Genomic DNA, 72,089 nt, shown 5'->3' with positions numbered 1-72,089 from the left:
GAAAAGAGGGGGTACCTTTGGTGCACTACAACTTTGAATGTTAATTGAATAGGAGAAATTCCCACCACTTAGCGGGATTTATTGCTAGCTGTTGGTCAAACACAACCTTCTAGTTACTCTTCAAATTCACCATTTCTTTATGTTTTGGATATTATTCATAAAATAAGAGCCCTATGGCAGCTCAACATTCTTATACCTGAATATTTTATTCTTGGTATATCAACAGAGGTACAAATATATAAAGCAATTTACAATACAAATCAATACATGAATAGCATAAAACAACTTTTAGTAAACTTGCCCCAGTACAGAAGGATAGATGTTATCTGCCACCTACACTCTTATGGGTGTGAGCTCTTAGGTAGACCTCTCATGTGGTAGGTGCAGGTTTTTCAAAGCGATGACCCTACGTGTTTCATCCACATATGGGACTTCATCAGGGGTAAATACAAAAATGGAACTGGTCTGAATAAATACTCGATGATATGGAACTGGTTAGAACACTCAGTGGTATAAACTTATTTTCCGTCCCTTGATAGGGAGAAATTCCTAGAAAGGCTCTTAGAAGCCAAGTAGTTCTTATAACAATTTTACTGGAACAATTAGATGGATGTTTCTCAATCGATAATTGTAACCAGATTCCTTAATAGCAATTTAAATATGAAGACATATATACTCCCAATGTGTAAAAGCGATGAGACCCAGTGCCAAGCAAGTGGTAAAACTCTGTTCAGTCCAATGAAGTGTATGTCTCCCTCTGTTAGCAGCACTGCTAACAGAGGGAGAATAGAGTTTTACCACTTGCTTGGCACTGGGTCTCATCATTTTTACACATTGGGAGTGTATGATACGTCTTCATATTTAAATTGCTATTAAGGAATCTAAGGGCTCCCCTTGGTGCCTAACTCTCCCTCCTGGTGCCTAACCCTCCCTCCTGGTGCCTAATCCTAACTGTCGGGGTAGGTGCCTGACCCAAACTGTCCCTTCTAGTGCCTAATCCTAACCCTCCAGTAAGTGCCTAACCCTCCCTCCAGGTGCCTAACACTAACCGTCAGGGTAAGTGGCTAACCTTAACTCTCTGTACCTAACCCAAGCCCTTTAAAAAAAATATGTCTCGACCATTTTTGTGTCGACCTTTTGTCACTGTCGACCTATTGACTGTCTAACATCTGGTGTCTATCTAAATATTGTAGCTCTTTAGACCAGATCTTCATGAAGACAGTGGTTGTCTTTACTATTGCAAATTTTTAAAATATCTAACAGAATTTGGGACCCTTGCCATGGACTACAAGTTTAAATGTTTTTGATCAAAATAATACCTAATACGTCATACTGTACTTTTATTTTTCAAGATACAGATTTGTAATAGAATGGAAAAGTGCTGGCAAGAACTACAAATCGTGCCGAATAGCCCCGTTTAGCACATCACTGACTGTGACATAGCCGTACCAAAACACTAGTCCTGAGTACCTAGTATTATATGAGTGAAACAAGTTCCTGACTCGAAGCTGCACACAATCTGCGTCAATTTCACGTAAGTTCAGTGATTTTATTTGTAACTGTGCATGTGCAAAATATTCTAAAATGTGTTACAGAGTGTATGTGCAAAGGTGGATTTGCGATCGATTCAGATGGTATCAGAAATGTGGCAGAAAAGTGATGGGTGTTCCTGGGTGGTGACTGGGAGGTGACTAGTAGTGCTTGCAAAAATGGTCCATTCAGTGGACATATTATGGGAGTGTCGCAGGCGAATCAGTGCAAGCAGCTGCGTTCCCAGACCCTCAAGCTTAGGAGGCCATAGTCAGATGGAGAAACTGCCCCTGCCATAGGGCTGGTGCAAGTTTCGATGGTGCAACTGATGGTGACATATATAAGGATGCAACAATTGGTATTACAGCGTGCACAGATGTTACACATTCGGCCCAACAGAGGGCCTGATTCAGACCCGCTCGCGAACGCTGAGCGCTCGCAAACGGGTAGATGTTGCCCAAGTGCGCATGTGCACGACGGAGGCGGCTCCGTCGTGTGCATGCACGAGACCCAAATAACGACGGCCAAGCCGTCATTATGGGTCTCTCACCAAAGGGGGCGTGCTGTCAATGGTGATTGACAGCACGTCCACTTTGGTGGGCGTGCCGGGGGCGTGGCTGCCCAGACGGAGGCGTTCCCATGGGAACACCTACTGTCTGGGGCCGGCCCCACTGACATCACTAGTGATGTCAGTGGGAGTGCTTTTGGCACTGATATGGCCAAAAGCACTCCAGGGCTTGCGGCAGCGAGACCCTACCGCAAGGGTCTCGTCGTAAGCCCGATGGTTCGCGATGGTCTTGACCATCGCGACCATCATTTTGGCCGCTCACTATAGCTGTGGGTGGTCACTCACAGCTATGCGAGCGGCCAGGAGGCCGCTCCAAAAAGTAGGAGGGACGGCCCTGATTCAGAGCGAGCGCTCTGTCAGAGCTCCGGCTCTGAATCAGGGCCAGAGTTTGTATGTCATTTACATAAACTCACAAACGGGCAAATGCCAATAGACACTGCTGCACTAGCTTTTGCGCATGACTCAGAATAAGGCCCAAAGACACAATATTTAGGAAAAGTAACACAATGGGAAAAGTAGCAAATTGAGGAAAAAAGCAGCAAACAAGAAAAAAGTAGCAAACATGAGTAAAAAGTAGCAATATTGAGGAAAAAGTGCACTGCACTGTAATCACGGTATAAGTAAGGAATGAATCTTAAGTTGCTAGATCAAAAAAATCAAACTATTTTCTTGGAGTGCCGTATTAAGAAAATGACTTTGAATGGAGGGCCACAAATTGCTACTCACAGTTTGCCTCCCAGCAATTAGGTAATGACTCTTTGCTGAGTAAATTTGAATCTAAGAAACACTAAAACTAATGAAAATATATTGAACTAAACATATAATGATTTTAGATTGCAATTCTACTCACTGTGATGAGAAGCTGTATTAATGTGAACAAAGGAGTTGTGACTGTGACTGCAGATGAAAGTCCCTGGTGTCTATCTCCTCAGGTACTGTCCCTCAGATAGTTGCTGTGGTCTCTGTCATTCTCATATTATGGCCCCAGTCTCTAACCTCTTTAAATAATGACTGTGTAATGTATTAGCCATAGGTTATGGTACTGGTATGTATCTCTCCTCATATTCTGTTCCTGCTCCCTATTCTCTTCTGGTAATGGCCTCAATCTCTCCTCCTAAGATTATGCCCCAGCCCCCATACTCCAGGATTCCTCCTCATCCCCAGTGCCTAAGGCCCCAATCTCTAATCAGAGCAAACACGACCCACACTGTATACTTCTCAGACATTGCCATGGTCTCTCTTCCCTTCAGGCCAAAAGCTGCCTAGATTTTTGGCTTGTCCACTCTGTGTCTTCAGCTGGTTGGGAGGGCTGGGGCTGGGGCATGGCCTAGAGACTTGATGTCTGGGTGGGCTGCTTCTTCCACTCAGTGGGCATCCCCTCAGCTCAGTCTGTTTTTGCATCTCCAGGGGACGTGTTACACTTGCATGTAGTCAACCTACAATATGAAGCATTATATAAAGAATTACATGAATAACTAATTACACAAATGACATCTACTAGAGATGGTATCAGTATTACAGGAACGTTCTATTTTTCATTCAAGGCTGACAGCCTCTCCTGGAAACCGGTGGCATTCCTGAGCATCAGCATTTACATTGTTTACAAACTTCCTAAGTGCATGGGCCTGGGTATATTGGATTCAGTCAGGTGAACAGTTCCTTCCTTCCAGGATCTGCGGTCACATGGCCTTGGCTACCAATTTAGGGAGAGAATACCTTATTTAAATTATCCCCTGTTAGTTACCCATGTCCAGAACAACTCACTTGTTAGGAAGAGGATTCACCCTGGCTCCAGGTCTCAGCTGCTTATGCTCTGTTCCTGTGTTCACCTGCAAGCAAACTTGATTTCCTGCAAGTTTCTCTTGCTGTCCTGCAAGTGCTCCGGTCATCTGGAAGTACAGCTATGCACCTGCAAGCACCTCTGTTTACTTAAGAGTACACTTGTGTTCCTGCAAGCACTGCAATATATTGAATATATCCCACTGCCACCACTGCAAATCTCCATAGTGTTTGTGATGCCCAGTACAACCCTTATTCACTCCTGGATGCAACTGGAATAGCCTTACAACCTGTTCCTGCTGTTTATACTGTTAACCCTGTATTATTCTGCTACCTGCTTCTACCAGTCAATAAACTATTCTCTGGTTATGTTTATTTGCTGTGTGGACTGACCTCCATCACATGCCACTGCCACCTACTACCACCATAGGATCTGTCAATAGGTTATAGGTCCAGTCACCAGCGTGTGTAGATATAAGATACCAAGAAAAACGCTGCAGCAACACACAATAAAAGGTTCTGAGTGTATACAAAAATATGTTCTCCATACAAGGAAAAATGTACAGTGCAGGAGCTAGTATGAGCTTCATTAAACTAATGGTATCAGAAAACTATGTCACATGGGAGTTTGCCATGGAAATGCAGTTAAGTCATTAAAAACTGTGGAAGGTTACCATTGATCTGGGTGATAATCCTAACAAAGATGATGTAGATAAAACCATGCAGACAATAGGCTTAGCTGTGGAATAGTATGTATATTCCATTATCCATGGGAAAACATCAGCACATGATATGTGGGTGGCTTTTCTATTCTGCTGTCAAAGGACATAAAACCCAAAAAGCCAAAGTACATATGTTTCAAGTGTCACAAAATGGGGCATAAGTCCTCAGAGTGCAGAGCAAGTAAACCAAATATTACTTTACCATTGAAGTTTGATAGTAGAAATGAATCAGCATTGAATGTAGCTGTCACAGCAAAGATCGTTGGTACATGGATTTAGAAGCTATGAGGCACTTTAGCTGGAATGAGAGTTACAGGAACAAAGTCCTAAATGCTATGGAAGTCAGCACAATTACTGTCTAAAAAATAAAAGCAAAACAGCTGTCACAGACATAAAAGATGTGTTATTTGTGGATGATCTAGAATCCAATCTGATTATCATCAGTGTACTGGAGAAGGGATACAAGGCCAGTTCGCAGAGAGACAGTATGTTGTGTACAACACAAGAGGGACTGTAATTGCAACCTGGTGCCAACAACTGTATATCATGTACACTGAAGAGTATTGTGCAATGGCAGCTTCTGACTTCAGCCAGTCAATGGAACTATGGCATAGGAGACTGGGTCATCTAGGGTATGGTAATGTACGGAAGCTTCCAAATGGCATGGCAACAGGGTTATCTGTGAACAATTCTGAAAGATCAGAGTGTGAAAGTTGCATGAATGTTAAGCAAACATTGCACCTTTCCTAAGTCAATATCTAGAGCTAAAGCACTATTGGAATTAGTCCATTCAGATGTATTTGTTCCAATAGAGGTGGAGTCAAAGAGCAGGAACCAATACTTTAAGATTTAAATATAACTCAGCCAGCTAGAGTTAAAATTAACATTTACAGCAGTAGAGTTATCACTGGAATTTACCAAACAGTACATGTAAAACAAAGTAAAGTATTTTGGTCTACAAATCCTTGCAAAAAAAGATGGGTGCATTCATGCAGAAATATGCACATAATGCCCCCAAAAAATCACTTCCATAAATAAGGAAGGGCTTTCAATACCTTACCATAAGTGCAAGTTAAAATCTGGTTATGGATGAGCCATTCAAATTTGTAAAAAAAAAAATATTAAAAAACACTATAAATGTATCAATTATTTTAATGTCTTTAAAGTGCGACCTGAAAAATTAAAGTGTTTACTTTCTCAGTAATATGATTTTTTTTATCAACATGATATCTACGAACTGATCTTTATAACTGTTTTATATTTCTAAGTACAGTATAAGCAAGGACAAGAAACAACAAAATTCACGACACATGGGGGTAACTTTACTATGAATTGAGTTTGGTCGAGTTTTGTTATTTTTAAACTCACTTTGCTTCACCAAAACTCGGGTAAGTTTTCCCTTTTAAAACTCGCAAATTTACTAAGAAGTGAGTTTAGCTGAAAGTTAGTTTTCCGATGGTGAAGCAGAATGAGTTTTTCCCCAAAATCACGAGTTTAGATGAGAGTTTAGATGAGAGTTTAGATGAGATTACTTACGGGAGATTGCAGTGTTTTCTCTCTGCAAAACTCAACCGAGCAAGCAGCCTGAACATATCAGTGAAATATGTGAAGGCTGCTTGTGTAATGATCCTGTAAAAAATTGCTAAATGTTAGGAAAAAAATGACATAAGGTCTCTCTCCAAAAGCATAACCAGCTCTGGACTTGTCAGCCAGTCCTGGTTCCTAAAATTACGGGGAACAAAACGAGTAGGGTTCCACCATAATTTAGGGACCAGCACCTGGCTGAAGGCCAGTCCTGGTATTAATTAAAGGAGGGAAAAAAGTGCCTAGGGATCCCCCTATAATTAAAACCAGCACCGGACCCAAAACAGCTGGGCTGTAATGCCACAGCCTGGAAACCCTATTACCGGGGCTCCGTAGCCAAAGCATTATCAGCTCAAGCAAGTAAGGTCAAGCCGGGGATCTTAGGGGAGATGGGGACCCCCTCAATAAGGGGTCCCCCATGAAACCCCAGGCTTGACCTGAAGCCCGGGGCTCTTCCCCACACCCCCGGAGCATTGAGGGCAATAAAGGGTTACATAGTAGTAAACTATTGTATTTTACAGTGGGCTCACACACATACACACTAGGGGTAATTTTGTTAGGAGTCAATTAACCTACCAGTATATTTTTGGAGTGTGGGAGGAAACCGGAGCACCCGGAGGAAACCCACGCAAGCACAGGGAGAATATACAAACTCCACACAGTTAGGGCCGTAGTGGGTATCGAACCCACGACCTCAGTGCTGTGAGGCAGTAATGCTAACCATTACACCGTCTGTGCTGCCCACAGTACATGTGTAACCCATCTAAAGGAGACAGTATTAGCTAAAGACTTCAATACTTATCAAGATGATCTCTGTGCATGTTTCTGCATGATAAAGGAGTGGGAAGATAACTGTGTGCCAACCTTGTATGTGCCAGTATAAGCATTTTTTAACATAGCTTCGGCATCTAATGAATAACTAATTACACAAATGACATCTACTAGAGATGGTATCAGTATTACAGGAACGTTCTATTTTTCATTCAAGGCTGACAGCACATTCATTGCACATTCAGTTTGTTTAGATAATCAATTATGCTGTCTGTAGTGTTTACATACAATTGAGTATTGTAACATTGAAAGGCAGTTCTTTGCATATTTATAGTTTAATAATTCTCCTTAAATTGGCTTAAATTGTTATTTGATTAAAGCAAAATCGTATGGCTTGTTTTAAAAGTATAAAAGAATTCTGTGAGGATACCAAGTGAACATTAGCTCTATTGCACTCAGCTTAGATGGTCCATCCATATGTAGCCCTATAGATTGTAAGCTTACGAGCAGGGCCTTCCCACCTATATATCTGTGTGTTATTACCCAGTTTTGTTCTATTTATGTTTCCAGTTGTAAAGCGCAACGGAATATGCTGCGCTATATAAGAAACTGTTAATAAATATAGAAATTATGTGCTGGCTGAGGACACCACTTAAGTCTTTGGGTTCAGGATCTTTCAGGCAAACAGCTGAGAGTGGAAGGGACAACTGCACTTTACCTTCAATTTTCAAACACGTGGGATAAAATACTATTGTCAATATTAAATGCCAGGAGTTTAATTGCACAAAGAGCCTACTAAACAACTCTACCCAAAAAGTGATAAATTCAGAGTCCTCCTCTTGTCTGGCTGTTGTGTCCCATAATGGGCTCTCTTACATTCAGGTAGGGGCCAGGTCGTCATCTGCTCACTTTTGTAGTTGAGGACAGGAGACAGGGAAGAGAGGCCCTGCTCTGAGAGCTAACATACTAGAGGGTGAGGGATCAAATTGAGATGATGGGGTTGGTGGGAAATAGGTGGATAAGGCAGGTGGAGTGTGAGGAGTGTTAAAATATAACATAGCACTGAGACTTAGGGGGAAATTTACTAAGAATCCCGTTGGTGCAATTTGGTGTTTTCTGTGATAAAATCATGAGTTTGGAAATCCAGAAATTTACGAAAGCATAACTTGCATGGATTTTGCATGTCAAACATAACTTCACACTCCATTTCATGGCATATCACTATTGGACCAAACATTGTATGAATAATACTGACATCAATGCAAATCATAAATTTACTAAAATTTGTGTTTGCCAACATAAGCAAACTTTCACCCAAATTGTAATGCAATGCACTAAATGAATAGACAACAATCAGAGGGGTATTTAGCAGAAGCATACACAGATCAGTGAGATCCATGCATGCTTCTGAGTGTAAAAAATCTTTTAAAGTGTTAAAAGTATAACCAGCCCCGGGCTCTTTGGTTAAAAAATACAGGGAAAAAAATGCATAGGGGTCACCCATATTTAATGAACCAGCATTTGGCTCTAGGATCTGGCCCTGGTTCTAAAAATACAGGCAAACATTTACGTAGGGGTCCCCTGTACTTTAAGAACCAGCACTGGGCTCTGCTAACGGGGGGAAATACCACAGTCAGGGGACACACTTGATGGGGTTCTCCAGTCAAAGCATTCACCCCCCTGAGAGTCTTTGGGTGCAGAGTGTATACACACATACCCAATGTCACACATTGGGGTCTTAGCCTTACTTATCCAGTCTAGTGGAGTTATATCATGGTGTCCTGTGCCTCTCCTGGAAACCGGTGGCATTCCTGAGCATCAGCATTTACATTGTTTACAAACTTCCTAAGTGCATGGGCCTGGGTATATTGGATTCAGTCAGGTGAACAGTTCCTTCCTTCCAGGATCTGCGGTCACATGGCCTTGGCTACCAATTTAGGGAGAGAATACCTTATTTAAATTATCCCCTGTTAGTTACCCATGTCCAGAACAACTCACTTGTTAGGAAGAGGATTCACCCTGGCTCCAGGTCTCAGCTGCTTATGCTCTGTTCCTGTGTTCACCTGCAAGCAAACTTGATTTCCTGCAAGTTTCTCTTGCTGTCCTGCAAGTGCTCCGGTCATCTGGAAGTACAGCTATGCACCTGCAAGCACCTCTGTTTACTTACAAGTACACTTGTGTTCCTGCAAGCACTGCAATATATTGAATATATCCCACTGCCACCACTGCAAATCTCCATAGTGTTTGTGATGCCCAGTACAACCCTTATTCACTCCTGGATGCAACTGGAATAGCCTTACAACCTGTTCCTGCTGTTTATACTGTTAACCCTGTATTATTCTGCTACCTGCTTCTACCAGTCAATAAACTATTCTCTGGTTATGTTTATTTGCTGTGTGGACTGACCTCCATCACATGCCACTGCCACCTACTACCACCATAGGATCTGTCAATAGGTTATAGGTCCAGTCACCAGCGTGTGTAGATACAAGATACCAAGAAAAACGCTGCAGCAACACACAATAAAAGGTTCTGAGTGTATACAAAAATATGTTCTCCATACAAGGAAAAATGTACAGTGCAGGAGCTAGTATGAGCTTCATTAAACTAATGGTATCAGAAAACTATGTCACATGGGAGTTTGCCATGGAAATGCAGTTAAGTCATTAAAAACTGTGGAAGGTTACCATTGATCTGGGTGATAATCCTAACAAAGATGATGTAGATAAAACCATGCAGACAATAGGCTTAGCTGTGGAATAGTATGTATATTCCATTATCCATGGGAAAACATCAGCACATGATATGTGGGTGGCTTTTCTATTCTGCTGTCAAAGGACATAAAACCCAAAAAGCCAAAGTACATATGTTTCAAGTGTCACAAAATGGGGCATAAGTCCTCAGAGTGCAGAGCAAGTAAACCAAATATTACTTTACCATTGAAGTTTGATAGTAGAAATGAATCAGCATTGAATGTAGCTGTCACAGCAAAGATCGTTGGTACATGGATTTAGAAGCTATGAGGCACTTTAGCTGGAATGAGAGTTACAGGAACAAAGTCCTAAATGCTATGGAAGTCAGCACAATTACTGTCTAAAAAATAAAAGCAAAACAGCTGTCACAGACATAAAAGATGTGTTATTTGTGGATGATCTAGAATCCAATCTGATTATCATCAGTGTACTGGAGAAGGGATACAAGGCCAGTTCGCAGAGAGACAGTATGTTGTGTACAACACAAGAGGGACTGTAATTGCAACCTGGTGCCAACAACTGTATATCATGTACACTGAAGAGTATTGTGCAATGGCAGCTTCTGACTTCAGCCAGTCAATGGAACTATGGCATAGGAGACTGGGTCATCTAGGGTATGGTAATGTACAGAAGCTTCCAAATGGCATGGCAACAGGGTTATCTGTGAACAATTCTGAAAGATCAGAGTGTGAAAGTTGCATGAATGTTAAGCAAACATTGAACCTTTCCTAAGTCAATATCTAGAGCTAAAGCACTATTGGAATTAGTCCATTCAGATGTATTTGTTCCAATAGAGGTGGAGTCAAAGAGCAGGAACCAATACTTTATGATGCTCATAAATTATGCTACTAGGATGATGCATATATATGCTTCCTGAGAACTAAGTTACAAGCAAAATTGTGGAGTACAAGAGTCTAGTAAAAAATCAGATGGGCCTGAAGATTAAAAAACTAAAGTTTGATAATGGCGTAGAATAAGGAAATAGAGATCTAGCTGTCTACCTCAAGAGGGATACAACACCAATTAACTATTACCAACACACCAGAACAGAATGACATGAGCGAAAGAATAAATAAAACAATTGTAGAAAGAGTCCGTAATAAGTGATGCAGGATACAGGTCTGGACAAGAGAATCTGGGCACAAGCAGTTCAAACTGCAGTCTATCTCAAGAATCGAGCACCTACAGTAGCAGTCAAAGACAAGATACTGTTCCAATGGAGGCGTGGTCTGGGTAAAGGCCAAGGTTCAGTCATCTACATGTCTTTGGGTGCAAAGCATATGCCAACATCCCTAAAGAGAGGAGGTGTGATGGATCATAAAACTATCTTATGTATCATGCTGGGATACTGTCAACAAAACAAAGTATACAGATTATGGGACATTAGCAACAAAAAGCTTTTAAAGTCAAGAGCTAAAGTGGTTGACAAGATTACTTCAGCCCAAATCCCTATAGAGAGGAGGTAAGATGCATCCCTAAAGAGAGGAGGCACGATGGATCCCAAAACCATCTCATGTATCATGCTGGGATACTGTCAACAATTGATAGTAATACCACAAAAACTTGTGGTACTAGATATTCCTGCAACTGGAAGCATGTCAGAGACTGAAACCAAATATACAAGTGATCAGCCATAGAGCAGGAGCTTTATGAAGAGCAATAAAGTAAAACTATTTAAAATGTACAGTGAGGAATTTGCTAATTTTGTTTGCTGTGAACCTCAAACCCTCCAAGAAGCAAAGTCAAGCAGTGACTGGAAAGAATGGAAATTAGTTTTAGGTTCAAAAGATGGCAAAAAGGGTCTGCAAGCGGAGGTCAAGACAATCAAATTCCGATGTCAAGTTGTTACTAAGTGACAAGTTCAAGCTAGGCACACTAATTGCATGGTCTGAGGATCATACAAAATTTGTGTGCTGGGACTGTTACTATAGACCAACAAAAATACATTGAGGTGATGCTCAACATGTTTGGAATGAGAGATGCTAAAGCAGTCAGCACACCAATTGACAAAAGCATGAAAATCTCAAGATATGTGTTCAACAAGAGGCAATAATTTAGGAAATGATTAAAGTTCCTTACCAATGTGCCAGTGAAACTTTAATGCATGCACATGACCATACATCACTCACGCTGTCAGCCGAGTAAGCTCATTCGCAAACAATCCGGGAAGGGAACCCTAGACTGCCATCAAACGCATCCTCAGATACTAAAAAGGGACAAGCACCTTAAAGCTAAAGTTCGTGAAAACTGAAACTTTGACATTACAAGCATTCTGTGATGCCGATTGGGGAACTGATGAAGACAACAGGCATGGGATGCAAGGGGTGGTGTTAGGAGAGAGAGAACTCAGGGTGCTGTCTCTCTATTCTGCTGCTAAGCACTAGGACCTGGAGCCAGCCGGAGGCGCAACCTCCAACCTGGCTACTGTACATGTGTGGTTCCCCACTAGTCACTCCTCCATCTTCCATCCACTTCAATGGACAAGCCATTGAGTGCCACTCCATTATGGAGGCAATATACAACAGTACAGAGACCACAATTACACTATATCACCACCGCAGTGCATTACATACTGTATAACCCACTGCCACCACTGCATATCTGTATAGTTTTTGTGAACATACACAGGCACTCTACAATACCCAGCACAACCAGTAAATGCTCCTGGCTGTAACTGTAATATCCTTACAACCTGTACCTGCTGCTTATACTGTTAACCTTGTGTTATCCTGCTATCTGCTTCTACCAGTTAATAAACCATTCCCTGGTTAAGTTTATCTGCCTTGTGGACTGTCCTCCATTGCACACTGCTGACACCTACTGTACTACCACCGTAGGATCTGCCAATAGAAGCGTACTTGGTGATAGGAATGGAAACATAACTTTAATGACCATCATATATTAATACTTTAGAACTGTCTCTTGAGAGGGCACATTGGCAATGACTTTGGAGATTTTTACACTGGTTGATGTTGCACCCAGAAATGTGCTTACCTGTATAAAGGTACTATGACCACTGGCATCACTTGGGGGGTGCGGGCCGCACCGGGTGACACCATCTGAGGGGATGACACCAAAATAGCAGAGCTGCTCTGCTATTTTGGTGTCACCCCATCGGATGGTGTCACCAAGCAGAGAGAGACAGGAGAGAGGCTGTGGACTGCCCCCAGCAGCTGCTGGAGCGCTGGTAAAAGCAAACACACTGTGGGTGGCTGTCCCGAGAAGGGAAGGGGGGGGCGTGACAAGCGGGAATGCCCCCAAGATTTGGACACATAAGGTGGCGTGGCTTCGCGCAGTGAAGCCACACCCCCTTGCACGCCTGCAAGGAGTCCTACAACAAGCTGCACCGGGTCCCACAATAGTAAGTGACATCATTGGCTATGCCTGCTCTCCGCCATCTCTGTAGGCATGTAAAAGTAAAGTCCTTTTTGCAGGATTAACAATTCTTTGCAGAGCCCCAATGTCCAATGAAAACCCCCTAAAAGCCCAATCATCACTTCAATCTCTTGGCAAAAAGTTTTGTTGGATAAAACAAAAACTCAGTTTTGCAATTTTAATTTTCAAAATAATTCTCCCTGCCCCTTTTACATTACTGGCCTTATTAACATAATCACTCAGTGAAGAGGTCCCTGCGCACTGAGGGCCCGATTCAGAGCCGCTTGCAAGCGGCTCTATGGGTCCCCACTGCGCGCGCGCCGCGTCTGGCGTGTGCGAGCCCCGCTGACCGACTGAAGTTCAGTCGCTACGGGGCTCGCAACAAGACGGGGTGGCTGTCGATGTTGATTGACAGCTCGCCCTGTTTTGTGGGCGGGTAGGGGGGCGGCCGGACAAACGCAGGCGTTCCCTTAGGAACGCCTGGCGTTTGTAGGTGGGGTTACTGACATCACTAGTGATTAGAGCAGGGAGTCCACTCAGGCTTGCGGCAGATAGACCCTACTCCAAGGTCTTGTCACAAGCCCGATGGTCGCGATAATCACGACGGTCTCCTGCTCGCTCGCACAAGCTGTGGGTGGTCACCCACAGCTTTGCAGGCAGCTGGACACCAACAAAAAAAATAAAAAAAGCCCAGATTCAGAGCAAGTGCCTGCCAGCAGCGAGCGGCTCTGAATCAGGCCCTGAGTCTGATTCAGCAATCCACGCAAGTGCACTGCTGATAGCAGATTCCCAATTATCGTGAAGCACAGGACCTGTTCTGCTCTTGTGCAGAATGGGTTCTGTGTGATTGCACATAGGCCCCTGTATGCCTCTGCCTGACTGACAGGCCGAGACGTTTACAGGGAGGTATGGGGGCAACCTGCATTCCCAGAAAAGGGCCGTGTCTCCCCCGTTTTCCGGGAGTGGCAAGACCAGGCTTCATGTGCTTGCCTGCCAGCCAGCTTGCATAAGCTGAGGCAGACTTGCCGACTTGTAGCTCCCTCCTTCCGGGAGGGAGCTGTCGGCCATCCTCGGCAGGGGGGCGTGTCCCATCAGAAGGGGCCGTGACCCGGACTATGACTAGTCAATGGGGGCAGGGCATGGTAGTGACAACGCGATTGCGTCATCGCAGCCCCACCCCCTCTTCACAATGCCAAGATAAATGGCAGTGTAAAGCAGGGGGCGGGGCCATGATGACGCGAATCACGTCATCGGGCCCCCCGCTGACGGGGATAATACTGTATTTGCGGGGGGAGCGGCGGCGAGCCAGATGGATCACCGGGGACCACGAGACCTACCTACCTTTCCGGGGGGCCGGGAGCTGAGGTATACTCAGCTGGCCGGCGCTGTCCAACCTCAGTCGCAGTGTTGGGTTTGCAGATGCAGCAGGAGGTGTCAGGCACCTCTTTTGCTGCATTTGCATTTTAGCAAGGACAGAATTGCAAAGCTGCTTGTGTGCGGTTTTGCAATTCTGTCCTCTGCTGAAACACCCCCACTGATCTAATGAAGTGCTCTGTGAAAATTCTGCTTATGTGACCCTCTACAGGCTTCTCTATCCCACCTACTACAATACAAGTATAAAGCTGGGTACACATTTAACGATGTGTACTTAGCCGACCTGTCGTGCAACGGGTCCCGGCATTGGCAATTGCATACACACTAGCAGATTATTCCTTATTTCGATGTTGGGAGCAACATCACGATAGCGGGGGCCATGCTGCATTCAGCGGGAGCGTGCATCATCAGCGACATTGAGTATACACACTAGACGATGTTGTCGACATGTCCGGCCAGATCGGACAACCTATCATCTAGTGTGTCCCGGCCATTAGGCAGGTACAGATTGATAACAAAAAGGTGTTTTCATCCTAGTCAACTACACCTTAACAACAAAATCAAAGTAAACCTTTTCTTTATTTATTCAGCAGTCATTCACTGAAGTGACATTTTAGGTTATTCAGATCCACCTATTAATTAACAATTGTAGTGAAGTAGTGTTATTGGAACAATCAGTTTAGTGAGTAATTCCTTTCTGACAGCTCCAGTGGGACACATATTTCTTTTTGATATTAGCAAATACTTGATAAGCAAATGAGATCACTAAATGCCTAAACAAATAAACACTGAGGTTGTATTTGTATAAAAAATATTTCTCCTGTGTGTGTCTTTGGCTGGACAATTAGTCATTGAAGGTTTCCTTATTTTAATTCATACACTAGCGAACAAATATTCCATAGCTGCAGATTTGCGGTGTGCCTGCTGTCAGGGACCGAATGTCATCCTAGCTTGGTGGTGATTAAATCCCTGTCCTTGACCCTCAAGATATGGCCAAACATGAGACTGGAATTCGTTGTGCTCATGATTTATAAAACCACTGGGAGACAGTTACACAGCTGTGTATCCCAAATAAACAAGCATGCCCCTTAAGCCACACTCACAGCCTCCTGCGGTGCAATTATTATGCTGGGGAATATTTTATGAAATTTGATAAGGGCTGAGAATTACTTCAGCATTTTAAAGCAAAGTACGACATGTTAAAGGAACACAATGCAGAAATATTTCATTATTATATATATATCGTGTAGTTATTATTTGTGTACTACAGTATTTGATGGTGGTAAGCAACATTGGTGTATCTACAATGAGTGCATGGTGTGCGGTGCAGAGGGGCCCACACTACACACCTTGCACCCATATTATTTTAAACTTCCAGAGTCCCACATCAGCTGGCGATGTGAACAGAAATCACCGGGAAAATGGCGCGACAACAGAGAAGTCTCCAGGAGCATATCACGGGCGCCATGTTCCCAGAGACCTACACATTTGCAGTAGACTCTGGAACAAAGCCAGAGTCTACTGTGCTGATGGAAAGGAGGTGGCCCGCATATAGGCTGCACGCGGGCCCAGTGGTGTCCCTCCCTGCAGTCACACCCGGTGCGAGGAGGGCTATAGTGCGAGCGGCTAAGCGGCCCAACAAAAAAAGGGGTGTGGCCTCGCCAGCAGGGGTGTTGATGTGCAAGAAGGGGGTGTGGCCTCCCGGGCAAACCCCCGTTCTCATCACTTGGGGGTGGTGGGGGTGCCGGAGGTGCGGACTGCTCTGTGTGCAGTGCCGGCTCCCTCTCTGTGACAGGAGCTGAGTGCTGCACTTAATGCTACAGTGCAGCACCCAGTTCTGTCACTGAGGGGGAGTCAGCACCTTGGTGTCACTCCATGGCGCATGACACCCAGGTGTGGCCCTCACCCCCCTTGTGACGCCACTGCGCGGGTCTCCTTTTCTCTTAAACCGCCCTTGGAAAGCAGAGTAAATAGTATACACCAGCGGATCTACAAATGCACTAAACAACTCAAAACTTAACAAGCAGTATGGTTTATTGTGCAGCAGTGTGTTTGTACAGCCCTACTCACAGTTCCATATACTCTATGTCTGGATGGAGCAGAACTTGAGCGGAACATACAAGTCACCAACCGGTAATGTATGTGGGTAGTGGTGCACATATATAAAGTAGAGATGAGCGGTTTCGTATTTACTCGGATTTACTCGGTTCTCAAAATGGCATATTATTCGCTATTGGCTATCACGTGTTTTGGATAGCCAATAAAATAAATCCGAACTAATCCGAACTTGTGGTAATGTGGCGATAAAAACCGAGTAAATCCGAACCCGCTCATCCCTAATATAAAGTAGCAGTATGTTCTGGTAGTGGTTATCTATAGGGATATTGTAGGGTATCGTGTCCCACTGTGGAGATTTTGCACAGTGACAAGATGGTGCCATGCATGCCCAAAAGGCGGCCATCTTAGTAAAGGAAACTGCTTCCCTAAGGGAGCACCATGGAGGTAGAGCAGTAGCGTGCTCCATATTTCAACATTTTGCAGGATGCTGCTGATGATTAAACGGAAGCACTCACATATCCCAAACATGGGGCTGTTAGGGTATATGGTAAATATGGTGACCTGAGATGGTTGTTGCAGGACTTATGTATTTATAATAAAGTTCATAGAAATGTATAGAAAACAAAACTCTTCTTGCAGTGCTGTAGAGATATGGTACAGTATATTTCCCCCATTCTGCAATATACTCTATTAAACTAAAATATATATGTAACGCTGTAATGGGATTTTCTATACATTTTTCCTGGCAGGGAATTCGTTGAGACCATGGAGAGGGAAAGTGCTTCTAAAGAATGAAAGTTATTTTGACAATGACATTGAAAGCAATTTGGTGTAGAGGGGAAGCACTGGCTTAAGAAACCAAAACAACATCTCTAAATTACTAGCTCTCAAGGCTGTCTCCGATAAAGTTTACCAGGTAGCAAAAGAGTAAGTGAATCCATTAATTTGACTCCAGGCAAGCCTTTATATCTTCTATCTAAAGGGTTAGATAGACTTGTGAAACAGGTCTCGTTGTTTGAAGTTTGCATGAGATTAATAGGCCTGGTCATAGACCTTCCAGTCTACTAGTAATTTATAGCAGTTGCCTGGATGAAAACATTGTTCATGCATTTGCTGAGATTTCTATGGTAATGCTTCAGTTATATTCTTGTATTAAGATTTAATTTGCAGTTTATGTCTGTCCTAGATATATGTGGATCTTTTCTGGTGAGTTCAACTAGTCAGTTCAGGTCAAGATATTCAGTTGGCACAGACAAAAGTACATTTGGTTTTACAAAAAGTAAATAAAATAAGAGTGGGAGACATTGTAGCTGATTATATCATAGATACGGATTACAACCTGTCGAGTACAGGCCTGAAAAGCATGTTGGGAACTGTAGTTTAATTAACATGTTCTAAAAATGCTACAAGAGTAATTGATCTTATATCAGTAATATACTGCCATATACTGTAGCACAGGGGTGGCCGCATGCAGCTCTTTCTCTGTTGTGATGCAGCTCAGCCGTAGTGTAACAACGGTGGTTTGGAGGCCGGATTGGGGGGGGGGGGCTCAGGAGCCGTTGCTACGCGATGTGAGGAGCCTGTGCGCCTGCTGGATCCAGTTAGATTCAGTCTGCGGCAGCGACAGCGGGAGTGGGAACCCTGACGGCGTGAAGCCAGTGATGCCCAGCGTGGTCAGGTAAGTACTTGGAGCACTGCATAAGGGGCACTACTTTAGGGGGCACTGCATAAGTGGCACTATCACAGAGGGCACTACATATGGGGCACAACTACAGGGGGAACTGCATAATGGGCACAACTACAAGGGGCAATGCATATGGGGCACAACTACAGGGGGCACAACTACATGGGGCACTGCATAATGGGCACTACTACAGGGGGCACTACTACAGGAAGCACTGCATTATAGCCACTACTACAGGGGGCATTGCATAAGTGGCACTACTACAGGAAGCACAGGATAAAGGGCACTACTACGAGGATGAGACACAGGGTCATGCTCCTGCAAATGTCATCCCAAAGGCATGCGCACAAAAATGGGGCATGATATCAGCTCTTTAACTTGACTACAGATATTTTTTGTCTCCTTGCCTCTGACTGGTTGGCACAAGGGGTGAGCGGGTTCGGATTTCTGAAAACCGAACCCCCCCGAGACCCCCCGATCCGAGTCAGGCTCGACTTTTCCCGCCTGACTCAGATCTGAAATCGAGGCAAAACATCATCATCCCGCCTTCCGGGTCTCGCGGGTTTTGGATTCTATATAAGGTACCCGCGTCGGCGCCATTTTCTCACTCGACTGTGGACAGTGAAGAGGGAGGGTGGGAGTTAGGGCTGGCTGGGCTGTGTAGTGTAGTGTTGTTCTGTGCTGTGCTGCTGTTGTCCATAGGGGCTGTGTCGACTCCTCCAAAGTCCATAGGGGCTGGCTGTGTTGTGCTGTGCTGCTGTTGTTAATAGGGGCTGTGTCCACTCCTCCAAAGTCCATAGGGGCTGGCTGTGTTGTGATGTGCTGCTGTTGTCCATAGGGGCTGTGTCCACTCCTCCAAAGTCCCTAGGGGCTGGCTGTGTTGTGCTGTGCTGCTGTTGTCCCTAGGGGCTGTGTCCACTCCTCCAAAGTCCACAGGGGCTGCCTGGACTGTGTTGTGCAGTCAGTGTCCACTCCAAAGTCCTGTGCAGTGTCCCAGTCCTAAAGGTGTGCTGTAGTGTTGTCCAGGGGGTGCTCTGTCCATCAGGGGTGCTCCCCCCAAGTGCAAAAAAATAAATATATTTTCTGTGTTTGTGAATTGTGTATGCAGTAGCCGCACGTGCATCAACAAAGTAGTGCCAAGTGTGCGCCTGTGTCCCATAAGTAAAGGGCCGGCTGGCTTGTCTGTTAAAGGGTGCTGTAACCCCCAAAGGGCACTCCAAACAAAATAAAAAAATATTTTCTGTGTTTGTGAATTGTGTGCACTGCGGCTGCACGTGCATCAACAAAGGAGCAGCGCCAAGCATGCGCCTGTGTCCCATAAGTAAAGGGCTGGCTGGCTTGTCCATTAAAGGGTGCTGTAACCCCCAAAGTGCACTCCAAAAAAAAAAAAATATTATTTTTTTGTGTTTGTGAATTGTGTGCGCAGTAGCCGCACGTTCATCAACAAAGTAGCGCCAAGCGTGCGCCTGTGTCATAGGTAAAGGGCTGGCTGGCTTGACCATTAAAGGGTGCTGTAACCCCCAAAGGCACTCCAAACAAAATAAAAATATATTTTTTTTTGTGTTTGTGAATTGTGTGCGCAGTAGCCGCACGTGCATCAACAAAGTAGTGCCAAGCGTGCGCCTGTGTCATAGGTAAAGGGCCGTCTGGCTTGACCGTTAAAGGGTGCTGTAACCCCCAAAGTGCACTCCAAAAAAAAAAAATATATATTTTTTTGTGTTTGTGAATTGTGTGCGCAGTAGCCGCACATGCAACAACAAAGCAGTGCCAAGCGTGCGCCTGTGTCATAAGTAAAAGGCTGGCTGGCTTGTAAGTTAAAGGGTTCTGTAACCCCCAAAGTGCACTCCAAACAAAATAAAAAAATATTTTCTGTGTTTGTGAATTGTGTGCACTGTGGCTGCACGTGCATCAACAAAGGAGCAGCGCCAAGCGTGCGCCTGTGTCCCATAAGTAAAGGGCCAGCTGGCTTGTCTGTTAAAGGGTGCTGTAACCCCTAAAGGGCACTCCAAACAAAATAAAAAAAATATTTTCTGTGTTTTTGAATTGTGTGCACTGGCTGCTCGTGCATCAACAAAGGAGCAGCGCCAGGCGTGCATCTGTCTGTTAAAGGGTGGTGTAACCCCCAAAGTGCGTTCCATAAAGAATAAAAAATTCTTCTTTTTTTCTCTGTCTTTGTGAATTGTGTGGGCTGTAGCTGCACGTGCATCAACAAAGGAGCAGCGCCAAGCGTGCGCCTGTGTCCCATAAGTAAAGGGCTGGCTAGCTCATTTCTTAAAGGGTGGTGTAACCCACAAAGTGCACTAGTCTCCAACAAAAATAAAAAAATATTTTCTGTGTTTGTGTGTGCATTAGCCGCACGTATATATCAATATAACATAAATGGAGGACCAAACTTTCTCCGATAAAAATAAAATAGGGACAGATCAAGAACCACTTCCTCCTAGTGCTGAAGCTGCTGCCACTAGTCATGACATAGACGATAACATGCCATCAACGTCGTCTGCCAAGGCCGATGCCCAATGTCATAATAGAGGGCACATACGATCCCAAATGACAAAGTTCAGGAAAATGATCTTGAAAAAAACATTTAAATCATCTAAAGAGAAACGTAAACTTGCCAATATGCCATTTACGACACGGAGTGGCAAGGAATGGCTAAGGTCTTTCCCTATGTTCATGACTAGTGGTTCAGCTTCACATGACGATGGAAGCCCTCCTCCCGCTAAAAAAATCAAACGAGTTAAGCTGGCAAAAGCACAGCAAAGAACTGTGCATTCTAAGAAGATATCACAAATCCCCAAGGAGAGTCCAAGTGTGGTGGCGGTTGCGATGCCTGACCTTCCCAGCACTGGACGGGAAGTGGTGGCTCTTTCCACCATTTGCACGCCCCCTGCAAGAGCTGAAAGGAGCACCCAGAGTCGACTTGCTGAAATGCAAATTGAAGATGCCACTGTTGAAGTACAACAGGATACTGGTGTAGCTGGCGCTGAGGAGGAAGTTGGCGAGGAGGATTCTGATGGTGATGTGGTTTGTGTAAATCAGGCTCCGGGGGAGACAGTTGTTGTCCGTGGGATGAAAAAGCCCATCACGGTCATGTCTGGGCAGATGACCAAACATTCCACCTCTTTGGTCTGGCAATATTTCTATCCAAATCCTGACAACAACTGTCTTGCCATATGTACCATATGTAAAGGTGAAATAAGTAGGGGTAGGGACGTTAACCACCTAGGAACATCCTCCCTTATACGGCACCTGCAGCACGTTCATAAAAAGTAACTGTCAAGTTCAGAAACTTTGGCTAAGACCGTAAGCAGTCCAGGGACACCTAAATCCCGTTGTCCTGTTGTATCCAAGCGCCTGCAAACCACACCGTCAACTCCCTCCTCATCAATTTCCTCCTTACTCAGGATCGGAAGTAGTCCTGCAGGCCATGTCACTGGCATGACTGAATCTCCTATCCAGGATTCCTCCGGAGGATCCTGCATTGCTACGCCTCCTGCTGCCGCTGCTGCTGTTGCTGCTGCTGGGAGTCATTCATCATCCCAGAGAGGAAGTAGGAACACCACTACTTTTACTAAACAATTGACCCTCCAACAGTCCTTAGCGAGGAGGATGAAGTACGACAGCAGTCATCCTGAAGCAAAACGTATAACTGAGACCTTGACTGCTATGTTGGTGTTAGACATGCATCCGGTATCCGCCATTAGTGTAGTGGGATTTAGACAATTGATGGAGGTAGTGTGTCCCCGGTTCCAAATCCCGTCTAGATTCCACTTCACTAGGCAGGCGATACCGAGACTGTACAGAAATGTCAGAAAAAGTGTCCTCATTGTCCTGAAAAATGCGGTTGTACCCAATGTCCACTTAACCACGGACATATGGACAAGTGGAACAGGGCAGACAAAGGACTATATGACTGTGACAGCCCACTGGGTAGATGTATCACCTTATGCAACAACAACACCAGCGTCACCAGTAGCAGCATCTCAGAGACGCCAGCTCGTTCCAAGGCAGGCTACGCTGTGTATCACCGGTTTCAGTAAGAGGCACACCGCTGACAACCTCTTAGAGAAACTGAGGGAAATCATCGCCCAGTGGCTTACCCCACTTAGACTCTCCTGGGGATTTGTGATATCTGACAACACCACCAATATTGTGCGGGCATTACATCTGGGCAAATTCCAGCACATCCCATGTTTTGCTCACACAATAAACTTGGTGGTGCAGAATTTTCTGAAAAGCGACAGGGGCGTTCAGGAGACGCTTTGGGTGGCCCGAAAAATTTCGGCCCACTTTTGCCATTCAGCGACTGCGTGCCGAAGACTGGAGTGCCAGCAAACACTCTTGAACCTGCCCCGCCATCACCTGAAGCAAGAGGTTGTGACGCGGTGGAACTCAACCCTCTATATGCTTCAGAGGATGGAGGAGCAGCAAAAGGCCATTCAAGCCCATACATCCACCTATGACATAGGCAAAGGAGGGGGTATGCACCTGACTCAAGTGCAGTGGGGAATAATTTCCGTGTAGTGCAAGGTTCCCCAGCCCTTCGAACTTGCCACACGTGAAGTCAGTTCAGACACTGCCAGCTTGAGTCAGGTCATTCCCCTCATCAGGCTTTTGCAGAAGCAGCTGGAGAAAGTGAAGGAGGAGCAAAGATGGAGCGATTCTGCTCGGCATGTGGGACTTGTGGATGAAGCCCTTCATTCGCTTTGCCAGGATTCCAGGGTGGTCAATCTGTTGAAATCAGACCACTACATTTTGGCCACAGTGCTCGATCCTACGTTTAAAGCCTATGTGGTGTCTCTCTTTCCAGCCGACACATACCTGCTGAGGTGCAAAGACCTGCTGGTGAAAACACTGTCAGCTGAAGCGGAATGTGACACGTCAACAGCTCCTTCTTCATTTTCTCCCGCAACTTGGGCTGCCAGGAAAAAACGTAGGTATCCTAAGCAACCTGCTGGCAGTGATGCAGGGCAGGCAGGACCAAGTTTGGACATGTGGTCCAGACTGAAGGACCTGGCAACAATTTCTGACATGTCTACTGTCACTGCATATGATACTGTCACCATTGACAAAATGGTGGAGGATTACATCGGTGACAGCATCCAAGTAGGCATGTCAGACAGTCCGTACCTGTACTGGCAGGAAAAAGAGGCAATTTGGAGGCCCATGTACAAACTCGCTCTATTTTACCTGAGTTGCCCCCCCCCCCAGTGTGTACTCCGAAAGAGTGTTTAGTGCAGCCGGGAACCTTGTCAGCGAAAGGCGTAGGAGGTTGCTTCCACAAAATGTGGAGAAGATGATGTTCATAAAAATTAATTACCAAAACTTCCAGGGAGACCAGCCTCCAGAACGTACAGAGGGACCTGTGGTGGTGGATTCCAGCGGGGACGAGTTAATACTCTGTGAGGATGAGGATGTACACAACACTGAAGAGGGTGAGGAATCGGTGGATGAGGAGGATGAAAAGTGTGCATGTCCTGTTTATACAACATAAGGGTGGGTGGGAGGGCCCAAGGACAATTCCATCTCGCACCTCTTTTTTTTCTTTGCATTATGTACTGTTTGGGGCCTAGTTTTTCAAACTGCCATCCTGTCTGCCACTGTCACTCCTAGATGGGCCACGTGTTTGTGCCACCCACTCGTATCTCTTAGCATATTCACCCAGCTACCTCGGTGCAACCTTTTGGACATAAAAACACTATTGTGAGGTGTGAGGTGTTCAGAATAGACTGGAAATGAGTGGAAATTAAGGTTATTGAGGTTAATAATAGCATAGGAGCAGAAAAACCCACAAATTCTGTGATTTTAGCTATTTGTATGCTTTTTTAAAAAAAAAATACAGATCAAAAACACAAAACCCAGAACCCAAAACACGGAAGGGTGGTTTTGGCAAAACCAATCCAGATCCAAAACACGAAGAAAGATCCAGATCCAAAACCAAAACACAAAACACGAAAAGTGGCCTGTGCAGACCCCTAGTTGGCACCCCGCTGTAGCACATTCATACTTGCCTACTTTTTTCATCTCCTCTTCAGAAGAAGCCCAGAAGGAAGATGCAGCTGGCTACCTGGGGGCGGGGAGCATCATTAGGCCCCACTCCCTGGTCGCGGCAAAACGCTTTGATTGGCGGGTCCATGGGGAGGGGCTAAAATTATGTATTTCAATCGCTATACGGACCACGATTTCTGCTTTTATCTCACCCATTCTGCCCACTTCACTAGGAAGTGTGCAAGATGCGGGAGATCTAGCCACTCTTACAAGGGTTTAGGGGGACTACCTTAAAAATCGGAAACCTCCCGCAGCTACTGTGAGTAGGTAAGTATGAAAAATGTAATGTTGTTGCCAATTTAATTACTTTTCTTTCTATACACAATGAACACAGATGTCAGTAGTCTTCTGAACAAATATGTATTAATGATAAAAAGCCACAAGGATCACAAAGTGGTAAAACTTGCAGCGTTGATAAGATATGATGGATATGATGACTGTATGTTCTAGTGACAAGCCTGGCTGAATTTTGTAGGGTAGAGTTAGGGCTTGAGATACTACAAAACAGACTGAGAAGAATAGAAAACTGTTCAGTTTCCAGGAATGAGCGGCCATGGTACTTAGCTGCGCTTGCCCATGGGAATTCAGGTACAGGAACATCACAGATTTCCCTACACATCTCTATGGGGACCCGGAGAAAAAGTGGGAATGCCAGCACTTCTGGGATCTCACTGCTAACTGAAATGCACCCACAAACGTCACCCAGTGTACCGCAGAAACACTTATTAACAGTATAAGTTGTGGCCTGATTTATTTCACTATCAAGGACCCAGCCAAAACCCAGCCTTCTTGCATGGAGACAAATGTCCCATGACATCCCTGCAAAGATGGGAACACGCTATTAAATTTGTCTCCCCCTTCCCTTTAATCCCGTTTAAGCAATCTTACCCCTCAAAAAGAAATCTCGTTTGTAAATGCAAAATTTAGGTGCAAAAATGCTCTCATTCAGAATGCAACACTGATCTTCCCAAATCCCTTCAAACTTGATGCCAAACCCCTCATGCAGAGATCATTTGATACAAAAATCCCTGTGTTTCACATAAATATTGCAGCATTTGTACAAAAATACAGATGCTCCTCACTTAACGACCGAGTTCCGTTCATACGACTAAGGTCTGTATTTAATTTGTAGCGAAAAGCCGTTTTCGCGAAAACTTTTGGTCGATGATGTCATTTTCTCCTGTTTTGAATTTACTCTGTATTCAATTTGGAAGACTTTCCCCTTAGGCGGAAAGTCAATGCAATGTAATAGGCGAAAAAGATTCGCCTGTGAATAGCAAGCGGAAAAAAGTGCAGAATTGGGGTTTTGGGGTTCAACATTGCGGGAACCCCCATGCAGCCTTCAAACAGTCTCCCAAAGGTAAATTGTGTCAATTTAAAAAAAAAAAACACTTAAGGACACCCCAAAAAAATCACTTTGAATTTGGGGCCAAAAAAAAAATGTTGGGGGACGAAGTTAAAAACTAGCGAACTTTACTCTGGGGGGGGGATCCCCAAGTATGCCCCAGGTGTTTTTTTCATTGCAGGGGCTTGCTGCAGGTGGATTTTTCATGATTTTTTCAACTTAACTTTAGCAACTTTAAAATATGCTGCCCCCATTTTCAAGTACCCCAAATTTGCTGGGATAAGTTATTTTCTGGAAAAAAATCACCTGAATACTATTCTGCGCCACTTATACAAAAATGCTATTTAGCAGCTATTGACCTCGTTTAAAAACACCAAATACCTTCAGCAAGCCAAATCGGGGGTACCATAGCTAACCCCATGTCAGAGCATCTTTTGGGGGTGTCAGGCTGATTTCCCCAATCTGACACTACTTTCCGCTTGTTTGAGTTTCGCCGGGTCCCGTTTTCGCCTACTTTCAAATTGAATATTGCGAAACGTGGGCACGCGCGTGACACTTTTCCACCTGTAAAACACGCGATGTAGGTGAAAAGTCCGGGAGGCGAGAAAGTATAGCTGCTCGGCTTAAATTGAATACGGGCCTAAGACGTTAAACAAATTGGTCAATAAGCGAGGATCATCTGACAGGAGGGGGTGCCGGCGCTATTGGGTGGCCCGATCACTGCTGGCCCCAGCAGAAGCCGCACCTCATGGTAGGACACAGCAGAAGCAGCAGCTCATGGTAGGACACAGCAGAAGCCGCAGCTCATGGTAGGACACAGCAGAAGCCGCAGCTCATGGTAGGACACAGCAGAAGCTGCAGCTCATGGTAGGACACAGCAGAAGCCGCAGCTCAGGGTAGTTGCTGCTGTTTCTGTTGAAGTCAAGGATGGCAGACAGCCATGCGGGGTGAAGGTGCGCCAGGCTGCCCGATCACAGGTCAAATGGGCGGATCATAAGTCTGAGTGGTCAATAAACAGGCAGGTCATTAAGTGAGGAACATCTGTAATGTCAAAAACAGTCACTTGACTCCAGATGTGTAGCATAATGCTGTGGTGCCCAGAGCATAACCATGTTACATCCCACCCCCACCAGCCCTTTAAGTGTGCCTAGCATGTGGGGAAACTAAAGAGAAAAAAAACCACAGCAGTATCGGACTTGAGAATTTTGTGCAAAGTTCTGTGCAAGCAAAATACACAAAATACTGTATACTAGGGGTGAGCGGGTTCGGATTTCTGAAATCCGAACCCCCCCGAGCCCCCCCGATCCGAGTCCGATCCGAGTCAGGCTCGACTTTTCCCGCCTGACTCGGATCTGAAATCGAGGCAAAACGTCATCATCCCGCCTTCCGAGTCTCGCTGGTTTTGGATCCTATATAAGGTACCCGCGTCGGCGCCATTTTCTCACTCGGCTGTGGACAGTGAAGAGGGAGGGTGGGAGTTAGGGCTGTGTAGTGTAGTGTAGTGTAGTGCTGCTGTTGTCCACTACTTCAAAGTCCATAGGGGCTGGCTGTGTTGTGCTGTGCTGCTGTTGTTAATAGGGGCTGTGTCCACTACTTCAAAGTCCATAGGGGCTGGCTGGACTGTGTTGTGCAGTCAGTTCTCCATAGGGGCTGTGTCCACTCCAAAGTCCTGTGCAGTGTCCCAGTCCTAAAGGAGTGCTGTAGTGTTGTCCAGGGGGTGCTCTGTCCATCAGGGGTGCTCCCCCCAAGTGCTAAAAAAATAATATATTTTCTGTGTTTGTGAATTGTGTGCGCAGTAGCCGCACGTGCATCAACAAAGTAGTGCCAAGCGTGCGCCTGTGTCATAAGTAAAGGGCCGGCTGGCTTGACCGTTAAAGGGTGCTGTAACCCCCGAAAGTACACTCCAGTCCAAACCAAAAAAAAATTATTTTCTGTTTGTGAATTGTGTGCGCAGTAGCCGCACGTGCATCAACAAAGTAGTGCCAAGCGTGCGCCTGTGTCATAAGTAAAGGGCCGGCTGGCTTGACCGTTAAGGGTGCTGTAACCCCCGAAAGTACACTCCAGTCCAAACCAAAAAAAAAATTATTTTCTGTGTTTGTGAATTGTGTGCGCAGTAGCCGCACGTGCATCAACAAAGTAGTGCCAAGCGTGCGCCTGTGTCATAAGTAAAGGGCCGGCTGGCTTGACCGTAAAGGGTGCTGTAACCCCCGAAAGTACACTCCAGTCCAAACCAAAAAAAAATTTTTTTTCTGTGTTTGTGAATTGTGTGCGTAGTAGCCGCACGTGCATCAACAAAGTAGTGCCAAGCGTGCGCCTGTGTCATAAGTAAAGGGCCGGCTGGCTTGACCGTTAAGGGTGCTGTAACCCCCGAAAGTACACTCCAGTCCAAACCAAAAAAAAAATTATTTTCTGTGTTTGTGAATTGTGTGCGCAGTAGCCGCACGTGCATCAACAAAGTAGTGCCAAGCGTGCGCCTGTGTCATAAGTAAAGGGCCGGCTGGCTTGACCGTTAAAGGGTGCTGTAACCCCCAAAGTACACTCCAGTCCAAACCAAAAAAAAAATTATTTTCTGTGTTTGTGAATTGTGTGCGCAGTAGCCGCACGTGCATCAACAAAGTAGTGCCAAACGTGCGCCTGTGTCATAAGTAAAGGGCCGGCTGGCTTGACCGTTAAGGGTGCTGTAACCCCCGAAAGTACACTCCAGTCCAAACCAAAAAAAAAATAATTTTCTGTGTTTGTGAATTGTGTGCGCAGTAGCCGCACGTGCATCAACAAAGTAGTGCCAAGCGTGCGCCTGTGTCATAAGTAAAGGGCCGGCTGGCTTGACCGTTAAAGGGTGCTGTAACCCCCGAAAGTACACTCCAGTCCAAACCAAAAAAAAAATTATTTTCTGTGTTTGTGAATTGTGTGCGCAGTAGCCGCACGTGCATCAACAAAGTAGTGCCAAGCGTGCACCTGTGTCATAAGTAAAGGGCCGGCTGGCTTGACCGTTAAGGGTGCTGTAACACCCGAAAGTACACTCCAGTCCAAACCAAAAAAAAAATTATTTTCTGTGTTTGTGAATTGTGTGCGCAGTAGCCGCACGTGCATCAACAAAGTAGTGCCAAGCGTGCGCCTGTGTCATAAGTAAAGGGCCGGCTGGCTTGACCGTTAAAGGGTGCTGTAACCCCCAAAGTACACTCCAGTCCAAACCAAAAAAAAAATTATTTTCTGTGTTTGTGAATTGTGTGCGCAGTAGCCGCACGTGCATCAACAAAGTGGTGCCAAGCGTGCGCCTGTGTCATAAGTAAAGGGCCGGCTGGCTTGACCGTTAAAGGGTGCTGTAACCCCCGAAAGTACACTCCAGTCCAAACCAAAAAAAAATTATTTTCTGTGTTTGTGAATTGTGTGCGCAGTAGCCGCACGTGCATCAACAAAGTAGTGCCAAGCGTGCACCTGTGTCATAAGTAAAGGGCCGGCTGGCTTGACCGTTAAGGGTGCTGTAACCCCCGAAAGTACACTCCAGTCCAAACCAAAAAAAAATAATTGTCTGTGTTTGTGAATTGTGTGCGCAGTAGCCGCACGTGCATCAACAAAGTAGTGCCAAGCGTGCGCCTGTGTCATAAGTAAAGGGCCGGCTGGCTTGACCATTAAAGGGTGCTGTAACCCCCAAAGTACACTCCAGTCCAAACCAAAAAAAAAATTATTTTCTGTGTTTGTGAATTGTGTGCGCAGTAGCCGCACGTGCATCAACAAAGTAGTGCCAAGCGTGCGCCTGTGTCATAAGTAAAGGGCCGGCTGGCTTGACCGTTAAAGGGTGCTGTAACCCCCGAAAGTACACTCCAGTCCAAACAAAAAAAAAATTATTTTCTGTGTTTGTGAATTGTGTGCGCAGTAGCCGCACGTGCATCAACAAAGTAGTGCCAAGCGTGCGCCTGTGTCATAAGTAAAGGGCCGGCTGGCTTGACCGTTAAAGGGTGCTGTAACCCCCAAAGTACACTCCAGTCCAAACCAAAAAAAAATTATTTTCTGTGTTTGTGAATTGTGTGCGCAGTAGCCGCACGTGCATCAACAAAGTAGTGCCAAGCGTGCGCCTGTGTTATAAGTAAAGGGCCGGCTGGCTTGACCGTTAAGGGTGCTGTAACCCCCGAAAGTACACTCCAGTCCAAACCTAAAAAAAAATTATTTTCTGTGTTTGTGAATTGTGTGCGCAGTAGCCGCACGTGCATCAACAAAGTAGTGCCAAGCGTGCGCCTGTGTCATAAGTAAAGGGCCGGCTGGCTTGACCGTTAAAGGGTGCTGTAACCCCAAAAGTACACTCCAGTCCAAACCAAAAAAAAAATTATTTTCTGTGTTTGTGAATTGTGTGCGCAGTAGCCGCACGTGCATCAACAAAGTAGTGCCAAGAGTGCGCCTGTGTCATAAGTAAAGGGCCGGCTGGCTTGACCGTTAAAGGGTGCTGTAACCCCCAAAGTACACTCCAGTCCAAACCAAAAAAAAAATTATTTTCTGTGTTTAGCCGCACGTATATATCAAATCGATATAACATAAATGGAGGACCAAACTTTCTCCGATAAAAATAAAATAGAGAAAGATCAAGAACCACTTCCTCCTAGTGCTGAAGCTGCTGCCACTAGTCATGACATAGACGATAACATGCCATCAACGTCGTCTGCCAAGGCCGATGCCCAATGTCATAGTAGAGGGCACATACAATCCCAAATGGCAAAGTTCAGGAAAATGACCTTGAAAAAGACATTTAAATCAGCTGAAGAGAAACGTAAACTTGCCAATATGCCATTTACGACACGGAGTGGCAAGGAACGGCTAAGGTCGATCCCTAGTATGTTCATGACTAGTGGTTCAGCTTCACATGACGATGGAAGCCCTCCTCCCACTAAAAAAATCAAAAGAGTTAAGCTGGCAAAAGCACAGCGAAGAACTGTGCTTTCTAAGAAGATATCACAAATCCCCAAGGAGAGTCCAAGTGTGGTGGTGGTTGCGATGCCTGACCTTCCCAGCACTGGACGGGAAGAGGTGGCTCTTTCCACCATTTGCACGCCCCCTGCAAGTGCTGAAAGGAGCACCCACAGTCCACTTGCTGATATGCAAATTGAAGATGTCACTGTTGAAGTACAACAGGATGAGGATACTGGTGTAGCTGGCGCTGAGGAGGAAGTTGGCGAGGAGGATTCTGATGGTGATGTGGTTTGTTTAAATCAGGCTCCGGGGGAGACAGTTGTTGTCCGTGGAATGAAAAAGCCCATCACGGTCATGCCTGGGCAGAAGACCAAACATTCCACCTCTTTGGTCTGGCAATATTTCTATCCAAATCCGGACAACAACTGTCTTGCCATATGTACCATATGTAAAGGTGAAATAAGTAGGGGTAGGGACGTCAACCACCTAGGAACATCCTCCCTTATACGGCACCTGCAGCGCGTTCATAAAAAGTTACTGTCAAGTTCAGAAACTTTGGCTAAGACCGTAAGCAGTCCAGGGACACCTAAATCCCGTTGTCCTGTTGTATCCAAGCGCCTGCAAACCACACCGTCAACTCCCTCCTCGTCAATTTCCTCCTTAGTCAGGATCGGAAGTAGTCCTGCAGGCCATGTCACTGGCATGACTGACTCTCCTATCCGGGATTCCTCTGGAGGATCCTGCATTGCTACGCCTACTGCTGCCGCTGCTGCTGTTGCTGCTGCTGGGAGTCGTTCATCATCCCAGAGAGGAAGTAGGAACACCACTACTTTTACTAAACAATTGACCCTCCAACAGTCCTTAGCGAGGAGGATGAAGTACGACAGCAGTCATCCTGAAGCAAAACGTATAACTGAGGCCTTGACTGCTATGTTGGTGTTAGACATGCGTCCGGTATCCGCCATTAGTGCAGTGGGATTTAGACAATTGATGGAGGTAGTGTGTCCCCGGTTCCAAATCCCGTCTAGATTCCACTTCACTAGGCAGGCGATACCGAGACTGTACAGAAACGTCAGAAAAAGTGTCCTCAGTGTCCTGAAAAATGCCGTTGTACACAATGTCCACTTAACCACGGACATGTGGACAAGTGGAACAGGGCAGACTAAGGACTATATGACTGTGACAGCCCACTGGGTAGATGTATCACCTTACGCAGCAACAGCAGCAGCGTCACCAGTAGCAGCATCTCAGAAATGCCAGCTCGTTACAAGGCAGGCTACGCTGTGTATCACCGGTTTCAGTAAGAGGCACACCGCCGACAACCTCTTAGAGAAACTGAGGGAAATCATCGCCCAGTGGCTTACCCCACTTAGACTCCCCTGGGGATTTGTGATATCTGACAACGCCACCAATATTGTGCGGGCATTACATCTGGGCAAATTCCAGCACGTCCCATGTTTTGCTCACACAATAAACTTGGTGGTGCAGAATTTTCTGAAAAGCGACAGGGGCGTGCAGGAGACGCTTTGGGTGGCCCGAAAAATTTCTGGCCACTTTCGCCATTCAGCGACTGCGTGCCGAAGACTGGAGCGCCAGCAAACACTCTTGAACCTGCCCCGCCATCACCTGAAGCAAGAGGTTGTGACACGGTGGAACTCAACCCTCTATATGCTTCAGAGGATGGAGGAGCAGCAAAAGGCCATACAAGCCTATACATCCACCTATGACATAGGCAAAGGAGGGGGTATGCACCTGACTCAAGCGCAGTGGAGAATGATTTCCGTGTTGTGCAAGGTTCTCCAGCCCTTCGAACTTGCCACACGTGAAGTCAGTTCAGACACAGCCAGCTTGAGTCAGGTCATTCCCCTCATCAGGCTTTTGCAGAAGCAGCTGGAGAAAGTGAAGGAGGAGCTAAGACGGAGCGATTCCGCTCGGCATGTGGGACTTGTGGATGAAGCCCTTCATTCGCTTTGCCAGGATTCCAGGGTGGTCAATCTGTTGAAATCAGACCACTACATTTTGGCCACCGTGCTTGATCCTAGGTTTAAAGCCTATGTGGTGTCTCTCTTTCCGGCCGACACAAGCCTGCAGAGGTGCAAAGACCTGCTGGTGAACACACTGTCAGCTGAAGCGGAACGTGACACGTCAACGGCTCCTTCTTCATTTTCTCCCGCAACTGGGGCTGCCAGGAAAAAACTTAGGTATCCTAAGCAACCCGCTGGCGGTGATGCAGGGCAGGCAGGACCAAGTTTGGACATCTGGTCCGGACTGAAGGACCTGGCAACAATTTCTGACATGTTTACTGTCACTGCATATGATACTGTCACCATTGACAGAATGGTGGAGGATTACATCGGTGACAGCATCCAAGTAGGCATGTCAGACAGTCCATACCTGTACTGGCAGGAAAAAGAGGCAATTTGGAGGCCCCTGTACAAGCTGGCTCTATTTTACCTGAGTTTCCCCCCTCCAGTGTGTACTCCGAAAGAGTGTTTAGTGCAGCCGGGAACCTTGTCAGCGAAAGGCGTAGGAGGTTGCTTCCACAGAATGTGGAGAAGATGATGTTCATCAAAATGAATTATCAGCTCTTCCAGGGAGACCAGCCTCCAGAAGGTACAGAGGGACCTGTGGTGGTGGATTCAAGTGGGGACGAGTTAATACTTTGTGAGGATGAGGATGTACACACTGAAGAGGGTGAGGAATCGGTGGATGAGGAGGATGAGGATGACATCTTGCCTCCGTAGAGCCAGTTTGTGCAGGGACACATTAATTGCCAGCTTGTTTTGTGGGGGCCCAAACGAACCAATCATTTCAGCCACAGTTGTGTGGCAGACCCTGGCGCTGAAATGATTAATTTGTTAAAGTGTGCATGTCCTGTTTATACAACATAAGGGTGGGTGGGAGGGCCCAAGGACAATTCCATCTTGCACTTCTTTTTTTTCTTTGCATTATGTACAGTTTGGGGCCTAGTTTTTCTAACTGCCATCCTGTCTGCCACTGCAGTGTCACTCCTAGATGGGTCACGTGTTTGTGCCGCCCACTCGTGTCGCTTAGCATAGTCATCCAGCTACCTCGGTGCAACCTTTTGGACATGAAAACACTATTGTGAGGTGTGAGGTGTTCAGAATAGACTGGAAATGAGTGGAAATTAAGGTTATTGAGGTTAATAATAGCATAGGAGCAGAGAAACCAACAAATTCTGTGATTTTAGCTGTTTTTATGCTTTTTAAAAAAAAAATACAGATCCAAAACACAAAACCCAGAACCCAAAACACGGAAGGGTGGTTTTGGCAAAACCAATCCAGATCCAAAACACGAAGAAAGATCCAGATCCAAAACCAAAACACAAAACACGAAAAGTGGCCGGTGCACACCCCTTCTGTATACATGATGTGTGGGATAAAGGTTACATAGAGAGACAGCATAGCAGCGGAAGGGTACTTAGACATTGACACACACATAAACAGAATATATTTATTATGATTATAATAGTAATGATAGTATAAAGCTCTCTAAATATATAAACCTCTGGGTCTGTAGTCAGAAAAGATCATTTAAATTAAAAGTAATAATAATTATATATTTAGATAGTATTGTTAAATATATTCTATTTAGATTATTCTTGCTATTCTACAATAATTTTTGTTCTGTCCTCCCATGTGTGTATGTTCTGTGTTGGTTATGCAGTTTAAAGCCCAGTTGTCGGTAAGTATTAGGTTTAGGGGGAGGGTTAGGCACTAGGGGGAGGGTTAGGCACTAGGGGGGAGGGTTAGGCACTAGGGGGAGGGTTAGGCACTAAGGGGGGACGTTAGGTTTAGGCTTCGGGGGGAGGGGATGTTATGTTTAGGCTTCGAGAGGAGGGTTAGGTTTAGGGGTACTTACTGACAGATATCAGTATCCTAACCCTTTTGGGATGCCAGTGTTGGGATTCTCACTGTCGGGATCCTGAGCGTTGGCATCCCGTGCGCCCTACATCAGTATGTACAGTACATGTCAATCTCCCTTACATTTCCCTGTCCACACCAGTTTACCACATATCCCCCTGTTCCCTAGTTTACCACGAACATGCCCCCTCCCTCAACATTCTTATCATAAAAATGTGCCTGTGCCCACCTGCTTTTCTAAACCAACCCCCATGTTCCTCAAACCCTCCCCCTGGGAGTGCACCAACTTCCATCAAACCTGCCCCCTTGCTCAACAGATTAGTTACAATATTTCCTTATTTTGGACCTGGATGTCTGGAATTGCAGCCACACTCCATCCCTAGCATAGACAGGACCAATCAGACTAAGGCCCGTATTCAATTAGTTTCACATACGCGATAAAGTTTTGCATGCCGGACTTTTGCCTACATCGCGTATTTTAGCCATGGAAACTTATCGTGCGCGTACCCGCGATTCACCCTATTCAATTCCAAAAGACGTGAAAACGGAGACACGCGCAGTCAGAACAGCGAAAAGTGGTGTCAGATTCGGGGAAATCAGTCTGTACCCCCCAAAAATGCAGAAACATTGGGAATCAATGTAGCAGTGCCCGATTAGCTGTAATACAACAGTTTGGGGTACTGAAGTTCGCACAATTGCCACTAATGAGCGTCTTTGCACAAGTGGTGAAGAATGGCATAAAGCAGTATTTTTGGAGAAAATAAGTAGTCCTGGCAAATTTGGGGTACATGAAAATGGGTGCTAGCATATTTTAATGTCTCTAAAGTGCAGTATTAATAATTGCGAATTTCCACCCTCATAAAAGCACCTGCAATCCCCAAAACATTTGACCCCTTCTTAGAGCACCCCCTGAACCTTATTTCACTAGTTTGCGAACATGCCCCCCCCACTTTGTGCTTTTTCACTCCCAAATTCAAAGTACTTTTTTGGGGTGGTCCTCACTTTTTTTTAGTTTTTTTTTACGCAGTTATCCTTTGGGGGGCTGTTCCAAGGGTGCTGTGAGAGGTTTCCCCACCTTTGCACCCCAAAATAAAAATGTTGCACTTATTTTCTCCCGCTATTCAGATGCGGATCTTTTTAGCCTATTACATTGCATTGACTTTACGCGTATGCGAAAAGTGGATGGAATTGAATACGGAGATAAGTTTCCCCCTGGTGAAAAGTCACAATCGGTGATACTTTTTCGCGGGTCTCGGCTTTTCGCCTCTACTTGAATATGGCTCTAAGTGTGCAGTGTACCATGTGACCGCAACAGTCACATGGCACAGCAGGAACCAAGAAGTTCAGCTGAAGCAGACACCTACTGTGCGGAGTAGGGAGCTGTAAAAAAAATTCTACTTCTCCCTTGCTGTCGTCCCCTGCAGGCTACAGTGCCTGGAGCATGAGCTCCACCAACTGTACCTAGGGTGGGCCCTTGCTTGATACAAGAAAATGTCTTATGTGTTACAGGTCTGTATTTCTTGTCTGCAACTGTGTATGCACAGTTACAAAGTCTACTTGCATATTGTAACCTCTTAATTAATTTTGACCTATGTTTACTTTTTGTTAAACACTCATTGAGAAATTAAATAATGCATCATAGTAAGAGGTCATTAGAGTGGTTGTGATTGTGATTCTAATCTGAACAAACAGAACTTTATGGAAAGTACGTAGCTGATAGCAAAATCAGGGATGCCTTAAAGCGTGGTCTGTCTCCACCAATAGTACCTCGTTTTATAGTCTTTCATGAAGTTTTAATAAGATGCGTGTGACTGTTTAAGATAAAGTATCACTTCATTTTAAATTAATGTTATAATGTGTAAACAATGCAGTTAGTAAGTGAGCGACAGTAGTGCCTATACACTGTATGTATAAAAAACTTATATATAGAAAGGAAGTGTAAAGTGTCTAGTGCATATGTGTAAATAGATTGGCATTCAATACAATTATGTTAATAATTACTTAATTATTAGTGAAACAGTGCAAAACATTGTATAAGTTAAATATTAAAAGCCATTTAATTTACATAGAAAGCAGACAATATTTAAAATACAATAAATAAATAAAGAAAAGCAGGGTTTGGACATGCAAGTACCAACGCGTTTTGTCAATATTCAGACTTCATCAAGGGGAAGTCTGAATATTGACGAAATGCGTTGGGTCTTGCATGAGTCTTACCTCTATGAACTGAGGCCCTGATTCAGAGCTGGACGCTCTGACAGAGCGCTCGCTCTGAATCAGGGCCGTCCCTCTGAATTTTAGAGCGGCCTCCGGGCCGCTCGCATAGCCGTGGGTGACCAACCACAGCTATAGCGAGTGGCCAAAGAGATGGTCGCGATGGTCAAGACCATCGCAACCATCGGGCTTGCGACGAGACCCTTGTAGTAGGGTCTTGTCTGCCTCAAACCATCACTTGTGATGTCAGTGGGGCCTGCCCAAGACGGTAGGTGTTCCCATGGTAATGCCTCCGTCTGGCCAGTCATGCCCCCGGCATGCCCACCAAAGGGGGCGTGCTGTCACTCACCTTCGACAGCATGCCCCCTTTGTAGCGAGACCCATAGCGAGGGCTTGCCCAGCGCTATCCGGGTCTCGCGCATGCGCACGACGGAGCCGGGTCCGTCGTGCGCATGCACACTGGCCCAACATCGACCCGCTTGCGAGCGCTCAGCGCTCACGAGCGGGTCTGAATCAGACCCTGAGTTTGCATAACCTATTAACATAGGCATACGATTTACCTCTTTGCTCTTTTATGTTTTTACTTTTATGTTTTTTTATATTATCTTAATCCATATTTATGCTGTCCAAACCCTGCTTTTCTTTCTTTTTTCTTTCTTTCTTTCTTTCTTTCTTTCTTTCTTTCTTTCTTTCTTTCTTTCTTTCTTTCTTGTATTTGAATTGTCTGCTTTCTATGTAAATTAAATGGCTTTTAATATTTAACTTATATAACGTTTTGCACTGTTTCACTAATAATTAAGTAATTATTAACATAATTGTATTGAATGCCAATCTATTTACTCATATGCACTAGACACTGTACACCTCCTTTCTATATATACGTTTTTTATACATACAGTGTATAGACACTACTGTCGCTCACATACTAACTTCATTGTTTACATGTTTTTAATGTGGTAATTAGCCATTACCAATGTACTGTGGTCAGAGCAGACACTTATAACAAAATAAGAAAGTGCAACACACTAATCTATACATAAAGTCAGGGAAAAATAAGAAGCCTTGTCAAAACCAGTCGCTGAGTCCATTCACAATACACAAATAATATTATAATGTGTTTTGACATTCATTTATAAATATCTCAGTATCTATTGGTGGCTGCCAGATTGGACATCAAGGAACTAAAAAAGTAGTAGCAAAGGACCTGATTTAGAGTTACACGCATATTAGCAAATTTTCACTCTGTTCCGAGGCCATCTGAAACTAAATTCCCTGTGGATTTGCGGGCTATTTAGAGTAGCACAATAGTCAGCCATATTTCTGATTGGAAATAAAAGGGTATAATTGGGCTATAAAGGGGCGTCTGCACTTAGCATATATTTTTTGGGGGCGTATCATCGGCATGTAGATCCGTGGCAGCACTGGGCCCATGCGTGCCAGAAAAGGGGGCATGACCTCATTGGGAGGAGGCACAGCCTTGTGGAACACCTTTGATTTTTCACTCTGGGGGAGTGCCCAGCACTCCTGGAGATGCCGGGCTGCCCCAAGAGACTCTCCCTGCATTACCGTCTCCTCCTCAGTGACCAGGATCCGGGCGTTGCACTGTAATGTTAGTTTGCAGCGCCCGCCTCACTGTCACTGAGTAGGAGTCAGCATTTTAGTATCATCCCCTTGGAAGGTGACACCCGGTGCAGTTTGCACCTCCCCCACCCTCCTAGTGATGCTACTGGTGTAGATGGAATTGTGTCTTCGATTGTAAGTGTGCATATAGATCTGCAATTGAAGCTGAATCTTTTGCACCAAGGAAAGAGCTATTGCCAATGTAAACTAATAGATGATGGCTACCCTCATGCATAGGGACAGTGCAGGCACATACTGTACATGTGGGTAACTGTGAATACAGGCAGAAATCAATCGCTGTTTACAAGCAAGCAATACGACTGCAGCCCGAAAGTGTTCCACAACATTACAAAGCAATCTATGTAGTTACTTAGGTCAGGGCCGTAGCTAGGGTAGTGCGGCCGGTGCCATCGCACAGGGCACCACAGTTCAGGGGGCGCTGTTTGGGGCTGTCAAATTTCTGGTTATTACCTATCTCTTCCCTGGCCCTTCCCCATGAGACCATTCCCCTTTTTTGGGTGCATCATGTCCCTTTGAAAAATGAGGGGGGCACCAATGCTCTTTCTGGCACAAAGGCACCAAAAAGTCTAGCTACGGCTCTGGGCTAGGTTACGCCTTTTTAATTTACAAAAGTCAAAACGACACACAAGTCTATGCATAAAGAGCAGGAAACTAGCCACAATAGGCACAAAATCATATGACATCACAGCATATAAGACAACAAACCCATTTTACGCCGTGCAGTGCTACTGTACTTCTTCCATTGTAAAATACCCTTATTGTCATGATGAGTTGAAACTATGGAAAACATTCAAACATGCCTTGAAAATATAATAGTCATAAATTGTGTCTAAGTAGTTTAATCTTCCTAAACTTCAGACAGCAAATAAACAGCTGTCACTGTGATTTATAACTCACACCTTTATATTACCCCTCAGAACTGCATTTTACTTTCACTGCACAAGTTTGTTTTGTTTAAAGGTATTGTGTAAGTTGAGCTCAGGGCTGGGAATCCAGGATTCTGAGACTGATTCAAACAGATAAAGTTAACTCATTTATTTTGTTTTATCTGAGCAGGTTAGAGAGAGAGGATCTCCCCATTCATTCCACATCAAAGCCAAATATCATACTTATAAACACACCTGCCTTCCAACAAATTTGCCACTTGATAACAGTTTTGTAAACAACATTGGAACAAAGTAAAGAGTATTCGATTTCTCATGCTTCTGTAAACTGATACTGAAAACATGTGTAAAGTTTTGAGATTTTTCGTAATGCAGTGAGTGGAGGCAATGCAAAGCATTTTGTAAGACTTGATGAGAGAATCCATCTCTGATTTGCAAACGTTGAGTTAGGGCATTTTTTGCATGGTATTTTGTTTACTTCTAAAAGGGTTTATTTCAGCAGTGTTTTAACCCCTTATTGACCAATATCTCTGGATACTATGGGGTCTATTTGCTAAGAAATGTTAGGAGACAGAGTGAAAAGTGATAAGAAAGTGATAAGCCAATCCGCTCCCAACTGACATCTCACAGGCTGTGTTTGAAAAATGACATTTGGGAGCTGATTGGCTGGTACCCTATCATGTTCTTATCACTTTTCACTCTGTCTCCTAACACTGCTTAGTAAATAGACCCCTATGAATCATATATAAAACCTGTTTGGTGCAAAGTTATACCCCTTTCACACTACAAGCAATAACCCGGGTTATAGCACGTGAAGACGAAGCAACCCGGGTTAACCGTGCAGTGTGAAAGGGCCAGGTTGAAATAACCTGGCATTTCAACCCTGGTTACGAGCAGGGTTGAACATGGGTTCAAACCGGCTCGTGATCCAGTGTGAACGTAGGAAGAGCCAACACTTGGAGACAGTGGCGTAAGTTCATCCCAGACGCCCGAAGGCAAGTTATAATTTGGAGCCCCCATCACAGCCGCTGACACTGTAATGTAGCAATTTGCATGCAGACAGGCTATAGATAGATGAAGGCAGCAGCTTATGGTCTGACATGGAGCTCTCCACTAGTGTATGGTGGCTTCTCAGGTGCCGGGAAGGGGTGCCATTATTGGGCCATGTATTGGGCGGCCGTGACGGTACTCTCCAGGTACATAGTTACAGTCCTAAGTGGGGTGAACATGTTGTGGACAATGGAGGATGTTCCCCTTCAGGGCTGGAGCCCGGCGGCAGGCGCCTCCATTGTCTCCCATAGTTCTGCCCCCGCTTGGAGACGATCTCATCTCCAAGTGCCAGCTCAGCATGTGATGGCGGTGACCAGGGCCACCATCAGGGGGGGGACTGCCGGTACTGGAGTACCAGGCCCGGACACTCAGGGGGCCCGCCCAGCGCCTGCTACATACTGCCCGCCGCTAATAACCCCCTGGCCGCAAGGTGGCACTGTGACAGGCCTGGCGGCATCCTCTACTATACACCTGGCCCCACCGCCACCGCCACACATTAGTCACAGTTAAGTGACTTGTCAGGCACCTCACCCAGCCGGGCCCGGCAGCCGCCCTCCCGCTCCGCCTCCCACCTTACTAGATTGGCCAAACAGCAGTGCCGGGCACTGCTGTCAATAAAGTTTTTAAAATTTCCCTGAAGCAGGCGCACGTGACATCACGCTGCGCAACGCTGAATGACAGAGGAGCTGCAGAGAGCGAGTGGTGCGAGGACTGAAGAGCCGCCCGGAGCTTGAAGACTGACAGAAGAAGTATGGAGCGAGTGAGGTAAGTTAAAGTGTGTGTGGTTTCTGATTTAACTAAAACATGCACAGTATATATATATATATATATATAATATTGTGTATAGGTACGGTAGCAGGGGAAGGGGGGTTGTGGTAGGTGGTGAGGGTTTATGAAGGTTGAAGGGGGCCCTGCCTGTTATGACAGTCCCGGGCCCCACAATTTCTGACGGCAGCCCTGGCGATGATGTCGTCGGCCTGGCAAAAAGCCGGGTCATGCCACCAGTCTAAAAGGGGTCTCAGCTAGGTCGCACCAGGAATGCACTTGTGTGCAAAATCCTTGGTGTGACCCGGCATTGCGATGTGTTAGGGGTATTACTGTTCCAGTCTGTTCTTCCCTATGGTGCTAGTCAGCAGACACCTCGTTCATTAGTTCTGTAGGAGAGCAATCCAGCTTGCTTTATATTTCAATCAATTAATAATTACAAGATAAACGTGACCCCTGTCTGACACCAGGAGGTATATTTACTAAAGTGTGGGTTTAAAGAAGTGGAGATGTTACCCATAGCAACCAATCACATTCTAGCTATTATGTTCTAAAAGGTGCTAGGTACATGAAAAGCAGAATCTGCTTACTTGCAACAGACAACATCATACCTCCCAACATGACTCTCTCCAGGAGGGACACAATACTCGGGTCCTGGACTTCCCGGTAAGAGGTGGGGCTGCCAACGCAGTTCAAAAATCAAATAGGGGAGTCACATCAACTGTCATTTCAACCGCTGCCAAACATCACTGGCTGGGACTCACTGGCAGTTGGTGTGACTCCCCTATTTGAATTTTGGACTGTACTGCAGCCCCACCTCTGGAGCCTCCACCAATCATAAATTACCAGGGAAGTCCAGGATCAGAGCATTGTGTCCCTCCTGGAGAGGGTCATGTTGGGAGGTATGCAACATATAAACTCCTATAAATCCGCCCTTTAGTAAATATACCCCCAAGAGGTACTTTAATTGGATTTAATTGTATGCTACACATTTGTTTGTGGTTCTAGGACTGCAATGGCTGATTCTGCGATTGTGATTGGACTGGAAATTAATTACAGTTTCTACAAAGAAAAGTGTTTACTTAAGACTCCAACAAGCCACCTATTTCAGTGTTGAGCTCAGATGATCGTCCAGCAGTCCAGCAATCATAATATATGGACACTGCATTTTTCACCTGTCCTCTGTATACTGTCAAAGCCCCTTTGTCCCCAATCCATGCTCCAACTACTTCTGCTTTCAAGTCTCTGGAACCTTTTAATCCAGGTAAACGCCACATCACAATTATACAAATGCGCTTGAGAAACATATGGCAGAGACTTTACCACCTCATTTGCATGAGCCTCCCTTCACTGGCTGCCTGTCAGATGGCGAATTGCTTTAAAGAATGGATTAATAACTTACAAAGTCCTTCATGACCATGGCCCAGGGTACCTGAAACAGCTTCTGATTACTTACTGTCCCACTCGATTACTGCGATCCATTGACGAAGGACTATTAACAGTACCTAGAATCTCACGGAATTCGTCTGGGGGTCGAGCTTTCAGTTTTGTGGCTCCAACCTTTTGGAACTCACTTCCCCGCACAGTTCGAGAGGCCTCCTCTCTAGAATCCTTCAAAAATCGACTCAAGACTTACCTCTTCACCCAAGCATTTCACTAATGTCCCTTGTTTAAGCTTATTTTGTATTTTGTACTGTAAATGTAAAGCACTTTGAGTCCTTTAGGAGAAAAGCGCTATATAAATAAAATTATTATTATTATTATTATTATTTTTTTTATTTATTGTCAGGAGCATAAATTCAGTTTGGATGAATCAATTTTTTAGCTGAGTTTTATCTCCATGTTTATTTGATTATGTTGTTTTTTTATAAAAAAAAAACCACATTTTTAATTTGCCCATCTGCCATGCATACAACTGCACCACGTTGAACTGAAGAAGTATCATTTACATGGCCCTGAACAAAGTTAATCATCCAGGACCCATACCACTATACTTTACATTATCACTCATTCCGGACCTCCTGGGAAGTCCGTGTTTGTCTTGCTAAACTACATCTGAGAGGCACATAAACCTTGTGAGTATTAGGGTAAAGATTAGGGCAAAAAAAATAAAATAAATCACGTCGACCATTTTTGTGTCGACCATTTTCATGCCGCCCTTTTGACACTGTCGACCATTTGTACCTGTCGACCTTCTTACATGTCTACATGTCTACATGTGTATCAATTTTTTGTCCCTGTTGACCTTTTGTCCCAGTCGATCTATTGACTGTCTAAAATCTGGTGCTTACCTAGACATTGTCGACCTTTTTACTGTCTATCTATAGTCCGGAACCTGAATTGTGGGTATTCAATGGTTGCTAGTCATCATATGCATCTTCCCGATGCCCATCCGATGGCTAGCTGCTTCAGGGCAGCTGCAGACACCCAGAAGTGATGTCTGCTGCTCATCTCTTGTTCGTATGAGCGAAGCTCTGAATGTTACTTTCTGTGCATGCGCACAGTACAGCCATCGATGAGATGGCTAGTAACCTTCACTTCACTGTATTCCATATCTATTCGATGCCGGGTTTCACTCTCCTCCCCAATGCCTCATCTCCTCCCCAGGGCCAAACTCTCAGGCAGCCCGTCTCCTCACTCACTAAGCACCACTGAGAGCTCGACCCTGGGGAGAAGATGAGGAACCGGGGAGGAGAAGAAGGCCAGCCAAAGTGCTAATCTGGAGAAGGTGTGTGTAACAGGGAATGATCACCTTAATTGCCACCTCTGGATCCGCCGCTGTCACCACTTCATGGTGGTACCCACAATAGTGTTGTACATTATATAACAAGGGGCATAGCTCCCTCCACTGACCTACGAGCATCAAAGCTTGCCAGAAGTCTTGGTGAGTCTTTATCAGAGGACTGCAATCTGTGGTCTTTCCTCAGCAATGTCCAAACCTCCTTTTAAGGATCCATGAACACCTGCAAGCTCTAAACTTGATTGGTGATAGCGAATCCAGAAATTTCTCTGAATCATGATAATATGAAGTAATATTGGAGTATATGGCTGCATATGTAGAGTAATACAGGAGTTTGTATACTTAATGATATTGGTGCTGCACATTTATGACTTTGCAATATGGGAGTTGACATCAGAATGAGAGTTGTATTGGGAATTGAACTGGAATAATATATGCAATGACATGACATTTCTTCGAACATATAGTTTATGATGTGACTAGTAGATAGTAAGGATGAGAATTGTAGTACAGTGTACTTGTGCTTGTGCCTAATGACATTTGTTTTGAGAATTGAAAAGAAATCTGGGATAAACTGTATATACAAACTAGGGATGAGCGGGTTCGGATTTCTGAAATCCGAACCCCCCCGAGCCCCCCCGATCCGAGGCCGATCCGAGTCAGGCTCGACTTTTCCCGCCTGACTCGGATCTGAAATCGAGGCAAAACGTCATCATCCCGCCTTCCGGGTCTCGCGGGTTTTGGATCCTATATAAGGTACCCGCGTCAGCGCCATTTTCTCACTCGGCTGTGGACAGTGAAGAGGGAGGGCGGGAGTTAGGGCTGGCTGGGCTGTGTAGTGTAGTGTAGTGTTGTGCTGTGCTGCGCTGTGCTGCTGTTGTCCATAGGGGCTGTGTCCACTACTTCAAAGTCCATAGGGGCTGGCTGGACTGTGTTGTGCAGTCAGTTGTCCATAGGGGCTGTGTCCACTCCAAAGTCCTGTGCAGTGTCCCAGTCCTAAAGGGGTGCTGTAGTGTTGTCCAGGGGGTGCTCTGTCCATCAGGGGTGCTCCCCTCAAGTGCAAAAAAAAATATTTTTTTTTTCTGTGTTTGTGAATTGTGTGCACTGTGGCTGCACGTGCATCAACAAAGGAGCAGCGCCAAGCATGCGCCTAAAGGCTGCTGTAACCCCCAAAGGGCACTCCAAACAAAATAAAAATATATATTTTTTTGTGTTGTGAATTGTGTGCGCAGTAGCCGCACGTGCATCAACAAAGTAGTGAAAAGCGTGTGCCTTTGTCCCATAAATAAAGGGCCGGCTGGATTGACCGCTAAAGGGTGCTGTAACCCCCAAAGGGCACTCCAAACAAAATAAAATATATTTTTTTGTGTTTGTGAATTGTGTGGGCTGTAGCTGCACGTGCATCAACAAAGGAGCAGCGCCAAGCGTGTGCCTGTGTCCCATAAGTAAAGGGCCGGCTGGCTCATTTCTTAAAGGGTGGTGTAACCCACAAAGTGCACTTGTCTCCAACAAAAATAAAAAAATATTTTCTGTGTTTGTGTGCGCCTTAGCCGCACGTATATATCAATATAACATAAATGGAGGACCAAACTTTCTCCGATAAAAATAAAATAGGGAAAGATCAAGAACCACTTCCTCCTAGTGCTGAAGCTGCTGCCACTAGTCATGACATAGACGATAATATGCCATCAACGTTGTATGCCAAAGCCGATGCCCAATGTCATAGTAGAGGGCACATACAATCCCAAATGACAAAGTTCAGGAAAATTACCTTGAAAAAAACATTTAAATCATCTGAAGAGAAACGTAAACTTGCCAATATGCCATTTACGACACAGAGTGGCAAGGAATGGCTAAGGTCTTTCCCTATGTTCATGACTAGTGGTTCAGCTTCACATGATGATGGAAGCCCTCCTCCCGCTAAAAAAATCAAACGAGTTAAGCTGGCAAAAGCACAGTAAAGAACTGTGCGTTATAAGAAGATATCACAAATCCCCAAGGAGAGTCCAAGTGTGGTGGTGGTTGCGATGCCTGACCTTCCCAGCACTGGACGGGAAGAGGTGGCTCTTTCCACCATTTGCACGCCCCCTGCAAGTGCTGAAAGAAGCACCAACAGTCCACTTGCTGATATGCAAATTGAAGATGTCACTGTTGAAGTACAACAGGATGAGGATACTGGTGTAGCTGGCGCTGAGGAGGAAGTTGGCGAGGAGGATTCTGATGGTGATGTGGTTTGTTTAAATCAGGCTCTGGGGGAGACAGTTGTTGTCCGTGGGATGAAAAAGCCCATCACGGTCATGCCTGGGCAGAAGACCAAACATTTCACCTCTTTGGTCTGGCAATATTTCTATCCAAATCCGGACAACAACTGTCTTGCCATATGTAAAGGTGAAATAAGTAGGGGTAGGGACGTTAACCACCTAGGAACATCCTCCCTTATACGGCACCTGCAGCACGTTCATAAAAAGTTACTGTCAAGTTCACAAACTTGGCTAAGACCATAAGCAGTCCAGGGACACCTAAATCCCGTTGTCCTGTTGTATCCAAGCACCTGCAAACCACACCGTCAACTCCATCCTCGTCAATTTCCTCCTTAGTCAGGATCGGAAGTAGTCCTGCAGACCATGTCACTGGCATGACTGACTCTCCTATCCAGGATTCCTCCGGAGGATCCTGCATTGCTACGCCTCCTGCTGCCGCTGCTGCTGTTGCTGCTGCTGGGAGTCGTTCATCATCCCAGAGAGGAAGTAGGAACACCACTACTTTTACTAAACAATTGACCCTCCAACAGTCCTTAGCAAGGAGGATGAAGTACGACAGCAGTCATCCTGAAGCAAAACGTATAACTGAGGCCTTGATTGCTATGTTGGTGTTAGACGTGCATCCGGTATCCGCCATTAGTGTAGTGGGATTTAGACAATTGATGGAGGTAGTGGGTCCCCGGTTCCAAATCCCGTCTAGATTCCACTTCACTAGGCAGGCGATACCGAGACTGTACAGAAACGTCAGAAAAAGTGTCTTCAGTGTTCTGAAAAATGCCATTGTACCCAATGTCCATTTAACCACGGACATGTGGACAAGTGGAAAAGGGCAGACTAAGGACTATATGACTGTGACAGCCCAGTGGGTAGATGTATCACCTTACGCAGCAACAGCAGCAGCGTCACCAGTAGCAGCATCTCAGAGACGCCAGCTCGTTCCAAGGCAGGCTACGCTGTGTATCACCGGTTTCAGTAAGAGGCACACCGCCGACAAACTCTTAGAGAAACTGAGGGAAATCATCGCCCAGTGGCTTACCCCACTTAGACTCTCCTGGGGATTTGTGATATCTGACAACGCCACCAATATTGTGCGGGCATTACATCTGGGCAAATTCCAGCACATCCCATGTTTTGCTCACACAATAAACTTGGTGGTGCAGAATTTTCTGAAAAGCGACAGGGGCATGCAGGAGACGTTTTGGGTGGCCCGAAAAATTTCTGGCCACTTTCGCCATTCAGCGACTGCGTGCTGAAGACTGGAGCGCCAGCAAACACTCTTGAACCTGCCCCGCCATCACCTGAAGCAAGAGGTTGTGACGCGGTGGAAATCAACCCTCTATATGCTTCAGAGGATAGAGGAGCAGCAAAAGGCCATTCAAGCCTATACATCCACCTATGACATAAGCAAAGGAGGGGGTATGCACCTGACTCAAGTGCAGTGGAGAATGATTTCCGTGTTGTGCAAGGTTCTCCAGCCCTTCGAACTTGCCACACGTGAAGTCAGTTCAGACACTGCCAGCTTGAGTCAGGTCATTCCCCTCATCAGGCTTTTGCAGAAGCAGCTGGAGAAAGTGAAGGAGGAGCTAAGACGGAGCGATTCCGCTCATCATGTGGGACTTGTGGATGAAGCCCTTCATTCGCTTTGCCAGGATTCCAGGGTGGTCAATCTGTTGAAATCAGACCACTACATTTTGGCCACCGTGCTCAATCCTAGGTTTAAAGCCTATGTGGTGTCTCTCTTTCCGGCTGACATAAGCCTGCAGAGGTGCAAAGACCTGCTGGTGAAAACACTGTCAGCTGAAAAGGAACGTGACACGTCAACAGCTCCTTCTTCATTTTCTCCCGCAACTGGGGCTGCCAGGAAAAAACTTAGGTATCCTAAGCAACCCGCTGGCGGTGATGCAGGGCAGGCAGGACCAAGTTTTGACATCTGGTCCGGACTGAAGGACCTGGCAACAATTTCTGACATGTCTACTGTCACTGCATATGATACTGTCACCATTGACAGAATGGTGGAGGATTACATCGGTGACAGCATCCAAGTAGGCATGTCAGACAGTCCGTACCTGTACTGGCAGGAAAAAGAGGCAATTTGGAGGCCCCTGTACAAACTGGCTCTATTTTACCTGAGTTGCCCCCCCCCTCCACTGTGTACTCCGAAAGAGTGTTTAGTGCAGCCGGGAACCTTGTCAGCGAAAGGCATAGGAGGTTGCTTCCACAAAATGTGGAGAAGATGATGTTCATAAAAATGAATTATCAACTCTTCCAGGGAGACCAGCCTCCAGAACGTACTGAGAGACCTGTGGTGGTGGATTCCAGCGGGGACGAGTTAATACTCTGTGAGGATGAGGATGTACACAACACTGAAGAGGGTGAGGAATCGGTGGATGAGGAGGATGAGGACGACATCTTGCCTCCGTAGAGCCAGTTTGTGCAGGGACAGATTAATTGCCAGCTTGTTTTGTGGGGGCCCAAACGAACCAATCATTTCAGCCACAGTCGTGTGGCAGACCCTGGCGCTGAAATGATTGGTTTGTTAAAGTATGCATGTCCTGTTTATACAACATAAGGGTGAGTGGGAGGGCCCAAGGACAATTCCATCTTGCACCTCTTTTTTTTCTTTGCATTTGCATTATGTACAGTTTGGGGCCTAGTTTTTCAAACTGCCATCCTGTCTGCCACTGCAGTGCCACTCCTAGATGGGCCATGTGTTTGTGCCGCCCACTCGTATCGCTTAGCATAGTCATCCAGCTACCCCGGTGCAACCTTTTGGACATAAAAACACTGAGGTGTGAGGTGTTCAGAATAGACTGGAAATGAGTGGGAATTAAGGTTATTGAGGTTAATAATAGCATAGGAGCAGAAAAACCCTCAAATTCTGTGATTTTAGCTGTTTTTATGCTTTTTAAAAAAACAAATACAAATCCAAAACACAAAACCCAGAACCCAAAACACGGAAGGGTGGTTTTGGCAAAACCAATCCAGATCCAAAACACGAAGAAAGATCCAGATCCAAAACCAAAACACGAAAAGTGGCCGGTGTACACCCCTATATATATATATATATATATATATATATATATATATATATATATATACTGTGTATTCATATATATATATAGGTACTGTAGGTCCGGCACTCACTCTTACATGAACGAGTAGCCTGCGTGCCCTTGCAAAAAATAGTATAAAAAGTCACTGAGATGTCCCTAGGACAAATCACACCACTTGTTTTATATATATATATATGTGTGTAAATATACATATATATATATGTATATTAAAGATAATATATCCAAACTGCCCAGCACTCCTTTGATTCAAATGATGCAGCATGAAACCCTAACCTCCTCTCCCTGTACCCTAACCCTCCCCAGGGGGGTGCTTATCCCTAATCTCCCCCCAGTGGTGTCTAACCCTAACCCCCTCTCCCTGTAGCCTAACCCTCCCCAGGGGGGTGCCTATCCCTTATCTCCCCCCAGGGGTGCTTAAATCTAACCTCCCCATCACTGGGGAAACCAACCTACTTAGCCGGGTTATTTCACCTTTACATATGGTACATATGGCAAGACAGTTGTTGTCCGGATTTGGATAGAAATATTGCCAGACCAAAGAGGTGGAATGTTTGGTCTTCTGCCCAGGCATGACCGTGAAGGGCTTTTTCATCCAACGGACAACAACTGTCTCCCCCGGAGCCTGATTTAAACAAACCACATCACCATCAGAATCCTCCTCGCCAACTTCCTCCTCAGCGCCAGCTACACCAGTATCCTCATCCTGTTGTACTTCAACAGTGACATCTTCAATTTGCATATCAGCAAGTGGACTGTGGGTGCTCCTTTCAGCACTTGCAGGGGGCGTGCAAATGGTGGAAAGAGCCACCTCTTCCCGTCCAGTGCTGGGAAGGTCAGGCATCGCAACCGCCACCACACTTGGACTCTCCTTGGGGATTGTGATATCTTCTTAGAACGCACAGTTCTTTGCTGTGCTTTTGCCAACTTAACTCGCTTGATTTTTTTAGCGGGAGGAGGGCTTCCATCGTCATGTGAAGCTGAACCACTAGTCATGAACATACTAGTCATACTAGTATGACACACACTAGTCATAGGGAAAGACCTTAGCCGTTCCTTGCCACTCCGTGTCATAAATGGCGTTTACGTTTCTCTTCAGATGATTTAAATGTTTTTTTTAAGGTCATTTTCCTGAACTTTGTCATTTGGGATTGAATGTGCCCTCTACTATGACATTGGGCATCGGCCTTGGCAGACGACGTTGATGGCATGTTATCGTCTATGTCATAATTAGTGGCAGCAGCTTCAGTACTAGGAGGAAGTGGTTCTTGATCTTTCCCTATTTTATTTTTATCGGAGAAAGTTTGGTCCTCCATTTATGTTATATTGATTTGATATATACGTGCGGCTAAGGCGCACACAAACACAGAAAATATTTTTTTATTTTTGCTGGAGAGTAGTGCACTTTGTGGGTTACAACACCCTTTATGAAATGAGCCAGCCGGCCCTTTACTTATGGGACACAGGCGCACGCTTGGCGCTGCTCCTTTGTTGATGCACGTGCAGCTACAGCCCACACAATTCACAAACACAGAAAATATTTTTTTATTTTGTTTGGAGTGCCCTTTGGGGGTTACAGCACCCTTTAGCGGTCAATCCAGCCGGCCCTTTATTTATGGGACACAGGCGCACGCTTGGCGCTGCTCCTTTGTTGATGCACGTGCAGCCACAGTGCACACAATTCACAAACACAGAAAAAAAATATTTTTTTTTTGCACTTGGGGGGAGCACCCGTGATGGACAGAGCACCCCCTGTACAACACTACAGCACCCCTTTAAGACTGGGACACTGCACAGGACTTTGGAGTGGACACAGCCTCTATGGAAAACTGACTGCACAACACAGTCCAGCCAGCCCCTATGGACTTTGAAGTAGTGGACACAGCCCCTATGGACAACAGCAGCACAGCGCAGCACAGCACAGCACAACACTACACTGCACTACACTACACTACACAGCCCAGCCAGCCCTAACTCCCACCCTCCCTCTTCACTGTCCACAGCCGAGTGAGAAAATGGCGCTGACGCGGGTACCTTATATAGGATCCAAAACCCGCGAGACCCAGAAGGCGGGATGATGACGTTTTGCCTCTATTTCAGATCCGAGTCAGGCGGGAAAAGTCGAGCCTGACTCGGATCGGCCTCGGATCGGGGGCGCTCGGGGGGGGTTCGGATTTCAGAAATCCGAACCCGCTCACCCCTAATATATATATATATATATTTTTATATATATATATATATATATATATATATATATATATTAGAGATGAGTGGTTCGGATTCTGTGGAATTCGAACCGCTCAGAACATAGGGGATCCGAGTCCACCCGAACCCTGTTTGGGTGTTCCCCGTCTGACTCGGATCCCCGTTCAGGGCCGAACGGTGGCCTCCTGATGTTGGATTCACGCGAGAGAATCCGACGTCAGGGCTCCTCTAGTGTAGGGCAGACCGCTGTGATAGCGGTCTGCCCTACACAGAAACAAACACACAGCCGCCAGAGGCAGCTGTGTGTTTGTAATAGCAGCCAATGAGAGTCAGTCAGACTCTCATTGGCAGCTGCGTCCCCGGAGGGAGCTGGCTGGAGCCGGCTCCTCCCGCTGTGGGTGATGGGTGAGATGTCACGAGTGACATCTCTCCCATGGTGCAGAGAGGAGCGGACGGCTGCGGTCATAAGCAGGAGCAGGGATTCAGGTAAGTTTTTTTTTTCTGTGTAAGGCGGCGCTACTGGGGGCACAACTACAAGGGGCACAACTACTGGGGGCATAATCCAAGGGGCACAACTGCTGGGGGCATAATACAAGGGGCACAACTACTGGGGGCATAATACAAGGGACACAACTGCTGGGGGAATAATACAAGGGGCATAACTACTGGGGACATAATACAAGGGGCACAACTACTGGGGGCATAATACAAGGGGCACAACTACTGGGGGCATAATACAAGGGGCACAACTACTGGGAGTATAATACAAGGGGCACAACTACTGGGGGTATAATACAAGGGGCACAACTACTGGGGGCATACCTCAAGGGGCACAACTACTGGGGGCACTTCTAATGGCATACTACAAGGGGCACAACTACTGGGGGCACTACTACTGGGGGCATACTACTAGGGGCACTTGTAATGGGGGCATACTAATGGGGGCATACTACTAGGGGCACTACTACTGGGGGCATATACTACAGACACTACTACTAGGGGCATACTACTAGGGGCACTATAAATGGGAGCATACTACTGAGGGCATTGAATAGGGGGCACTACTACTGAGGGCATTGTGTAAGGGACACCACTGCTGGGGCATTGTGTAAGGGACACTATTGCTATGGTCATTGTATAAGGGGCATTACTGCTGTGGGCTTTGTGTATAAGGGTCACTAATGTGGGCATTGTGTAAAAGGGGCATTGTGTAAAAGGGGCACTACTGTGTGTCGTAACATACGTAACACTACTTTATGGTGTAATGTGAATCGGGCACTATGTGTGGTGTAATGTAAATAAGATTGTGCACTGTGACTCCTTGGGCCGTAGCCCACTGTGTATACAAGTACTGTGACTCTGCTGGCCAGACCCCACTGGGTGGGTGGGAGGGCCCAAGGACCATTCCATCTTGCACTACCTCTCATTTCTGCCACTGCTGTGTGGCAATGTGTCATAGATGTGCTTTATACTGTGGTATCTGTGCCGCTGCTCTGTTACTTAGTAACCAGTCAGCTCACTGCAACCTTTGGCCAATAATGGTGAAAACTATCATTTAAACTGTGAGGTGGTCTAAATTGACAGTAAATGACTGGAAATGAATGTTATTGAGGTTAATAATACTCTAGGAAGAAAAAAAGCCCAATTTATGTGACTTTAGCTTTTTTTGTCAATTTTTGTAAAAGAAAATCGAAATCGAAATCCAAAGCCGGACGACAAATTAGAAACAAATCCAAATCCGGCAAAAATAGTCCGGTGCACATCCCTAATATATATATATATATATATATATATATATATATATATATACTATATATATCCTATATACACATATATGCATATATTTATAAATATCTAAATATACTTTGTAAGGCGCTGCGGAACACTTGTGGCGCCATATAAATAAATGATAATAATATATATATATATATATATATATATATATTTATTTATTATACACACACATATATATATATATATATATATATTCTGTACACATAGGACCCTTCAAATTCAATAATAAAAAACAACTATACAGCCTGTCTTACTTTTCCTAGCTGACAGACTGTGCATGTTCTTCAAATGTAATTTCAAGCTCCATGTTTAAGGACCCGGGCTGCGGCTATGCCGTCCCTTCCTCCCATCTCCTCCCTCCCTGCAGCCTGCACACCAGCCAGTCACTGAGCCGCAGGCTGCAGTTTCACAATCCATTGGACAGCTGAGCCGTCGCTGAGCTACCCAGCACTTCTCTGCGGCGCCGGTGGCTGTGTGGCTTCAGCGTGTTGCGAGTGTGCAGTGCTGGAGACCCGATCACAGTAATAGATCCGATCTGTGGCAGGGGATCCAGGGGTACTTACCACCGGCGCTCCTCCCTTAATCTGGCATTGGGGAGCAGCGTTGTGGAGGGGGGGCAGCATCATGGAAGTAGCAGCAGAACCGTGGAATGCTCCTAGCCATTCCAGTCGCCCTAGGCATTTGCTTAGAATGCCTATGCCTAGGGCCGGCTCTGCCTAACCCCCCCTGTAAGTGCCTAAACCTAACCCCCCTGTCCCCACAGCCTAAACATAACCCTCCCGGGGGGGTGCCTAACCCTAACCTCCCCCTGGTGGTGCCTAACCCTAAACCCCCCTTCCCCTAGCATAACCCTAACCCTCCCCCCTCCGCGGCCGCCGCCCGGCTTACCTTCGTTCTTTTTGCCGGGCGTTGGGCTCCCGGCGTAGGGATAATGATAGGCATCGGGATTTCGATGCCTATCATTAGTCCCCTGCCAGGATTACACAGTCGGGAAGCTGGCGGTCGGCTTCCTGACTGCATACCGTAAAGATATGTGTTCTTTACAGCAATGCTTTTATTCTGAAGGTACTCTACAGTACAGAATCTTTTTTTATTAATATTATTTGCTTTTCTGATAACAAGATCCAGAAATACATAGAACAAAATCAGTGAATTTATTTCATAAATGCATAAATTAAGCTTCAGAGTGTGGAAGCTACTTCAAGTCTTGTATCAACGTGTAACATTAGGTGAGTACCGTAATGTTTTGTTGTGAACCGACACCTTTTTTTCTAAGTAAAAAAGGGCTGAATTACAGCACGTCTTCTGGACATGCAATAGATACACTTCCTAAGTGTATACCATTGGATATATACTGGATGTGCTGCCAAATATGCAACAGTAACATATATCTTAAAAAAAAAGTTCAGGGACTCATGGAGTAAAAAAGAAAAATATTAGTGATGTGTGGACGAGGGAGGGTTAACTGATCAAATATTTAAATGCAGCCGGCACTGTGCAAAGGTACATTTGGGATTTTCAGTCTATACTGTACAATTACAGTAATCTCATGAGATTAAATTCTTAAAGAAAACACAGTAAGATTTAATGTGATTTTATGATATTAATCTCATGAGATAAATTGCCTGAAGAGAAAAAGTCTTCCTGTGTTCTTCTTCAAATGAGTATTTCCTGCCCAGGATTGCCAAACATCTCTTGTATTGAGTAATAAATCATATAGCCCTTTAAACTTTATGGACAAGATTAATCTCATACAGTACTCATGCGAGTCAATTCACTGCATGACGGAGGCCAATTACCACAAACCTCAGAGATGTAAAATTGCTTGTGTAGCAGAGCACATAGGAAGCAAGGAGACCTATTTACAATTATTAGGATACTTACCTAATCCTGTCAGGATTCTGAATGTTGGGATGCTGCTGTCATTATTCTGACTGCCAGCATCCTGACAGCCGGGATTCTGTACCAAACCTGGTTTGACACAAAAAGAAGTTCAAGGTTTAAAATACCAACCTACTTCCACTCTAGGATCACCTCCTTAAGTTTTATTTTTGTCTTTCTCCTAAAAAGCTGCTAACTTTAGCGTTAATATTATTCTTTATTTATAAAGCCCCAACATATTATCCAGCACACTGTATGTTGTGGGGCTCATGTTACAAATAAATTGCATACAATGACATGAAGCAGGTGGCTACATCCAAACTACATTCTAAGAGGTGTGGGGAAATCCTAACTGAACATCCTTCCTTCCTTGACCCTAGAGAAGGTCCTTCTTCCTGACCATTCCTGCACTCCTTCCTGGGCCCATGTTCCTTATGGAACAGAAGGACTGATTCAGCAAGGAACGCATGGATGCAGACGCACGCAATCGGTCGATGGTATTGCACTGCGTATGCATCGCAGTGCGCATGTGCGAACCGGCCAGTGCGATGGAGCATGTGTACGCAGGGAGACCGCAGCCCCAGGGACAAGTGATTGACAGGAAGTGCCGTTTGTAGGTGGTGACTGGGGAATGGTCGGGCAAACGCAGGTGTGCCTGTGCGTTTGAATGGTATTTCAGGGGCATGCATAATTAAGCCCTTGGACAGCCTGAGGTCTAGTTGCACACAGGAAGTCTCGCTATGTCTGCGGGAGGGTCAGGTCAACCACTATTGTGCATATGGGTCCGATGGTTCTCGATGTTAACGATGTTTCCGCTGTCTTTCCAGATATAGAGGACGCAAGTAAAGGGAAGTGGGTAGTATTATGTAGTGCTGGGCATCTGCTTATTCTACAGCGAGTGCCATACGTATGCATTCATTAGCATATTCTCACAGTGGTCAGGTGCGTGCGTCTGCATTCGTGCGTTCCTTGCTGAATCAGGCCCAGAGACAGGATACCCACCTCCCACAGCTTTAGAAGAAGCTGTAAGAGCTTCAGCCCCTATGTAGGCCACCATGACCACCAAATGAGGAACAGTAGATGTCTCTGGGCCCAGCAGACATCCATATGGCAGACAGGGCAAATAACTGATCTAGGTGCAACCATCCCCAGATGGGAAGCAGTCGGAAAGCCGACGGACGCAATGCCAACCGCCTGCTTCCCAACTGCTTAATCCCGGCAAGGGTTAAATGACAGGTGTTGAAATCCCGACGCCTGTCATTCTACCTATGCCGGGAGACCGGCGCCCGGCTTCCCAATTGAAGGGATGCCGGGCGCCGCCTGGACAGCCACTCTAGGTTTAGGGCTCTTGGGGGGGACTTAGGGTTAGGCACCCCCCCGGGAGGTTAGGGTTAGGCTAGGGGAAATGGGGTTAGGGTTAGGCACCCCTGGGGGGAGGTTAGGGTTAGGCAGCGGGAAAGGGGGGATTAGGTTTAGGCACTTAGAGGGGGGATTAGGGTTAGGCACTGGGGGGGAGTTTAGGGTTAGGCACCCTAAAGGAGGGTTAGGGTTAGGGGGGGAATTAGATTAGTTATACTTACCTCTCTAGATCAGGATTTCCTCCTGTGTCGGGCAAATGCTGTCGGCTGGCGGTAAATCATACTGATTCCCACCAAATACCGTTGTTTCATTTATATGCATTTGTGTGCCTAATTCACACTTAAAGAGAATAGCTCTTAAACCCCGCACCTCAATCCATCACGCACCCACACACACAATATTGACCCAAAATCCATGTGCTTCCTTGTAAACAATTGGACACTTGCGCCAAAGTAACTACATCAAAGGTCATACTGTTGTTTTGAAGATCACAAATGACCTTTAGGGGTCTATTTATGCTTATTTGCCATTTTCTGGTGCTACATGACTTGTAATGTCACCACTTTTTGCAGAATTTTTTAGTGGGTATTTATCAATATTGTATCTGTATGAGAGGGGTTGCGCTAATTCCCCCCTCCGGCAATGTGTTTCACCCTGTTTCGCATCAGTATTATTATGCTGCAATATTCTCTTGGGTTATTTGCAGCCACATAGCACATGCACCAGTTGGGAAGGCCAAGGAGAGAGGGGATGAGCGGGACCAGCAGCCACAGGAGAGGGAAGGATGATCTTTCCCACTGATTCTCCTTTCTGACAGCAGGTAGGACTACATAAAACCATCCTGTGATGACGTTATGTTTCTCAGACAAGTGATGAAGAAATTTCTGTCATGTTTTCACACCCTTTTCACATTATTTTAGTATCACCTATAGTTATTACAGGGCAATTGGAACAGAATTCGTAAAATTCTCTATCACTTATTTTTAGTAATCAGATCGCATTTCCCATAATTGTAATGGGAAATGTGATCCGACCAGAGTTACTAAAAATAAAATGTGTAAAAAATATTGGGGAAAGCCCTGTGATCCAGTGTCTCCCCTGGTTACCGGACTCCTGCTCTGCTCTAATGGAGAGAGCAGAGCCGGGAGTCAGTCCCAGTAATCAGCTGTGTGGTCTAAACAGACCGCAAGCTGATTACTGTAAAAAAAAGAAAAAAAAATTGTCAAAAATGATTTTTACTTACCTGACTCCAGGAACCGGTGATCGGGCTTCCGGTTATGTCTCCCCTCCAGTCAGCTGGTTTCCCATAGTGTACTGCAGCCCGGTCATCATGTGATCGGGTCCCAGTGTAGTATGGGACATCATCTGACCGGACGGATGGAGGACATCACAGGAGGCCCGGATCATTCAGGTAAGTGCTATTAAGGGAGAGGGTGGGCAGCAGGGGGTCCACGATCGCGGGGGGCGGGCTTAGCGCTGGGGGTGGTTAGCAGCGGTGGCTGGACGGCACATGCGCTGGCACTTTGTCATGGTATTTTTTGCGAAAATACCATGACTATTGTGCGGAGGGGATTCGCAGGGACAGAGCTTTATCGCAAGCTCTGTCCCTGCAAGGGATTTGTAGTAAATCCTGTGATATTACCTGAATTCGCAATGCGAATTCAGTCGATAATATCGCACTACAATCTGCATTCAATATGCGGATTGTAGTAAATAGAGCCCTAAGTGATTGAAATTGTGCAACTACAAATGACACTAGCACAATAACAGTTCTGACTCTCCTAGCTCTCACACAAAGGGCTCTATTTACTACAATTCGCATATTGAATGCAGATTGTAGTGTGATATTAACGACTGAATTCGCATTTGCAAATTCAAGCAATATCACAGGGATTTACTACAAATCCCTTGCAGGGACAGAGCTTGCGAGAAAGCTCTGTCCCTGCGAATCCCAATCGGAGCCTTAACTCAGTATTTTCACAAAAAAAAACCGTGACAAAGTGCCCGCACATGCACCGACCGGCCACCGCTGCTACCCCCAGTGCTAAGCCCCGCCCCCTGTGCTAAGCCCCGCCCCTGTGATCATGGACCCCCGCAAACCCCCCTCCCCCCGCGACCCCCCCATCCCTTAATTACACTTACCTGTATGATCCGACCTCCGGTGATGTCCTCCATGCCTCCGGTCAGGTGATCTCCCATACTGCATTGGGACCCGATCACCTGATGACTGGGCAGCAATGCACTAAGTACATTATTTTTTTACTATTTTTATTTTATTTTTTTTGCAGTGATCAGCTTGCGGTCTGTTTAGACCACACAGCTGATTACTGGGACCGACTCCTGGCTCTGCTCTCCCCGTTAGAGCAGAGCAGGAGTCCGGTAACCGGGGGAAGCCCTGGATAACGCTACCTCCAGGTGGCGTTATTATCACAGGGCTTTCCCCGATATTTTTTTACAATTTATTTTTAGTAACTTTGGCCAGATCACATTTCCCATTACAATTATGGGAAATGCGATCTGATTACTAAAAATAAGTGATACTTAGGGGTTGGAGTAGAATTTTATGAATTCTACTCCAATTGCCCTGTAATAACTATAGGTGATACTAAAATAATGTGAAAAGGGTGTGAAAACACCCCTTTTCACTTTATTTTAGTCAAAATAATATTAATAAATAAAGCCCAAAGAGGCAGATTGTGCAGTGAATGTAGGCGCATATTTTTGCTAATGGCGCTGACGATTTTGAGCATTCTGAGACGCCCACTTGCAGCGGCGCACCATTGAAGCTAGCAGCAGCCACATGCATGGCCGTAACTAGGATAGTGCGACCAGTGCCATGTCACAGGGCACCGCAGGGCAGGGGGTGATGTTTGGGCCTGTCAAATTTTCCTGCTTATTATCATTCTCACTTGTAGCTTCCTCTTCTTTTATCCCCAGCATCTCCTGGCCTCCCCTATCTCTTCCCTGGCCCTTTCACATGAGGCCATGGCCCTTTTTCAGGTGCAGTATCTTATGTCCTTATATAAAAAATGGGAGGGGGGCACGAATGCTCTCTCTGGCACAGGGCACCAAAAAGTCTAGTTACGGCTCTGGCCACATGGCAGGTGCAATTTCCCCATCTGAACATGGCGTCATGTGCCAGTGCTATTGCGTTTTTTTTTAGATGCAGTTGCTGTCAGCAACACGCCTGCATCTAACTAATCACCCCCATGTTGCCTCCCAGGATGCCTACTGAAATTCCCAGCTCTTGCGTTCAAAATCATTCTTTGTCTCCTGGCAGTAACCATTACAATGCATGCGCAGTAAATTTCACATTTTGGCAGCCCCATCAACACCTATGGAGGCTGCTTTCATAATCAAAAATAGAGGGACCACAGCAGTTATTAGAGATATCTCTTATTAAATCCGGGAGATACTTAGATTTTGCGAGTATCCTCCGTAAGCTGTTTTTGAGGTTTTCCTGCAAAAATCGTTTGGTAAATATACCCCACTGACTTTTTCAGGTATGCAATGCTCTCCGGAAGCCAATGCTACTGGCTTTTTTATACTATGATCTCAGGCTGTTTGAAAGAGCCTGATCTTGGAGTCTGTAGTGTACACGGTAAAATATTGGGCAGAAAACATAGAACTAAAGTACTAACGTTGGAAATCCTGCTCTTGCTGGATGTAGGAAATGCGTCGCACTGAAATGTATTGTGGGGATGAACCATTACATCAAGTTTGCTGATGTTTTGTGTCACCTGTAGTTTGGTACGTACTGTCATGTAATGTCCATTTAACTTTTACACATTGTACAGTGCTGCTGAAAGTGTTTGTGTATTATAGTGACAATCAGTAGCTAACTGATAAACACACATGAGCTTTTAACTTATCTATACACATTGACAATAACATCCACAACCTGTCGCCATAAAAATCTTTCATACAAATCCCCCAAATATATTTATATCTCTCTCCTGCTGCTTCTATTAGCTGGTGACATATCACCAAATCCAGGCCCGACCCACATGCCACACCCACAGCGAACTATAATTCCAGCTAACCTCATAAACATTGCGTGCCTCCTTTCACCATCCAAGTCACTAAAATGTGCCTTATGGAATGCACGCTCTGTCTGCAATAAGCTAACATCCATCCATGACCTCTTTATTTCAACTAACCTCAAACTTCTGGCAATAACAGAAACATGGCTCACACAATCAGACACTGTCTCCCCTGCTGCACTTTCACATGGTGACCTACACTTCTCACATACCCCCAGGCCTGGTAATTGTAAAGGAGGTGGGGTAGGAATATTACTGTTCCAATCTTTCACATACACAGTTCTCCCCCAGGTACCTTCTCTCACATTTACATAATTTGAAGTACATTCTATCAGGACTTTCACCCCTTTCTCTCTGCGAGTTGCTGCTATCTATCGCCCACCTTGGCAACCCCAACAATTTCTGGAATTTTTTTCTACCTGGCTCCCTCACTTCCTAACCTCAGACATCTCCACCATCATTATGGGTGATTTCAATATCCCCATTGACAGTCCACAATCTCCTCATGCCTCCAGACTACTCTCTGTAACCTCCTCTCTTGTCCTCTCCCAATGGACTGACTCCTCTACTCATCAGGAGGGCCACTGCCTTGTTCTTGTATTCACCAGACTATGCTCAGTTTCTGATTTCACTAATGCTCCTTTCCTTCTCTCAGAGCACAACCTTATCACCTGTACACTCTCCTCCATTACATCAACATCATTGAAATTAACAAAACCTAAACCTAAAACCAGCAGAAATATTAATGCTATTAATTTTCAACAACTATCCACCTCTCTACAACAACTACTCTCACCAATTTCTAGATTCACTTCTCCTGAGACTGCTACATCACACCTGAACCATATTCTTTAAAAAGCCCTCGATGAAGTAGCTCCAGCTACCCATCACACGTAGACTTAGATATCAACCCTGGCATTCTAAATTAACAAGACATTTACAAAAACTCTCACGTAAAGTAGAACGTCAGTGGTGTAATCCTCGTACCCCAAGTGACTTCTTGACATATAATACTATCTACAACTCTTATCGTAATGCTCTGGATGCTGCCAAACAAACATATTTCAAATCTGTATTCTCTGCTCAAGCCTCTTACCCCAAGCGACTTTTTAAAACATTCAAACTGCTTCTTACCCCTCCCTCACCCAACCCACCTGCTACTATCAGTGCACAAGAACTTGTTTCCTATTTCAAGGACAAGATTGATAAGATCCGAAATGAAATAGTATGCTCTTCCTCAGCCAGCGACCTGCTTAATTCCCTACCTGAACCATCTGGCACATTCTCTTCATTTGACTCCACAAACGAAGATGAAGCATTTACACTCTTCTCATCCTCCTACTCTATTACCTCTCCTCTTGATCCTATACCCTCACAAATCAGTAAAGCTCTGTCTCCTGTGCTCATCCCAACCCAAAATAAAATCTGTAATATATCTCACTCTACTGGCATATTTCCATCACTGTTCAAGCATGCAGTGATTTACTCCCATTCTGAAAAAACTAAATTCTAACCCTAAAGGTGGGTACACACTATAGCGATATATCTGCAGATGATGGTCATTCATACACACTGAATGACCATCATCTGCATGCTGCAGCAGGTTGGGCCGGCCTGGGGGCAGCTAGGGGAGTGGCCTAGTAGCAGAACTCATGGCCACACCCCCTTAAAACCCATTTGCGGCATGGCATTGCACGCTGCAGAGGGGGGCACTGTGTGCCCCTCAGCCCAGCCAATGGGGGGAGCGATTGGCGTGATCGCTCCCCCCCTTTGGTATAGGAGACTCTCCAGCAGCTGCTTTAGCAGCCTCGGACAGTCTCCCAGTGCAGCCCAGCACACAGCAGCGTGTGCTGAGCTGCTCTGACCTAAGAGGGATGGGGAGCAGTGCCAGACTCGGGTACTTAGTACCCGCTCGCGGCTGCTCCCCTCTCAGCGCCCCCGTACACACTTGCCGATGGACAGATATGTCTGCAGACATATCTGTTCATTGACTATGCAGCACAGCCAATGCAATATGTCTGTGAACGATGTTGTTCACAGACATATCATCTGTACACACTGGCCAAAGGGGGCACGATATATTGGCCGATCAATTGATCGGCCAATATATCGGCCAGTGTGTAACCAGTATAACACTCTCTCAAATTACCTTTCCATCTCCCAGCTCACATGCCCCTCCAAGCTACTTGAGAGACTTGTCTCCACCCGCCTCACACACTTTCTTAACTCACAAAACTTATTGGACCCACTTATTGGACCCACTTTCGTTCCCAACACTCCACAGCGACGGCACTGACTAAGGTAGTGAATGATCTGGTCACTGCCAAGGCTAAAGGCTATTACTCACTTCTAATTCTTCTAGATCTCTCTGCTGCTTTTGACACTGTTGACCACTCTCTTCTCATACAAACACTACAATCTCTATGTCTTAAGGACACAGCTCTTTCTTGGTTCTCATCCTACCTATCTAATCACTATTTCACTGTTTGTTTTTCTGATTCTAAAACAGAATTAATTATATTTCCACCGGCCAATAACAGTTACCAACCTGATCTCTCTATCACTGTTGATAACTTGACAATCCACCCTGCTACACAAGGTCACTGCCTAGGTGTTATCCTTGACTCTAAACTGTAATTTGTTCCCCACATTCAATCTGTCTCAAAATCATGTTACATACATCTAAAAAACATATCCAAAATTCGACCATATCTCACACTGCAAAGACTCTAATCCATGCACTCATTATTTCCCTCATTGACTATTGCAATAGTCTCCTAACTGGTCTTCCCAAAAAAAAGCTCTCGCCAATACAATCCATTATGAATGCAGCTGCGAGGCTGATCTTCCTCGCCAAACGTTCATCGACTGCTGCTCTGCTCTGTCAGTCCCTCCATTGGTTGCCGATTTTCTACCATATTAAATACAAAACATTTTTACTTACACATAAGGCTATTATCAAACCACACCAACATACATCTCTTCACTCATCTCAAAATATCTCCCAATCCGACCTCTCCGCTCAGCACAGGATCTTTGTCTCTCATCCCCACGCATTACTTGCTCCCATTCACGGTTACAGGACTTTTTTCAGGCTGCACCCACTCTATGGATTGCCTTACTATGCACAATAAGACTTTCCTCTAGTCTCCAATCCTTCAAGCATTCCCTGAAAACTCACCTCTTCAGGCAAGCTTATCAGATTGCAGAACCGCCCACATAACCTTCATAGCTTCCATATCTAATTACAACGCCTTTCACAGTTCACACATAACCTCACACATTCTTTCTTTCACATCCTCCTGACATTTGTCCGACATTCCTGTGTGACTGGATCATGCAGCCCACCAAGAAACACATTGTGCATTCTGGCTAGACCAAAATGCAATATATAGCACCTATCCTTGTGTATCAATGCCTATTTCCCTACAGAGTGTACGATTGCGAGCAGGGTCTTCCTACCTATAAATCTGTCTGTTATTACCCAGTTTTGTTCTATTAATAGAACAAAAAGCGCAATGTAAAGCACAATGGAATATGCTGCGCTAGATAAAAAACTGTTAATACAATAAAATAATAATAACTGCACAGTTCAGGGGCAGATAATTTTTGCACAGGTCAAAACACTTGTGGCAGAAATGCAGGAACTGCAATGAAGCTCACGCCATTTGCGTGTGTGTCATGTTTATCAGTCTCTTACATCATATTCGAGGAAACAGTACAAATTAAACCTGAAAATATAGCGCCGAGTGTGTCTGTTTCACTGTATGGAAAAATAAAACTTTTTTTTGTTCAAATAATGTAACATTGTAGATTGTACAGTAGTTTATCTCATGCCCTAGTGGTATTCAGCTTACCTGGATAAGTTGTTACAGAGTGTTGTATATAAATTCTATACTGTTGCTTTCCATTAACACAATTTTTTTTATACCCATACGTTCTAGTGGATTCCAATTTTTCCAATAAAGCAAATCTATACATAGTATAAAATAAAGTTCCTTGTAGGCATCTAACTGTTTGTTCAGGCTAATCATGAGAACTACTGGACAGATTTTGATACAGTGTTCACTATTCGAGGAAGGAGCCGAGCAGTGACGATTTTAGTGAAGCAAGTCAATCAAGAAGCTGATGTCCGCTGCCTAAGCCATTAAAGGTGTATCATAATATACCATATAGAGATTGATACATATTATTGATTTAAGCCCTGTTTACTGGCACAAAATGTAAGTTTTTCCTTATATTTTACCATTCCTATCAGAAGGAAAAATGACTAATGTAGTCTTCAAGGCAATCTTATAAGACTATCGCCGTAAATTCAAAATTGCTCCCGTGTGAATCCAGGGCAGATCGCTAGTATAAGGATAAAATAAAGAGTGCATATAGGGCCTGATCCAGCAAGGACTGCAACTGCGATTACATGCACAATCGGGCGATTGTTGGATTCTGTGCATACATAATCCTAGCAGTGCATGAACCAGCTACTGCGTTCGTTACTGCAATCGCAGTGACTATGCTGACCCATCGCAGAGTGATTGACAGGAAATGCTGTTTGTGGGAAGGTACGGGGGGAGGGTGGTCGGCAAAACGCTTACGTGTCAGTGCGTTTGAAAGCTGTTGCAGGGGCGTGCATAAATTATCCACTGCGATGCCATACGCAGCTTGGCCTTTCTCTGCGTACGATGAGGTTAGCAATTTCTGAGTAAGGTCAGACGTTGTGTAAGTGCGCGTGAGGCACTGATTGTACTCTATGTTACCAATGGTTTTGCAGTCTAGCTAAACATTACCGATGTGTGTAAAGTAAGGTGGGTGTTCTTATATTGTGCTGCGATGGCATAGCGATCGCAATGGATTAGCATATCATCGCAGTGAGATCCGTACTGGATCAGGCCCATAGTGCATTAGACTGTGTCTGTATTAGAGAAACAGAAAGTCCATGGAAAATGGGTGGTATATCACTAACATAAAATCCTCTAATAATCACTGTTAGAACAGTTATATGATAACTCTTGCAAGTTTGCCTACCAGAACTCAAGTCAGATGAGTGTAGACTAAATAAACCAGCAGATTTTTCTCATATGTTCGGGACTTTTGATTTATTGCTGCCGCCTCTGTCTTGCTGTCTCTTGGTAAATTGCACTGAAGGAAACCACCTTTACGTGTTTGTAGACGTGTTTAATCCGGAGCAGTCTTTGTCATGGCACAGGTGGGAGGGGCAGGATGAATGTAAATTATGTTAGTAAAACTGCTTAGTAATGTTAATGAGATTTTCCTATATCATTGTAAAATCACTTGATGTAGTAGGGAGGTTCATTTACAGTAGCTAGCTTTACTCCTGTCCTGGTGTAAACATAAATTCAAATCATGGATCATTCGATAGAAGAAGAGCATCCCAATACTAGTGCTGGCATTCATAGTACTTCAGCATCTACTTCAAGGGGACATTTCCAAATTATTTCACAATCTTAAAGATAACAACTATGAAGGGAAAATATACTTCTGAAAAATGTAAAATTGCCAAAATGCCTTACACCACACGCAGTGGCAAGGAAAGGCTCAGACCATGGCCTTTATTTGCGAATAGTGGTCCTGCTACTGCTATTTCATTCAATAGAATGACTATTGCAAAAGCCAGTGCCAAACACAGTCACACATCTTCTGTATCTTTGCATGCGCCACCTTCTTGCTCTGAGTCTAGATGTCTCACCTCTAAAACAGATAAATCAGTGCAAAAAAGGTCACTATGGCTGATGAACAAATTGTGTGTTCACAAACTTCACAGATTCCTGAGGAGAGCCTAAGGGTGTCCAGAAGTGCTATGTGTGAGTTTCATATTTTTGATTCTAACATGTAATCTTAGAGAAGCCTCCTGTTACACAGCGGATCACTGAAGCCATGATGGCTATGTTAGTATTAGTTCAGCATCCAATATCCGCCATCAATGCGTCTGGTTTTAGCCGATTAGTTTAGGTCATGTGGCCAGGCCATGCTACCAAATTCCAGCTCGATTCTATATTACCAGAACAGCAATTCCTCACCTGAAGTGTGGCATTAAACAAAAAGTTAGTCTTTACCTAGAAAATGCCATGATACCTACTATTAACTTAACTACAGATATCTGTACAAGCGGTACTGGTCAAATTAAAGTTCACATTGCTGTGACAGCCCACCGGGTGGGTGTATTGTTTTTAGTAGCAGCAGTATCTAACACACAATGCCAGCTTATTCATAGGCAGGTTACTCTCTGTATCACAGGCCTCACTAAAAAGGATACCGGTGTCAATCTGTTGGAAAAACTCAAGGATGTGATAGCAAAATGGCTTACCTTGCTAAGACTATCCTCAGGATTTTTAATTTCCTATAATGCAAGCAACATTGTACAAGCATAACAACTGAGTAAATTTCAACATATACCATGTTTTGCACACACAGAAACCTCTGTGGTTCAGAGTTTCTTAAAAAAATTACAGTTCCGTGCAAGAGATGCTGGCAGTAGCCCATAACATTTTGGCATTCAGCAACCACTTATAGAACATTGCAGCAGCTGCAAGAACAGTTTGTTTGGCCATGCACCAACTGAAGAGCTAGTAATCAGCTGGAATTCCACCCTTTATATGAATCAATGACTGGAGGAACAGCATCAAGCCACATACACATCAAGCCATGAGTTAGAGAGAGGGGTACATGGTACCATCTTACTGCAGCACACTGGAGAATACTCTTGGTTTTATTCAAGCTAAATTGTTAACTATGAAGTGAGTTCAGAGACTGCCATTCAAGTCATACCCTTAATTAAACTACTGGAAAGCAGCTAGAGAAGCTGAATAAGGAGATTAAACTTGGATTTGTATTTTTAACTTGTAGATCAAATTCTTTATTGGCTTTGCCAGGACCAAAGAGTATGCAAAATATTGCAATTGGATAAGTACATATTGGCAATTTTGCTTGATCCTACTATAAATTTAAGTCGTACAGTATGTAATGTCTTTCTATCCAACTGACACAACTCTTAAGAGTTTCAAAGAGCTCCTTGTGAGCATGTTGTCATATTGCACATGACATGACGTCTCCTTCTTCAAATGCAACTACCAGGAAAAAACGGACCTTTTCCAAGAGACCCACTGATGATGATGAGTCAAATAGAGACTGTAACAGTGGATTTCAGTGGGGATGAGCTAATACTGTGTGATGATGATATTAACAACACTGATGAGGGAGATGATGTAGATGATGACATATCAAACTTTGAGAATGAGTAACATTGTAAGCCTTAAATCCATTGGTAGCTTAGTTTAACCTAACAACCAAAAACAAACAATCTAAGCTCTTCAGCCACAAAAGTGGAAGTCCCTGTCACTGAAGTGCTCCCAAGGACAATTCCATAGTGCACCACTTTTATTATGGGCTTTGTCCATCTTGCTGTTTTGGTGTAAAGACTACTAGCCTGTTACTCCATCTCCATTTACCTGTTCTAGCCTGAGGCCTGTGATTTGCTGTTTGGAGAATTTTGTTATTATTATCTTTTCTACTAGACTGTTACTCTGGCTTGAATTGCCTCTATTCACCTGAGAAGTGATTTGCTGATTGGAGAAGTGTGTTGGTAACAAATTATATTCTTTTTATTAGATTTTTACTTTTAGGATATTAGTTCTTGATTAATGAAAACATTATATAGAGTTATGTAGTTTACTAAACTGCGATCCTATCTGCCACTCCTGTGCCATTATGTTTCATTGATGTGCTATATTCTTTTAAACTGCCGTGTGTTTGTGCCGCTGCTCTGTTGCTTAGTTTAGCCAATTAGTTCGCTGCAGCCTTTGGCCAAAATTGGTGAAATAAATACTGTGAGCTGTGAGTTAGTCAAAATTGTGTGTAAATGACTGAAAATTAATGTTAATGATATTAATAATACTTTAGAAACAAAAACAGGTCCAAATGACTTGATTTTAGCTGTTTTTACAAAATTTTAAAGAAAACCAAAACATTTGAGGGTAGTTTTTCCAAAACCAAAACACATTGAAGATTCAGAACCAAACCAAAACACTGGGGTCTTCGCACATCCCTAATATACAGTATATATATAAATATATATATATAAAAGCACTATGTAATTATTTAACAAAAATGCTTTATATAATTACTGTACATAAAACGTAGGCACGGGTTGTTGATGGCGATAGCAATAAGAGGATTTAGGGCTCTTCTGCCTATTAGAAAGAGACCATTTAACCTTTTAACTTGGTGCATGCCACCAGATATCTTACACATACTACAAACAGGAAAATGTTCCAGGTTGGCAGCTATCTGTATGTACATAAGGATTAAACTGCTAAGCAGTAACTGTAAATCCTATGAAAAGAAAGTAGCACTGTAAATATCATCTGTTCCTACAGGCTTGCAGCTTCAACTAAATATTCCATCTGTGTTATAACAATACATTACACATTTCTATTAGTTTATAACTCAAGTGTGAAATGAATATTTGGTGCACCCCTATGTTGTGTAAATATGGCACAGTAAACACCAAATTATATCTACTGTAGGTATTTGCTATGATCTTGATAAGCCAAATTCGGCGCAGATGCATATGGTCACTGCTTGAATGGGATTCATAGGAGGCAATTCAATTATTTATGATATTGGCAATGTGCCTTTGGAAAGTTCTTCTGAATATAAGTCACGGCGTGGATTCTTTTTTACTATTCTTTAAAGCGTAAGACAGAATTTTATTTCAATGTTGAAAAAATTGCAGTTAAAGACTAAAATTTGTATTAATAAAATAAGGGCATTTAGGGACTGATGAAGAGTTGGCTGCATCACTGCCCCAACTCACAGACACAAAATAGTGGACCTCATTCAGAGTCTCTTGCTAGGGCGCGATCGCTCGCATCAGCAGTGAGCGAGAAAATGCGAAGCGAGCACTTGCTCACAACGCACAGCGCAAACAGGTAAACACCCACCACAATAAAAGCACACCTCCCGGACCACGTAATAGGGCAAGCCAGGACTACAGTCGTAGTAATCTGTCGGACGCAGCTGTCAACCTACGTGACCATCGTGATATCTTTGCAGAGTCATGTTTTCTCATCTGCGCTTTTAATGGACCTTTTACTTGGTTTCAATGCGATTGCAATCAGCGTTAATTCGCACCTTTTTTTTGTTTTGCTTTCATCATCAAATTTATATAGGGTGGAGTAAGCAAATTGGACTTCCCCCAACTTTGTTAGACAAATTAAATATAGTTGCTCGCAATATATATAGATATTGATATATATATATAAATAAATATATATATATATACATAGAAATATATATAGTAATATATATATAGAGAGAGATCTAGACATATTTCCAGACAAATATATCTTAATTTGTAAATAAACATATACATATATCTAGATGTGTATCTTTATAATATCTTCACATATATTTTTTTTATTTGCAAAATATATATATATATATTTTGTTTGTTTTTTAATATAATTTAATATAATTTTTTAACACCAAATGTACATGTCTACCCAAACATTTATTCCTATAGTTCAACTGTATTAAGATCTGTTTTATGCATTTTTTGCCATTTAATAAAAACAACACTCATTTTTCTGGTCAAACTTTTTTTATTTTTTTAAATTTTTGGAGGCCAAAAAAAAATTAAAGGGCATTATGGATCCTCCGAATGGCCTCATAAATGTGGAGGACACATTCTCCGATTACGGCCACCTCCCTGCTAAGTCGTGGCTCCTCTTGTTCAACTGAAATGTAAAGGAAATTGAAAAATAATTATTAAGTATTTGTCATTAATGCCAAACAGGTTTTAATAACAACCACCCACCATAGGCCTGAATAATTGGTGTGTATCCCTTTGCCACATTGCATTCTTTTCTGGTTCCTACATTACATATACATTGCATAATGACATCTGTAACATATTTACCTTCAGGTCCTTGGCCCAGCACTTTTTGCAACTCCCCGCCGAGTGGGTGGGTGAAACCTCTTCTGGGATGGGTGGGGAGGAGTGGGTGGGGGAGCCATCTTCTGGGGTTGGTGGGGAGGAGTGGGTGGGGGAGCCATATTTGGTGATGGGTGGGGAGGTGTGGGTGGGGGAGCCATATTCGGTGATGGGTGGGGAGGAGTAGGTGTGGGAGCCATCTTCTGGGTGAAACCTCTTCTGGGATGGGTGGGGAGGAGTGGGCAGGTGAAACCTCTTCTGGGATGGGTGGGGAGGAGTGGGTGGGGGAGCCATCTTCTCGGATGGGTGGAGCCTTAGCTTGCCTCCTCCTTTGTCTTCTTTGATGTAATTCTATGAATTTGGAAATTTGTTTTAAAAACTGGCAATGTCCAAAAAACAACATATCCATATCTCTCTGGTTTAACAGAGCAAAGGCATGATTTTTTTTTAAAATGTTTAAACAAACTCACACACACAAACTCGCACACACACACCTAATGATTACAACAGTTGTGCTTATTTTTAAAAGTCAGTTTTGAAATGATGGGTTGCAACTTGTTGGCAGCCATTTTGTGTTTGTTAAAAATTCTGCACACCTTAAAATGAGGCAAACAAACAGGCCTTCAAAAGCAGAAAATAAAGCATTAACACACACACACACACATACGCACGCAGAAAGGCATACACAACACATAGCATTCACGATGCAATGCATATACGCATTACATACTTTGGCAGTTGCCTGCACGCAGTTGCTCCAGGAGGACCAGGGTCCGCCTCCGGAGATCCGAACACCACAGCTCTAATTGGACCACCGTCCGGCGGAATCCAAGGCACCGCAGCCTCCCTCGAACCTCCGCGTAAGCCTGCATCTTGATGTGGTTTGGCACATGCAGGCCTACGGGTCCCAGGCGTCGGTCCATGACCTCAGTCAGGATGCGGAGCTCCCGCCTGCAAAAGCTGGAGGATCTCATGATGGCAATGACAAATATTACAGTGTGCAAACTTTATATAAACTATGCTGCAGTCTGATTGGTTGGCCATTCTAAAATGGTGGATAAACACAGGACATTTGTTGATTTAATACATCTATAACAACACAACACCTATCAGACATCATGTGACTCCCCTCATTCCACAGCTAGGATATGCCTTTGCGGCCTTCAGGGCACTCCCAACACTACGCAGCTCCTTGAGAAAGTGTTTGGAATTGTGAGTGCCGCTTTTAAAGGGTGTGTTAGTCGCTTGTGCATTGTGTAGTGCACTGCGTGGGAGTGGCGCACAGTAGCAGGCACGTATGCAGATTGCTATAAATAGCAAAGCCCGATTTTAAAACATGTGCAGTCATGGATTCAGAGGAGGCCAATGAGGACTGCATGCTTGATATACATGAATTTCTGGATGAATTTGGTTTTGGAGTGGCCTCAGAAATTAAAGTAGTGGATACACTTCCAGATGAGGCTGAAAAAAGTGTGCCTGATCCCACACCAGATGATCCTACTCCAGCACCTACAAACACATCACCTCCAAATGTGGCTGGCCCATCACATGGAATGATACAAGGTCAAGTTAAACCTTGTTGGGTTTCAGATACACTAATCCAGTTGGCACTAACCAGATTCACTTTTGGACATAATATTCCTTTGCATGATCGGAAAAAAATCTGGGTTAAATTTACAAAGATCATCAATCGGAAGCACTCCACTCATTTGGAGACCTTTTTTCTTCAAAATAAGTAAGTTTATTGCTTAAATTTAAAATTTTTGGTTACTGTACAAAATGTTAAAAGTTTTTCTCTAGTTAACCAAACAAAGAAGTAGTAAAACTGAAAAATGTTTGTAAAATGGACTCACTC

The sequence above is a fragment of the Taudactylus pleione genome, unplaced genomic scaffold (genome assembly GCF_031769625.1).
Source record: "Taudactylus pleione unplaced genomic scaffold, aTauple2 ptg000128l, whole genome shotgun sequence".
Classification (NCBI taxonomy): domain Eukaryota; kingdom Metazoa; phylum Chordata; class Amphibia; order Anura; family Myobatrachidae; genus Taudactylus; species Taudactylus pleione.
Note: the sequence above shows the minus strand (reverse complement) of the source record.